This window comes from Melospiza melodia, chromosome 12 (genome assembly GCF_035770615.1).
Source record: "Melospiza melodia melodia isolate bMelMel2 chromosome 12, bMelMel2.pri, whole genome shotgun sequence".
NCBI lineage: Eukaryota > Metazoa > Chordata > Aves > Passeriformes > Passerellidae > Melospiza > Melospiza melodia.
The window spans coordinates 15,897,588-15,958,535 of record NC_086205.1 but is presented as its reverse complement, the minus strand read 5'-3'; the positions used below and the strand labels follow the sequence as shown (position 1 = coordinate 15,958,535).

At 38.8% G+C, this 60,948-nt stretch overlaps 1 protein-coding gene across 2 annotated transcripts; it reads right to left on the bottom strand.

Moving 5' to 3' along the window:
* Nucleotides 1-5,202: 5,202 nt before the first annotated feature.
* AGTR1 (angiotensin II receptor type 1) lies at nucleotides 5,203-28,904 on the bottom strand. 2 transcript variants are annotated; one of them, XM_063166947.1, is made up of 4 exons: nucleotides 28,848-28,904; nucleotides 24,235-24,351; nucleotides 23,592-23,757; nucleotides 5,203-10,819 (listed from the first exon to the last, which is right to left on the bottom strand). In XM_063166947.1, the coding sequence occupies exon 4, from the start codon at nucleotides 10,764-10,766 to the stop codon at nucleotides 9,687-9,689; it is 1,080 nt and encodes a 359-aa protein (XP_063023017.1). In that variant the 5' UTR covers nucleotides 10,767-10,819; nucleotides 23,592-23,757; nucleotides 24,235-24,351; nucleotides 28,848-28,904; the 3' UTR covers nucleotides 5,203-9,686. The 2 variants fall into 2 exon arrangements, with proteins under 2 accessions (XP_063023017.1, XP_063023016.1); XM_063166946.1 differs by lacking the exon at nucleotides 23,592-23,757.
* Nucleotides 28,905-60,948: the final 32,044 nt, after the last annotated feature.

Genomic DNA, 60,948 nt, shown 5'->3' with positions numbered 1-60,948 from the left:
GTCTCCTATCTGACAGTGGGACCTTCAGCAAAATATAGGCACTGGGAGATTAGCTGATGCTAACCAAGGTGTTTAGTTTTGGCTAGTCTAAACTAAATTTGGTGTTTCATTTCCCAAAATAAACAAAAGAAGTTTTTGAATGGTCAGAAAATAACGATAGTTCTTAAGGGCTAGCTACAGGTCTTTGTTATGGGATTAGTTGTTGTACAAATTATGCTTTAATCAGGGAAAAATACTCATAAGTGCTAATAAAAGTTTTTCTGCTGCTAGGGTTTCCTCCTGCCTTCCTCCTCTCAACTTAAGGTTTTACTCAACTGTCTCTGTTATTAAGTGACACTTTACATAGTTTTAATGCAAATTACTTCAAACTCTCTGCTAGTGAGGCAGAATCACATCAGGTTAATAGCCTGATTAGTATGTGCTACAAAAAATGCTGGGTCCTGCACAAACCAAAGAAGATGGCTAGGAAGCTGCTTCACAGCATAGAGAAATAGATTGTTGATTTTTTTTTAGTGTTTTCTAGATTGGCTTGGCTGTGTTTAAAGCAACCTTTATAAGCAGATGGATCAAATGCTTGGCTCCATCATTTTGCCTTGATCTGTTCTGTATTCATCCTCTCAGATGATGGCACAATACATGTTATATTTTCATATCTGTCTTGCAGAAGATAAAATAATTTTTCAGATCCTATTTTTTTTCCATTTCTAAAGTGAGCAGTAGTACAGGATATGTTTTTCAACCTAGTGTTGTCTCTTCATTGAAGGCAGTAACAAAATTCCAGCTGACATCAGTGTCAACAGGATTCAGGGTGTGTTTTGTGGTTTTGACAAACTTCTTTTTCACACCAGTACCACTCAGTATATTCTTAAAACTCTTCAATATTGTGCACTTAGGTGATTGCATAGTTTTCTCCTTTTTTTCATAATCTTAAAAATGCAGTCTCATTTACCAAAGTAGCAATTGTAATCTTGTCCCCTGAGCAATACCATTTTAGATGGGAAAGAAACAGATTTTGGCTCTGCCCAATGGAAACCTCCCAAGGCTTGTACAGTCTGCACACAGGAACAGCTGTGACAGGTTTATGGCCAATGTTTACAGACCTGCTTTGCTTCTCTACATCAGTGTCGATGCTTGCTATTGCAAGCTGTATTTGAAAGTTGAAATGTAGAATACCAAGGGATTTAAAGTACACTTAAATGCATGTTTGCAACTTCAAGTCCTATAATTCCTGAAGATTTATATCTTTACAAGAGTCTGAAATAATAATGAGCCTTCAGACCACTTCTGCCTGTTAGAGAGGCTCTTAGTTTGAAATTGTACCATTTTCAACATAATGAAATTAATAGTGGGTAACACAGCTCTAGGAACCACAGCTGCTTTGACCTGTCTTCCAGTATTTATTGTTCAGCATGTATTTTATTTTTTACCCTCTGTTAAAAGAACATTTTATGTCCTGTTACTCAGAGGCCCTCTGAAGGAGAAAGAAATACTGGCAGCAAAATCCTGTCAAGTGTGCAGTCAGCAGTTTGCATCTAAAATACTGTCTACATTATGATTCAAAGCTTGTGCAAAAGAATGTTTGTTTGTTTTCAAATTTGTTAGAGACCTCCTGAGAGTTGCTCTGTGCTTTTGGGAAATCAAACATTTCCCAAATTAAAAACATATAGGGAAAGTCTTAGATTCCTTTGTTTTTCTGTGAAAACACATATTTAAAAACAATGTGGGATTAACACAGTGTGTGTTGGAGCAAATTGTTAGTATTGCCCATGTGTTTTTCTCCTTTGTTATAATGAACTTAACCCCTAGAGAGTATTTCATGCATAGCTGTTAGGAGAAAAACATAGGGTGGAAAGCCCAAAATTTAGGTGTAGAGATGATAAATTAAATGCAAGGCTTTGCCAAACAATAACAAGCCCTGGTGTTTGTTCTAGTCCATACTTCCAGTGCAGCAGTGGTGTGTTGGTATGTGCTGGCTGGCAGTCAGTTATAAGTAAGTGAAATATTGTAGGTCTTGCATAGGACTTGAATTTCAGGGATATCTCTACCCACAATAATTTTTGTTCATGATGTCATGGCCTCTGTGGCTGTGTGGGGACAGGGAGAAAATTTTATTTTGCAGTAAGTGAAATTGGATTGCACTGCTGTGCTCTGTGCACACTGATCTCCTGTGCAGGTTTGGATGATCTCCTTGGAGCTTGGAGTTCTGGAGCTTTGCAGTGTTGATCAGCTTCTCCAATCAAATGCTATGTCAGGAGAGATAAAGGCATGTTCTGTCGTGGGATAACCTTGTCAAAATAATTGAACTAACTTGGCAGAAAATTTAGCCTTTAAACAGCTCCAAGATAAGCAGTGAAGTGTAAGGAAAACTTTATCTTGCATGAAAAGTTTGCAGTTGACTTTTGGGCTGGAACTGAGATAAAAATTGGAATATGCCTTTAGCTTTTTTTAATGTAGCATATACTTTCTAGTGTCTTGACAGTATTGTGGTTCAGTTCCACATTTAAATCAAATGCATATTTCTGGGTCATAGGTAATGAATGTTGACATTTTAGTACTGATCTGTCAAGCATTTAAAACATATTTGATGTACACATTAGTGATGAATCCCTCGTGAAAAGAATTGTAGGAACACACCCCTTGGTAGAAAGCAGTAAGTACAGTGTATTTTTTCCAATAAATGTTTAAAGTCTTCTTTAATTAACAGGATATTAAATCACAAACATTGCTGATTAAAGAAAAAAATTATGCGCAACTATAGAATTTCTAGGATATAAGCTGTAGAGATAATGTACATTTTCTAGAATTGAGTGTTCATATCAGACTCTCATGGTTCTTCTTGTAGGGTTAAGGAGAGACAAAACTTGAAACTGTCTAAACATACAGTATGAAGAATAAGTTAAACTGACACTTATTTAATGTTATTTTGTACTGTTTTAATATTTTCAGTATTTCAAAATACAACCAGTCTGGTGTAGATGGCTCTGTGAAAAAGGCTACTGGTTTTGCAGCTGTGTTAGACAGAAAGCTGTTGAGAATGTGTTACTTTCTTTTTAAACAGAACCGTCCATATCTGCTGTGTACTCTCGTGTAAAAATGACAGATCACAGTATAGAGAGCCATCATAGATGAGCAGAGAAAATAAAAAAATAACAGAAATATAATTATTCAGAATTTAACATGCAAAAAATGGCACTGTATTGTACAGTCTAGTATACAGAGTGGGCCTTTCTGCTGCTTCTTTCCATTTGTATCTAGGATAGTCACATCACAAAAATCAGGTTCAACACTAACAATGCTCTGGCAGGTGACATTCCATCTCAGGTGCACTTATTTATGTCCTGCCTTTGAAAGGCATCCTGCAAATCGTACATGTGGCCTCAGTTTATAGGTGCTGCTGTGCAGAGAGAGGGCTTTGGGTCTGCAATCTCGCTTCTCATGCCTGGAAATCTTTTTACAGTGCAAAACATAATCATTATAGAAGCCTAAAAATTACTTAAATTAAATAACTTTGTTACAACAAGTTTATAGTTAGATCCTTTAGTGTTTCATAGGTGATTTAAAAGTTAAATAGCACTACTGTAATACATATTTTCACTAATTTATTTCCATTTTGTTTTCTGGTTTAGCTGTTTTGGGTTTCTTTATTTTTTTAATTTCTTTTAGGGTTTTTTTTTTTTTTTTTTCCCTTGGTGTAGTTGTGTACCACGTGATAAACTAAGCATGAGGAGGATTCAGGCTAGGTATGCAAAGCTCATCTAAGCCCATAGGCAGTATGTTGTTTCCCTTTCCTGGGAATATATTTATCTGATGGATTTCAAGTACATAATTCAACTTTTTTTCTGAAAGAAAAGCCAATAGTAGCAAAGTGGCTGCTTGTATCTTACACATATCTGTTAACAACTCTTCTGTTTATTCATTCAATTTCACAGAAATGGTCAGGTTTGTATTTGCTTGAGCATACGAGTTGGAGATGTTTGAAATTCTTTGTAATTCTAAGTGGAATTGAAATTCTTTCAACATTTTCTATTCTTTTTTGCTTTATTTTTAATTATTTGGCTGACTTTGGTTCAAAAAAATTTTTTGAATATGCTACTTAATGGGGTTAATTATCTTTACAGTTTTGTATTTGTTCAGCAACTGTCCTTGCTTTCCATCCTTTTCTAACTATTCTTCACCTCTCATCACTCATGATAAAGCTCCAAGATATGGTTCTGTCTGTCCTGCCTTTGCTTAATTGTAGCCTAACAACACTACCAGTACACAAAGCTGCCAATACACAAAGCTGAGGAATAACTTAGATACATGGAAAATAAGGCATACAGAAGATACTCCATAACAATGTCACAGGCCCAACCTTTAACTGTTTTTCACTTTTTTCCAGTATGTGACACTGTAAGACACAGTCCGAAGTGGGGTTTACTAGAGATGTGCTAAATACTAAGTCCTATTTTATTTTCATACAAATTGGAAATGGCAAAATCCAATCTACCATTCTTTTCACTGTCAACCCCTCCTCCCCTTCCCAATCCCTTCTTATTATCATATTGTCATATCTTATTATCACCAGGTTCCCCTCTGGAACCTGATGCTGTTTCCACTGCAGCCACAGTACAATCTGGCACTGCTTATATTCTGAGTGGATCTATTTACATTGAGTACTCAGCTGCAGGCAGCCTGAGTCAGGCTGTTCAAGGCCATCATTCATAATGTAATGTGATCCTGTATTTAACACAGTATTCTAAATAACTCTGTCCCTACAATTAAATTCAGTTTCTAAAAGGTTAAGCCTAAATTTGGCTTCAAACTCCAACTTGTATGTAGGAAAATTAGCAATTTGCTAAGTCTCCTCTCAGTAAACTTCATTAGCTTAGTGTGTTCTGGGGTACAGACATGAATTACTGAACTGCTGTTCTACAAGTGATTTTGGAGCTGGCTGGGTATCTTCTCCAATAAGAATTGCAGACACAACCTGTTCATCTCAAAGATTTGAGGGAGAGCTGGGTTAGGATCAGGGTTAAATGCAATGAGGAATAGTGGTATAAAATGTTACAGCATTACACAGAAATACTTTGAGGATGATATTGCCTAAAAAATATTTATATATACATGTATATAGCAGTAGTTACACAGATAACAGTATAGTACTTACAACAACACAGAAACAGATCTCTTTGCTTTGGGTGCTTAACATAGAAGTGGAGATGACTTTCACAAAGGCATTTATTGATGACCTGTGTGGTTTTAGTAATACTTCAGACAGTGAAAGTTTTTATATAATCAAGGTAAGCTTCTATGATATAAAACCATGGCTATTGAAATAGAAAACATTTAACATCCACGAGTTACAAATTACAACTGCACGAAAATATTGGAAAAAAAAACCACCTAGATTTTGTTATCTAACTTGCCAACTGCAAAGCTGGTGCCCATGGCACTATTTCAGCAAAAAAATCACACAATGCTGTTCTCAGACATGATCTGCTCTGTCCCCATCCCTTGAGTGTCCTGCCACATCTGCAGAGCTCGCTGGTGACACTGAGCTTGAGCTGGGCTGTAGCATTGAGGGTTTGTTAGTTCAGCCTTGGCTGGGAGGTCGCTGTGGAGGTGCACTCAGTGATGGATGGAACAGCCCTCACTTTGCACTAAGCTGAAAGATTTATTCTTTTTGTCTGTGTGTGTTTTTCCCCCCAGTCTGTTGCAAAACCAAAAATAAATATTTACATTTAACACTTAATATTTACAAATTCAACAAGTCCCTGTTTTAGGCCTTCAACCACCCTCTCCCAAGGATTTGTTTCTTCTTTCAGTGGCAAATATTTCCCTGGGAATACCTGCACTTTAGTATACTTAAAAGGAGGTCAGGTTTATCAAAAGAAACCTTTGCTGAAGCTATTCAAGCAAAACTAGAAAACTTACTCTATTCTCTGCTGCTGTCACAGTTTCACGTAGACAATAGAAATAGTAATGCTGGCAAAGTAAAGGACTTTTAGTCTTGTGCTTACTCTGCAAACTCTTGATTAACAATGTAAACATGAGGAAATTGTTAGGCCAAGAAGCCAGATGAATTCCTGCTCTATCTGTAATGGTTTTGTTGGAATTTGGGCTAACCAGTGTAGATTATACAGTATGATTTAGGATGGGTGTACAATGAGCAAGCAAGCAGGGAGTAGAGCACAAAACATGAGTCATAGAAAGTACTATTGCACAATAAATAAAAATAGATGTTATGCATGTACATGGCAAATATGTAATTTAGTAATTATTCAGCAGAAATAAAAGGTGTTCGTTCAAAGAAATCAAGTTGTGGTGGAATGAGGGCTGTAATGCCTGCATTTAGGGTTATATGCTGTTCCCATTAGAACTGACTTGGGTTCCTCACAACAGCAGGGTACAAGGACAGACTCAGAGTTTGCAGTATTTTACTTTGGTCATCACAGGAATGAAAAGCACTGTGGATATTCCTTTTAAAACTAACTGCATACTATTGCATATTAATAGTTTTAACCTTGTGTTTTTTAAGCTAATGGGAGTTTGCTCTTAAACATCTACAGCCAGTTTTTCTTTTGATATTAAGAAGACTCAATGCAAAGTTCACCAAAGATGGCGAAGTCATACAGAGCCAAATCTTACCCCCTTCTTTGCTGGCATTGGGTAGGTCCTTGCACCAAAGGATTTTCTGCCCCTCAGTAGGGAGCACAGAGCCAAGGGTCCCCAGCAAAGGCCAGACTGTCTCCTGTGCCTGCCCCATGCACAGGTGGGCAGGGGAGTGTAAGGCTCAGCAATAACACATTTCCCAGCACCTGCCTCGGTTGCAGATACATGATGGAAGTGGTGTGGATGTCCATCCTGTGGGCTCTTCCCTTAGCTGTCAGTTTGGGGTGTTGTGAAACAGCAGCATCTGGTTGTACACAATAACTCTGTGCTCCAAGGAGTTTACTTTCTGCTGTTGCCCAGTTAGACTTGCTGGAAAGTTTTATCTCTGGGCTCTTTACAGTATCTGCTGATTTGTTGGTTTTATTTTTTTTTTCTTTTAAGGAGCTAGCATATTTGGCAGCTGATGATTGTTTCCTTACTGCTTAGGAGAACAAAAATTTCCCTGCTTTATTTAGGAAAGCTTTCCCCTCCACTTTCTTTGCCTATCGATTCAAGGTCTGTGCTGCCCTCAGAGCACACCAGGTGCAATCCCTTCCTACCTTCCCTCCAGCTGAATGTGCATGCTCCTGCTCTTTCACATGGCACAGACAGATGCAGGTGGCACCAGTAGCTTAGGATACACAGCCTCTTAAAACTGCAGGATCTGGCATGAAATTATCAAGATGAGTAACCAATGGCTTTGATTTTTTTCGTCTTCTCTTTGAGACTGCTCTTGTAGTAATGCAATCAATGTTTTGAAATGAGCTCCCTGTTGTGGTCACTGGGGACACTGGGTTTCAGTGACCAAAGGGATGAGCAGGTGATGAGAAAATGCTTGCTTAGACTCTGTCAAGGAAATTACTGGCCTCCCAGATGGACAAGTTTGTGTTTTATTTATAGAGGAGTTTTGCCACAAATGAGGATCTTTAGATCCTTCAGGTGGCAGAGAAGTGTTGCTGTTTCTTCCTGTAACAAATCTGAAATGTAAAGCAAATTTGTGGCTGCATCCAGCAGGTGGCAAGCACAGTGTGCAGAATTATGGCTGGACAGAGATGCTTCTGCCAAGGGAAGCTCCTGATGCTGCTCAGCATGTGCATGTGTGTCCATGAACAAAATACAGATAAATGGCAATCTCTGCCAGCCTTTTGTCAGCTTAGAGAGGGCTGGGGCACCAGTCCTCTTCTGGGTGCTATTGATAATGCATGAGGTTATTGCCAATTTAAGCAAATGGCTGTCTCACATGTGAGCATATGAGATAAACACAAAGTATTCAGTATAACAATTCAAATGTCTTTAAATGCCATAGTTAAATGATGTTCAGGCTTCAAATGTCAAGATGCTGGCTTGCAATTAAATTAACTTAAAGTTTTAATGAAGGTGAGTTTTTTTTATCAAACAGCTTTAGAAGTTGTGACTCAGAATGCCTTGCAATGTATGAGTAGATGCACTGTTCCCATTTTTGCAGCTGGATGAACAAAGGCAAAACTGAAAAAAAAGTCCCTTAGTATAGGTGAACGAAAGAGTAGGAAGATTTCTAGACCTGGCTGTAGTCCCATTTTTTCCTTAAAAAGTATTAAACTACAGGAATAACTGTTTTGTTGTGTTTTGATTTTGATAATCAGAAAATATGGATTATCCAACCACTCGCTACTTGAGACAAAGCCACATTATATGTACGATTTTGAAGATAATAAATACCACAAATCCTCAAGGGGCATGTAATTTTCTAGATGATATATGTAAAGTTTTGGATTTTTTAAAGTTCTGTAATCTCAAAAAGTACTTATGAACTCCTTTATCTTTGAAGACAATAAATGGGTGTGAATCAAGCATAAATATTATCTGAAGTTCATTATTTGAGGTAAAAAGGACACATATGAGGATATCATTGGTAGAAACTTCCCACAGTGCTTGTCTCCCTTCCTCTTGATTTGTACTGAGAATTTGAGCCAGACTTTAGTTCTGATTTATGCTAGTATAAATCTGAATTTGTTCCATATAAATAAATAATGTTCTACAGGGAGAAAATACTCTGGGCATAATTTTCAATAAATGGAGAGAAATTCCATAAAAACCAAGAGTAAAGTTTGATCTCGGATGTTTTGTGATGGGACTAAAGGTATTATTAGATAAACTGATGCATAAGCATTGTCATATTCTTGCTTATCAGTATATGAGTTTACTAAATGTGCAGGAATTTGAAATTTTTAAATTTTAGTCATACAGAGTATGGAGTCAACTCCCTCTGTATATAAAGTTCTTCAAAGTCAGGGTGGCTTGTTATGAAGAAAGGCTGAGTGAGCCCCAATTCTGTGCACATACACAGTTATTTTGTTAACTACTACAAAAATACCCACTGACATATAAATGTACATTTCTGAAGCAATGTTTGAAATGTATGAGTAGGAATATAAATCTAAAAATATATTTATTCTATATTTAATAAATAAATCTGCATTTTATTGCATATATTATTATGAAAAAATTGCCATTAAAAATAGTAGCATAAATCAGAATAAGACCAATTTCAAGAACCTTAAATTTCCATTTGAGTTTAAAATTGGGCCTCTATATATAGCATATATTTGAAAATATATTATAAATATGATTATAGGACATTTATGTAATTAAAAATAAACCAACAAAACAAAAAAAAGCTCCACTTCTTCAACAGAATAGCTCACATATATGCAAGTCAGGTTCATTGCATTTAATGTTATTTATACAAGTGCTTCCTTTTGAAACACCTGTGAACTTAAGTCAGGAGTTTTCCCTCCCCTTCTTTCATAGTTGCAAGCAAACAGTGGGATGTGGCAGGAACTGTGACACACCTGTCCAACACTTAGGCTGCTTTCAGTAAAGTGAAATGATAACGAAGCAGTCCTCTTTACAACGAAAGCTGTAAGGCCGCTGCTGACTCTTTCCAGTATGATTTCTCTGAGGTGATCCAGTGTTGCTGTAATGAGCTGTGATGTTCACGACCGCAGATGAATCTTGCTGTTCTTGGTGCTTCACACACAAGGCTGTTCCAAAGGAGGACTTTGTGCAATGCCTCAATCGGTGTCGAAAGGCCCAGCAGTCTTTTTGGTGTGCAAGCGGATATTTTCTGGTGGCCGATAGGAGAGGGAGCTCATTTTGGTTGTGAGGCTTGGATGTGTGCTGACATTTGGTGGGATGTATTTAATTAGCTGAAGGAAGTATTTTTTAAAGTTTTTTCCAAAAAACACATAAAAGAAGGGATTCAGACAGTTGTTAAAGTAAGCGATACAAATGGTGAAGGGCATAGCTGTATCCACTATATCAGTGATTTTGCAATCTGTTATTACATGTAATTGAATCAACACATCCAGAAAAGTGAACACTTGATGAGGAATCCAGGAAAAGAAAAAGAAGAACACAATTGCTACAATCATCTTGAAGATATCATCATTTCTAGTCTTGTTTTTTTGAATTTGATATGCCTTCTTCAGCGTCTTCCAAATTAAGGTGTAGCTCGTTAAGATGATCAGAAAAGGAACTAAAAAGCCCAGCAGATTTTTGGATAGGCCCAGCCCGACGCGGAGCGTGGTGTTGTTGCTCTCGTAGCGGAAGCCGCAGACCGTCATGTTGAGGTTCTCGGCGAAGAAGATGTTGCGGTGGATGATGACGGGCAGGCTGGCCACGCCGGCCAGCAGCCAGATGGCCACGCAGGTGCCGCGGGCCACGGACACCGTGCGGCGGATGCGCGACTGCACCGGGTGCACGATGGCCAGGTAGCGGTCGATGCTCAGGCACGTCAGCAGGAACACGCTGGCGTACAGGTTGAAGCTGATCCCCGCCGAGGCCAGCTTGCACAAACAGTTGCCAAAAGGCCACTGGTACTCCATGGCCGTGTAGGCTGCCCAGAGGGGCAGAGTTATCAGAAAGCACAAGTCAGCCAGGGCCAGGTTGAGCAGAAAGATGCTGGCTACGGTTTTTAATTTCATGTAGCAGTAAATGACAATGACGACCAGGCTGTTCCCGAATATGCCTATGATAAAGATGATGCTGTAAACAGTTGGAACCATAATGTAGATGTAGCTGTGCCGACCTGAAACAGGGCAGTCCACGTGGATTCTTTTAACAGTTTCTTCAGTAGAGTAATTTGGAATCATCTTGAACTCCTCAGCTGTAACCTAGCTTCAGGGAGAAAAGATGAAGCTCACACCTAGGAGGGGAAAAGAGAAAAAAAACAGTATTTATGACAGGAATTTAATTTTTACCAGTTCTCAACTAAATGTCAAGTTTTTTTCAAGTCTAACACAATGTATCAAGGTTTTTGAATTTGAAAATAAGCCATCTTCAAGTGTTTTAACAACCAATTTCTATTTTAATACAGACTTTGCAGAGTAAAACAGAGGTAAGAATGTTAGGAGTAGGCTGAACATTTTTAGATTACTTTTAACATAAACCTCTTCCATATTAAAATAATACTGACTAGTGAGCATATGTCAAAAATCATGAGAGACTGAAAATAGCAGATAACTATAAATTCAGCAGAGTATTTAGATTATTTTCTTTCCATAAATAGGTGACACATTTAATGAGGTAAGTTATTCAGATATCTCAGAAACTAAACTTAAGCACTCTGAATACTAATTAAGTATGTAAATACAAACTGCAATGAATTAAGAAAATAAGCGACTTTAGATTAGGTACTCATTTGTATCTCTGAGATTAATCACTAGAAATTTATTTATACATTGAACTTAATTCTTTGAGAAAAATTTTACATCATGGAGAAAGATCAAAACACAGTCTAGTATTCTGTTGTACCAAAAATACCTTAAATATTCAGAGGTTACTTAGCTCCCCATCTGGCTTGGAAAGATGGCATTTAACTACTAGTGAGGGGAAAAAAGAATCTGAAAATCCAGACATGTCCAGATCTGTTGTACATTAATTTACTGTACAAAGAGTTTAAGAAGGGTGCAAGGGGGAGCATATTACTTTTTCAGTTGCTGACAAAATTTATGTAACAGAGTTGAAGGTGTATTTCTGGATCACATTAGTGTTCAGAAGGGTATGAAATCTCCTTTAAAGGGCACCTGCTTGGTTTGCCAAGGCCTGTGTGTTTTGTAAGAATCATTTCTTTATTAATGACTGATTACTTTAGAAAGCAGGTAATGCAGTGTAAGTGACTCTAATATTCATTACTTTCCAGAGTCTAAAAACAAATAGTCTTCCCTGAATAATAATGTATGTTTAAAAAAAATTAAAGTCATTATGGCAGAGTAGTGTTTATTGCTGCTTGCAGGATCCAGCTATAAGCCAAACCTAACTTGTGCTGCTTAAAACAAAGATTAACTGAAATACTTTGGCTTCTAAACCAAAACAAAGCAAACCCCAAACAGCAAAGAAACCCTTTATAAATGGAAGACCCACCCTAAGTCCCTGGGCAGTACAGAAGCACTCAGAAAGCAAAGGTGCCATCCTTACAGACATAGCAGTGATGTCACAGATGCAGCTGCTCGTTATTTGAGTGCTTCTGCACTGATGTTCCTTTTAAGTTCAAAATGCCGCTGAATTTGACTGGCTCTTAGTGTTTGACTGGCTCTTGTTGGAAGCTGAATCTTTTTACAAATGACTGTATTTATAATAGGGAAGTGAGGCACAGATTTGTTTCATCAAAACCCACACAGGAAATCTGAAGGAGCCGGGAACTGAACCCAGAATATGGGTTGCAGGAAGCATCTTGTGAGCAAGGTCACCCTTTGGCTCTTAGCCTTTTGAAGACTTGTTATTTCTCTATCTTAGCTTATGTTGTAGCATATGTTTGCATTCATAACCTGATTCATTTCTGCGAAGCTAGCAGTGTGATGTCAAGATTTAGGTTTTTGATAGGTAATAATTCTATCAGGTTGAGAGCATCTAGTAAAATGCAACTAATAGACACTTTGTCAAGATGTGCCATGCAACACTTCCCAGTCCCTTCAGTTCATTCTGTGTATTAGTCTTGTTGCTTCAGTTGGTATAGATGTCTCAAAGTGACATCAACTATTTTTGCCATGTTTGAGAAATTAACAAGCCAAGCAAACAGCTACCCGAAAGAAAAATTTGCTATTCTGATCACACGTGGCACTCTAGTACATCCTGAGCAAAACCTGGCTTTTAAGCTGTGCCAAATCTCAAATACAAGGTGTTGGCTCTGTGGAAGGTCAGCCTATCCCTGGGACAGGGAAACCACAATAGAAAGATTTCAAGATAAGTCCTTTTATCTCATCTATGGTTATGAAAGGAACTTTGACAGTAACTGATGTGTTCTGCAACATCAAGGTCTGGCAACATTTGCCCTGTCCCAGCTACAGGCTGGTGCAGCACGGTCACTTAGTCTTTGCTCCCTTATATACCCACTAAAATTACAGCCCAGAACTTTGCAGTAGGAATCTGGAGTGATGTTTCTGCTCAGGAGATCACCTGTGCAAGTTGACTGGCAATAACATGGGTCAGGCCCTGGGCAAGACCTTTCCCAGAGAGAGGAGTCACCAGTCCCTGGTACAATTTAGCTCTGTGTGAACTGAGTGACAGATTCAGTCTTTAAGGCAAATACAGCTGTAGTGAATATTCCCTTTTGGTGGGCTTGATTCTGGGCAATGGTAGATGCCAAGGCAATTTTCCCATGGTCTCCTCACACACCCCTTCAGTGTACTGCATTGTGTTGTTTTGCTTCTAATTTCCCTTTTCTACCCACATGGTGACCTGTACTGTTTCATGTCTGTAGCAGCTTTAGCTGATACTAATTAATAGCATTTGTTCTTTTGAGAAAGAGTAACAGTAATTCTATTACATTTTTAGAAATGTGTTAAAATAAAAAATAATTCACTTGGGAATGATTGTCTGGCACTCTGAGAATTGCCTGAGCATATTCTGGAGTGCTTGGGAAATAAAAAAAGACAGAACGATTCCCATGAAGAATCAGGAATTTTGTCAAGAAATAGTATTATACTCAATCTTCCTCTGTGAGACTGTATAATCCTTCTGGAGGTAAAAGGTTTTGATGTAACACTGACATCAGTGAAATTGTGCAAATGATGTGTCTGGTGTGCTACCACTTTTAAATTATACTAAGGAATTACAATCAATAATTAAAATAAATTATAATATAAATTATAAAATAAAATATCAATATTTTCAGTAAATGACAAGGAATCAGAAATATGTAATGTGATTGCTTTTGGGTAAACACATATGGATTGCCATCTGGGTATCTGAAAACTGTCTGAATGAACTGAACTGTGAGAATGAACCTCATAGGAGCTGTAAGAATGAAGCACACTAAGGAAGGCACTGCTAATCCCAAATGGAATTTTTAAATTTCCTGGAAATTTTAAACTTTCAGAGCTAGCCTCAGGTGGATCTGCTTCCTTGAGCACAACTGTAACTTCAGAGCATTAGGGGAACTTCAAAGCTGGAGAAGGTAATTTTTTTTTGGAAGACATGAGTAGTGTGAGGGCCACTGCAGCAGTGAGTTCCTCACAGGCAGTGATTTCATTCCCATACCACCTTCAGTTTCTCCTGTTATTCTCACTTGCCACAGTTCATCTGCTTGTCCCAGAATCAGGGTTGCACACATGCAAAGCAGATGCTGGCCAGTTAAATGTGTACATTAGGTTGTGCACATTGATAATTCCATGTAAAGCATCTCAAATGACCTGTGTTAACATAATGATAATTGGATCACTTTAAGGCTGACACACAAGGTGCTTTTTCTAACAGGATTGAATTGTGACTGTGAATGGTGTGGTGGGCATCAACTTCCAACAAATTATCTGGTGAGCAGTAAGTACCTGTTCTGAGGTACTGTCCTGTTTGACCTTTTATCTTTTTTAATTACAATGATTACATAAGTCACTGGTGATGAAATTCTTCACACTGCTCAACCAACTACTATTTACCATTCCATTTATTGCTTCTGTTGGGCGAACATGCATCCTAATTAAACTGCCTGTGGAAACAAGGAATGCTGGGCTCATGCAAGGTAAACAGCACTGAAAGATAAGATAGCAGTGGCTGTGGCTTTCTCTGAGAACTTTGTCAGCTAAAAATAGGTAAGCAGGTGTCACAAGTCAGATTCTGAACAAAAATGTATTTAATATTTGCTTTGACAATGACTAAATAAATACAGGCTGACCAATCCTGCTACAGCTCATCCACCTTATCACTAGATAATGTGCACTTTCCTTCTGACAGTGGGTGGGCTATTTGCTTTCCTTACAAATGAGAAGATAGTTCCTTATTTAAGAGGATACTGCATTTTGGTTTTATGTAAAATTTTTGCATGAGGAGAAAAGAGAATTAAAAATGTTTGGCACAATATGTTCAGTATATTAGCTATATTTATTTCTTTCTGGTGGCATAAACTTTTCTTTATCTTAAGAATTCAGTGCCCCCCTTTCCTAATTTATTCTAACTGCTGAGAAAGTAATGACACTTACACATGCTTTATTGCAAAGGCTTTTGGGGTCTTTTTCTATCCCATAGAGTAACCCTTTCTCTCCTCATGTTCTTAATGAATAGAGCAACTTCTATTTTACACCCACACTTCAGCACCTTCTATGCTTTCCTGGAGTTCCTGAGCAGTATCATTGTGAAGGCATAGATTTACCTTTCTCCCAGCTCTTATTTCTTCAGCTAGTTCTACCAGTCTGTATTTCCCACTGATGGCTTTCCTGAATATCTTTAATCCAGAGTTGATGGCTGAATTGTGAAGGGAAAGAGAAATACAAACAAGGGTACATGATTCCAACTGTGGGGCCATTACAGTGGGTTCTTGTCATCACTGCTTGTACCTTCCCCTGAGGACAGCATCTGACTTTGTGACAAACGCCAATAAATCAAAATACTACTGGAAAGGAGCTGTGATAGGCAGTACAGCACCAGACAGTGGCTGTACATCAGCTCACAAACACCAAGAGCACAAAGCAAACCTCAGCAGACCTGTGTCAGCAGCTGTCAAGCTGCTCTGCAGTTTTGGATCAGGAGGTGGTCTGACATCAGAACAAACAGAACTTGCAGGACCTTGTACTGTAGCATTTTCTTTTAACAACTGTGCAGCTGAGGCAGCTGTCAGTCTGTTGAAATTGCTGTCAATTTTTTGATGTTTGCTTTATTTATTTAAAAGTATGTATCTTTTTAATGCTCTAACCTATTTTTGAATTCTTTGTGCCTTCCCCTTGCAAGAGTTCAAGCTGGTCTGCTTTACTTGTGCTGGCTCCACATAGCTGGAAATAATCTGCCTGTGATCTTTTCAGGATTTGGTTCTCTATAAAATCGAAACCTAAATTGGTTATTACTTTTTTTGTGCTAGCAGAAAAAAAGCTCCTGTTACCTTGCAAATGTGAACTGTTTATGTACTCTGACCTTCTCTGTAAGAACTTTGTATTTATTTCCTCTGCCATACTTCAAAAGAGCCTGTCCTTCTGTAGGATGGCTTTATAGCTTATTCTGAGAAGCATTAACATCAATCTTCTGTTTGTTCTCGTGGACTACTCTCATTAATTTTGTCTTCACTTCACAAGTATCTTTCAACTACTCAGTTTCAGTCATAAAATTTATGTGAAAAAGGACAGATGAAGGGACTTTTTCCTCTGGGAAAAATCAATGCTTGTGGAATGTCTGAACAGTGAAACTGGGGGTGTGTATGATTTTGCATGATTATGGGGGAGTAAAATGCAAAAGAAAGTAACACAGTTAAGCACAGTGACATTTAAATTGCTTTCAAGTTTAACTCATATAATGTAGACTTTGACCACTAGAGGTCTGTATTTCCTATCAAGTACTATCACTTTTCAAAATATCCCCTTCATTCAAGATTATTTAAGATGAAAACATAAGGCAAAATATATAACATTGTACTTATTTAAATTTAATGTATCAGAGGTAACTACTTTAACTTTATTTTAGCATCTAGCAGCTTCTATCTAATTTCCTGTATTCTGGCACGTTCCTGGTTTTGCTAACCTTCAGTCCAGTTCTTGCACTTTTAAGACTTAGAATAAGATTATGATATTTTATGTTTTCAAAGACATACGCAGTTTGTCTCTGTGACATAAACGAAGAAGAATATTTTAAAGAAACTTCACTTTAGCAATGCAGATAAAAAAATAGTGACACCTACTTATTCAACTAAGATTATTTTAGATCTAACTAGGCATGTTATTAATCCAAATATCTGCCAATTTTGAATGAAGATCTTTTTACTGCTGAAAATGACACTTTATAATTACTCTTTTTTTGAAGCTTACATGCTTTTAGAAATTGAAAGGTAACACAAGCCTACACAGTGTTATCCAAATGATGTGTACATTTTATGACTGTTAAGCAATTTAACAATTTGAAAATAGAAACATATTTAATAGTTTTTACACTACCACCATACCCCACTTTTACTAATATGCTTGGATTTGTCATTACCTCTTTGGACAATGTCAGTGCATGATACTGCTATTCTCTTTCAAATTATGTGTTTACCTAAATAGTTCCCTAATGCTGGAAAGGGCAAACAGCTTTTCATTCAGATGGAGCAGAAGGGTTGTTAATGTCACAATGAGATTTATTTCATTGAAAATAGTAAGCAAGCAAACTAGAACCAAAAAAATTATAAACTCTAGTGTCCTGTGCCAGATGAGTTGGACTAATGAGTATCTTGTCCTGTATTTATGTCCAATGGGTCATTCAGTGTCAGTGTATCTCTGTGCACTTAAGGGATGTTTGGGTACAAGCATACAGTGTGTATATCTTTAGGTTGCTAAAAATAGGAGCATTTAGAGAGAATGGAAGTGATATCTAGAGATAGAAAACCAGCAAGCAGTTGGCTAGATTTAAAATGAGGAATAAAGAAATCTAATTATTATTTGCACACTTACACTTTGTGTTAGAAATCTATGTGGCAAAAATTGGCATAAGTGAAAGGTCATTTCCAAACATTAATTTATGGGGCTGTGGAGGGATGAACAAAATCTTTGAAGTATATTTTTTGGACATTAAATGATAAAATACTACAATGTAAGATATGACATTTTCCTGCTCTTTTTAGCAATCCACAGTGTAACGCTGTCACAGCTGTAATGAGAGCAGCTGCAGTAGCAGGGAAGGTTTGGACTGTTGTTTGCATATACTCTCACTGTGCAGGCAGAGTCCAGGAAGACTGGAAATCTCTTCCTACTACTTAGCTCTTTGGACAAAGCTAACTATCAATCCCCAGATTGTGAATGTGTTTGTTGGTTTTTTTTCCTTTTTTTTCCCCAGAATCTGGGAAGCCCTGATGTACATACCTCTATAAAATTTTACTTGTAGAAGTTAATGCCAAGAAAGGATTGCTCAACTTCACTAGGGTTTCTCAACCTCACCAGAACTTAGTGATTGCTACCATAGCAATGATTATGGGGAATTTTTTTTTTTTTACATAATTTGTGGACTGACAGATCAACAGGGCACTCGTTAGAGCCAGACAAAGCAGATAGTAAATAGAATTCTTTTAGTTTATAGGTTTCATTATTAGGATTCTCTAGATTTAAGTTTCAATGTAAACATTGATTTCCTCTTATATGCGCATATTTGTTTTCTCTGCTGTTAAGGGTAAGGAAAACATTCTTGGGTTGAATCCATGTAGAACTGGACTCCAAAACACTGAAAGATTAAGCACTGTCAGCATGCAGTGTGTTTAATCTCTTGTGGAGGATCACTGGGGTGGTGGTTTTAGACAGTGCTGGCCCTGGATTGACAGTGTATGCCAGATATTTTAGACTTTTCTGCTTAATTTTCTGGTCTCTTTTTTCTCCTTTAATCATCAGAACAATCTCTGTTTTCTTTCTTTGACCAAGGCTGCATGAATGTGTTGCAAACTCTCTGGTGTTTAATATGTTTTAGGTATCATATAACCTTAAGGATATGAATATAAAATTCTCCCCAGAGCAGTAAGTTAGAACTGAAAAGATAATTAAATAAACAAAGTAAAATAGATTTCTAGATTAATAGTTCTATTTCAGTATTTCTGAAACTAAACATCACAATGCTACACTTCAGAAAAGATGGTGTTTGAAAGGGGATTCTCATGGTGTCCTGTCACCTTGGTTGGTCTGTCTTGACAGAAATGAATATCATCTTTTCCTCATCTAGTTTATTAAACCTATAGCCAAATTAGTTTTTAAATATGAGAATTAGTTGTTATAGCAGCAAGCAGTCGCTGCTCTTGTTTGTAACACAAGGGAAAGAATTGTCTCTTTCTGTAGAAGAGGCTGAAGACATGTAGGCAGCAAATTAAAACTTTGAAATGAGTGCATCAGCTACCATCCAGCATAGGATTTTGCACCTCTGCTCTAGCCATTAGCTTTGCCAAAAAAGGAAGATTGGTACCCTTCTGGGAGATAAAAATGATCAATAATCAGCAGGCTAACCTGTGGTCTGCTCCTCAGGACCATGTTGTTGCCTCATACTGCTCACAATGTCATTCGCTGCACATTAGATGCAAGTAAATGAAAGATAAAGATATTTCAGAACAATGTAGGACTGGAATTTCTAAGGTTTTCTGCACTGACATGAAAAGTTTTTTGAATCGCAGATTTTAACAATAGCACAATGTAATATTTCAGTATGAATACACATTTTACTGCAGGTTTATAACTTCAAATTCGATGCTGGGTTATGAAGTATCTTAAGGGTATTTGGAAGTACCTGTAAAAATCAATAATTAACCAGAATTAAGCCATCAATCCCAGAATGAATAAAACGATGAGTTTGAGCTGTGAAAGGTTACATGCTGCATGGTTACTTCCTCTGACAGTGAATGAATGCATTAACACACTTCCTTTATTGCAGTTGGGATTGCCTATATAAAATACAATGTGTCCCATGTGATTGTTTTTAATAAAAGACAGAAATCAAATTCAGGTTTATTAAGTGCAAGTGAAATAGTTTGATGAATTTTAAGTTTCTTTCTTCATAGCTTAGTTCCATGACTAAGAAGTTTTAAAGTTTTTTTGCGGGCTTTTTTTCTTAGTTTTTGCATTGCATTGCATGGCACATCCTGCACAAATGGATACCTAACCTCACATCTGAAATATCTCCATTGCTTCCATATGCAATGCACCATAAGATTCGATTGTGAATGCCTCCAATCTGAGAAGTAAGGGAATTTACATTATTTCTGGCCTTGATCCAGATCTATATTTGTCTGATATTAAAAATGCTGTGGAGAGTCAAGAAAGAAAGAACCATACAGAAATAAAAAGCACTGCTGTGAGCACAGCTTATCATGGCCAGTTCTAAGGGCAGAGTTCAGGTACAGGAGTGGGGTATCTCACCTCCTTTCAGATCCTATATAAATCACAATTAGCTTACAGGACATTCCCTACAGCTCTGAGTCTGCCCTAAGTTAATGGTCTTCTTCCCTGAAGCTTGAGGGTTCCTTCTTCAATGTGCAAAAAATAGCAGTAACAACTATTCCTCCTGCCCAGCTTGTGGGAGAAATGTCATTATATTAGTGTAATTTCAAGCAAGTAGAGCTTAATAATACATTTTATGTGCTGTTTTGAGTACCACTGGTCTCTGATCCTATTCTTGCTGTAAGGAATGTTAGCTGGAATGCATCCAGCGCTGGAAGAGTTGAAGTTTCATGGTCTGGATCTCAGTCTTAGTGGTTGCACTTGTCCAGCAGAAGGGAGCTGTCAGGGGGAGAGTGGCCTTATGGGGGGAAAAGGTTACTTCCTTAAACTGCTATAACTGCCAGACAGAGCTTGCTTGCCAGCCTCTAGGTAAAAACAACCAAGATTTACATAAGCTTAAACTCTGGGTTGTATTAGTGGTTGCTAATAGTTAAGCAGAAAAAGGTATTTCATGCATATAAATCATAAATTATGCATCTAAATCATAAAATGGTTACTGCATGAGTGACATGCCCACAGCAATATGCAATCACTGTCAGAACCTTTTCTGATCCTGGCAAAGATTACAACAGAAAATGGAATGGAAAGGCCAAAACTTCAACTATTTCCTCAACAACCAAATTCCCTACTTCTGGGAGAAAAGGATTTTTCTTGATCTTTGTTCTTTTTGCCTTACAGCTTTACTGTGAAAGACACAACTCAATCAGTGGTGTTACTAGTATAAATGTACCAAAAGTAATGTTTTAATTAGGTTTCTGTTGCTCCCTCTAGGCAAGGATATTTCTAGGAAGAAGGGTAGGGGACACAGCTAATAGTTTTGTAGACAGAGTTGGGAGGTGATAGCACTTTGTGGAATTTATAGTAAGTCCAAATTGAGGCTTCCTTGTTTTTTCCAGTAGTTTATTTTATTCGGAGACCACAGTGTCGTTTGCCCCTCTCTCAGAGTCATGTAGCTCTGCTGCTGAGCAAGAAGATAGAGGCAAAAATGACCATGTATGCAGTTTATTTGCACTCCTGAACAACATGTCTTAGCTAAAGGTGAGATACTAATGCCATCAGCAACAAACTCTGAAAATAACTTCTACTTTTCTGGTTCAAGGAACTGCTTTTCTGTACCCTCCTGTAAACTAGCAAGAAAGGTGCCACCAGAGAGCTTACATAGATTTGCTTCAAGCTGTAAAGCAGATCAGTAACATTTTGATGTGCATGGCAACATTCTGATGTGTGTTGAAGCCTTACCTGGTATGTTAATCCTCAAAAGAACATTTTCCTGCCACTGAGCTAAATCACCAGGTTGGGTTATGATACACCTATGAGCTTTACAGCCTCAATATGCAGGATGGGCTTTTTATTTTTACATCCCACTCCCCACCCAACCCCCTGCTTCCCCCCCAGCTACAGAAGACAAATGTAAATTAATGAATGATAGGCTTTAGAAATGCTTTGTGCAGAGCAATTACCTTCATCTCTAATGATGGCTAATCAAAAAGCAGGAGGGAAAAGAAACACTGAAAATTCTCTGCTTCTACTCCAGAAATGGAGAGATCCCCTCTGTACAGAGGTGTTCCACTTTCTAATCTAATGGAAATTAGATGAGTTGACTGAGAGTAGCTCATGTTGCATATTGCTACCTAAATAGAATTTCCCTCTAACGAATCCCATTCCCGTTACCTTTCACCAACGTGGTTAAAGTTAGAAACAGAATCTTTTGCTTGAGTAATGAAGACATGAATTGCCATACAAACATGTGTGCAGATGCAGCATTTCTATGTGGGCACAGACAAACCAGAATCACTTAAGTGTCTGTCATGGTAACTAAACTAGCTAATGTGAAAGCTTTATCACTACATTTCCAGTGTCATGGCTAGTGATTTCCATGTAACTTCCCACCAGTCAGTGCTACAGCTCTGAGGAAAGCAAACCTTGCATTGAACACTTTTTTCTTTTTTTATTTTGAAAAATAGTGTTTGTCTTACTGAAGAAGCAAAGGCAATGTATTGTGGATTTCTGGGCAAGGAAATGGATGTTAGATTTCAACACCTTAGTTCAGAGGAAGCTTTGTCTTGTAATTCAGCCATCTGTAATAGGATTTGGTTCACTGTGTCTGACTGAGACACTTGATTACTTTTCTTATTATATAATTAATTTAGACATCCTTACAGTGGGAAAATATCACACAATGGCAATACCCCTCAGAAAAGACTTTTCTTCCCTAAATGAGAATGTTAGGAACAGCCTGGAGGGAAAAGTTAAAAGATTAAAAGCAAAAGATCAGCATGGAGGCTTCTTAATGAATCGCTCATTAGGGTCAGAAAAAGGGAACCAAAGGCAGAAAGGAAAGAAAACAGTATGAGTAACTGGCAAAGTACAAGAGTTTATTCAGACAAAAAAAATCTTTTAAAATGGTAATGTAGCTAAGCCCAAGAGAAGTTAGTATCATTGTAACAGTTGGTAGGTATAACACTGAAAGCATAGAGGCCCAATTGTGCTTTCAGTTGCACAAAACTCCTCTTAAGGGCAGATCATTATGAGGACTAGAAGAAAATTTGAGAATATATGAGTCAATTGAACTAGTGAGTTTCTAAGGGGTTAATCAAAGAGAAGGAAAGGTCAAACATAGACACCTTAATCCATGTCAGTGTGAAAGGTATTATCACCCATGGAAAAACAAGTTACTATGATCCTTAGTGCTTTGTCTGGAAGGCAGCGCACTTAATAGAATGATCCCAAAATAGATGTTCTGACAAATTTGTACAGCTTGTTTCCTGTTTTTTCCCCCCCCAAAGTAAAATTTATTGCTGTATTTTGAAAATAAAATTAATTGGTGAACTCTTTGCTGTCCTGAGATGTTCCTTGTGGGTACTGAGGACCAGCCAGAGACAGCAAAACAAAGACAGCTGTTACAGCTGGAGTGAGCTAATCCATGATGCTGTGAATCACTGCATCCTCAAGCAGGTGCAGTCTCAGTTCTCAAGCAAACAAAAGTGCAGAGAAGCCCAGAAGGGGTAGTTCTGTGCCCTCCCAGAGATGCTGAATGAGCTTCACTTTAGTGCTAGGAAATTACTGTGCAATTCCTTGGGTGTGTGGTTGTCCCTCACTGACATGGCTTTTTTTTTAATGTTATGTTTAAGAACATGGAATGGCATCATAAAATTTATTTGAAGGCAAAATTATTTTGAACCCTTTTTCTTTAAAGTGCTTTTTAGGAAGATCATGTGAAAAATTTTTTTACCTGATTTGAGAAAAGCTGTAATTATCTAGTCTAATATGCTAATAACAAAACCAAGAGGAAAACAATAAAGACAGCACAACTAGAGTCCCAGTTTGACAACACATGTTGATTCTTGTCCCATGCCTTCCATTTCTCCACATCAAATAGCCTGAGGATGGAGAAAACAAACCCTGAGCCACTCCAGTAGTAGCAGACTTACCCCTTGGCAGGGGAAGAAATTAAAGCTATATAAATACATAGGCTTGGGCAACACGAATGAGTGGAGAAAGGAGAAAAGATGAAAACCAATAGGAGTTTATAAAGAAAAAGATGAAAGGGCAATGTACCTCTTATAAATGTAGACTGGGAAGGGCATGTGTGGTTTCTCAACAAACCAATGGTTTCTCAGTAAACAAGCCCAGGCTGCATCTTTGTACATCATGTGCTGCCTGCTTCGAGGAAAGGCTCTGGCCAGGCTGTGCTGATGCTAAAGCAGAGTTAAATGGAGGCAGGCTGCCAACAGAACATTTTTTAGAGAAGTCAACTTGTGCATTTTTCTCCTTGCGTAAGCCCCCCATCATGGAAGTACAGCTGTTCAGTGGTTTTCTGGAATGTTTCACTTATTTGCGTGTGTCCCTCTCAGCTAGAAATGCTGAGGCACACCACTCCTCTTCAGTGTTCTCCTCTCTGTTTTCTGAAAACTGAGTGGATTCAAGAACCCACTGAATTTTAATTTCTATTTCTGCTCCTATACTTCATCTACTGATTATTAGATTGTACTAGCCAAGGATCTATCAGTAACTCACAAAGTTGAATGATCTAGAAGTAAAGAAAGGAATAGGTGAATTAGCTGAAATTAGGAGTTTAGCTATATCATTCTTTGTTCTGGCTCTAACCCTAATTATAGCTTTCACCTCAAGCAGTGAAATACTGTCTAAATATTGACCTTGTCCAAATTCAGCACAAGTTTCTTCAGATATTGCCAGTTACCTTTTGCTGTAGCCTGCTTTTTATCTTGTCTTCAATCATGGCACTCACTGCTGCACTGCCAATCTGATCTCACTTTCCTGCTGTGAGGCGTCTTCGGTTATTACCCGTTCCCTGTGCCTGCAAGAGAAATGCTGCTCAGCTGCAATGAAAGGAGATAAACACCACACACAGTAACAAGCCCTTCTAGCTGGCCTTGTTATGTACTGAATACCTGGACACTTTTGCTATCAAACAAAACGCAAATGGAATAAAAATTTTAAAAGACACCTGAGCGAAGGCCAAAAGGCATAGTTCTTTCACATGATGGTGCAGCAGAGAACACTAACAGCATGTCATTTGGAACATGATAGTTTCCTGTCCTTTGTTGCAATTCACTTGAAAGCTCAGAGTAATTTTAGTATAATCCGTCATTTATCTGAAGACCAAAACTTATTAGACCAACAATTTTATTTCATATGTACTTTGTCTCAAACAATCAGCTGTTACAGGACTTACAGCCAAGATAACCTCCTTTCTTTTGTTACAGCTGTGGTAAAAAAATGTTAAGTATGAATAACAAATTTGACCAACAAGGGGAGTTGGGATAAATTCCCCAAAATGTTCCAAAGTGACAAAGATCCTTCCAGGGTATATCTGGCAATTTTAGGGTTATTTTGTTTTCTTATGTTGGCAAAGGATGCATTTTAGAAAATGGTACAGAACATGGAATGAGTGTTCTGAGTAGACTGTCTATTGGTGAAAGTGATCTTAAGAGACAAATTCGTTAATGGAAAGGGAATGGAAAGAAATACTGTCATTAGCAAGACATTGCTGGCTTGCTCTTCACTGCTAGGGTGTTTGGGATCAGAAAGAAGAGACAGAAAATGATACTGTGATTGGTAACTTTCCTACATACAGCCACAATTGCACTGAAATAGTTCTCCTGGAGCCTTTCTGTTCTCTGTTCTTCAGGCTGCAGTGTTTCAGCTTCATGAATGTGCTCTGTGCATCTTGAGACTCAAAGCATACATGAGGCTGCCACCTACTCAAACTCTCAAATGCATTTGAACTCACCTTGTGCTCACATGCAAAAATTTTATCTTTTATGAAAAGTTAATTCCATGTAAGTAGGTGAGGTTAAATACTCAGCCATAGCAATGTCTTTATTCCTGTTGGTGTTGTGGAAACTGACCCTACAATTGTGAAAAGAATGATGTAATGTTTTCCTCCACTTCTCTCTCTCTCTCTCTCTTCAAATGCGATCCATGTTTTTTACTCTGTTTTCAGAATTCCGTGAGACTTCGAAGTATGTTTCTTTGTAATATTCTGCCATTTTATCTTCTCAAACCTGATCCTAAAATGCAGAGGCTGACTTAAAAACACCACAGTCACCTTTAGGACTAGCTGTCCAAAAATGTGAACTTCTATCCAATAATACTGAAAAATTCCTAATTATTTTTTGAGAGGAACACAGGGTAAAACACAACATGTGTGTCACTGCATTTCTGGTGGAATTGTTGTGCAGCTGAAAGCAGGAGGAACAAACAGCAGCAATAAACTAGATAAGGCTTGAAAACTGAGCCAAGATTACCCAGAGGCTGGAGACGGAGCTAGACATGCCACAGAGCCTCCAGGACAGGCAGGCTGCTGTGGGTCTGTGGTGGCCAGGCTGCAGCTTCACCCAACCCTCCCAGCTGTGAGCTCCCATCTCACCACGCTGGCAGCTCTGAAAAGATTCTCAGTTTATGCTTCTCCTTCTGCAGAGATGTTGCTGTGCTGCCAGCACCACTGTCAGAAACAGCTGAGGGCAATACTTTGCTCTGCTGTCCACCACCCTTCCCAGCTGGTCATTTGTCCTCTTTTTTTTCATGAGTCCAACGTAAAGCCCAGGCAGATCCATCTGCAGGCCAATGAATCCTGATAATCCATCTCTCCTACTCAACTTTACATACAACATATCCAAATTCAATTTTAGTTGATCTTTCCTCTCATTGAGGTAGTCTCCTAGCAGAAAACCACTAAATTCAGTTTAAAAAATGCACAATACTAACCATGTAAGTCAGATGCAGTATTTGATTAAAGCAATGCATAAATATCCGTGTTCTGTATCCACATCAAGACAAATACGACCTTTTATGAAGTCACCAAGGCAGAATAGGATACTTAAGGTGCAGAGAACATGTCAACAACTCAAACAAGTGCATGGTTCTTAGACTGTGATTAAGACCCCTAAAATTGTGCAGTTAAAGCCACAGGTGAGCTTATGAATACTACTGGTGACACTATAATAACTTCTGGAACACAAGAAGTTCCAGAGAAAAAAGAGAGATAATGAGCAAATAGGAGTAATTTGTGACTGCTTAAAATGGTTTAAAGTAATGCCTTTGTATAAACAAGATTTTAACTAGGACAGTGGAATGAGAGTTTGTAATTTATGTAACTTTAAATTACCACATTAATTACTGTGTTCAACAATAGGCAGTGCCAGAGAAAAGAACTACTTAAATATGCTCCTTTAACAAACATGGAGGATAAAATTACCACAGAGAAGAAAACTTAGGAGTAGAAAAATGTAGTCAGTGCCCATAATCCAAAATAGAATTTTTTAAAAAGGGCGCTAACTCTGACACTGATTTCCCTGTCAGTCCATACATTTTTAGAAAGTGTAAAGTCATCACCATGTTTACATTCTGCATCTGCCTCTGTTTTTATAGTATGACACAGAGTGAAATTATTAAATATGTTTTCCAATATTTAATACAATTAATATTATTCAGGAAACACAAATACCATCATTCACTTTCCTGTTCTAAGAGGACTGTAAAATGCAGGTTGTTGAGTTGTGGTATTTGCAAGTTAAAAGCAGCACTCTCTTCACTTCTGCCCTGCTGTGGGTACTGACACTTCAGGCTGGTATTTTAAATCAGTAACTTCTAATTGCAGTTTGCACATGCTGGCCAGCCCAGAAGATGCTGTTTCAAAGCAGGAAGGCAGGACACCTTACCCCATAGAAAATGAGCACACTTCTGCTCTCCCCCAGTGCAAAAATTATCTCTGTTTCCATCTATTACTAAGACAAAAGAAAGAGGAGAATGAAACCAGCTATATTCAAATTTAATGATAAATGTGACTTCTTAATTGGACAGGGCCACTTTGCTTTGTCAGTTCAACAAGATAAACTAGGAAGCACACAATCACAAATGATTTTTCTCTGCTATGTAGCTCAAGTTGAAGAGAGGAACAGAAATACCACATTCCTGCTGGAAAGGTACATATTTTAAACTCTTAATACATGAGCAAAAGCTGAATTTGTAGGCACTTAATATTTTGAAAGAGGCTGTAATTTAAAGATTATGGTGGCAACAGGCAAAATGAACTGCCATAGTCAGGAGTATGGAACATTTTTCTGACACTAAAATAGACCCAAAAAAGCCTTTCTACATCATCATGGTAATTACCTGCTTCAGGCCATACTTAATCCTCCTATTCAGACAAAAATCTAATCATATTAGTGCTGTGGGTTGTGCAAGTGACAAGAGAAGAGGCTTCCCTATACAAAAAATTCCCTCTTTATACACTCAACCTGTGATTTTCCTGAGCCAATTTACTACCTTCTCCCTTGCTATGCTGCAAAACACAATTCAATGAGTGCTGCTACTTTTGGAAGTGATGGAAATTTACCCTGAACTGTAGCATGCTCTGGGCAGAATCCTGCTGTCCCTTATTGCCGTACATCTCATTACTTCAAGGAGTTTTGCAGAAATATAGAAATAGGTGTAAGTGAATACTGCAATTTTACTGCTTGTACCTGACTGAGCTACTGATACCCCAGTTGGCTTAGAAGAATATAGGGCTTGAACTTGTAAGTAACTGGTAACAGTAAGTGTTCTGCTGCATGGAGAGGGGAAGAACAGTAAATATACTAAGGGATTTCATCTGAACTTGTTGAAGAGCTCTAGTCCAGTGTGAGTCTAGGAGAAGTTTAGAAACTGGCTGAGGAAAAAAAGGCAGAGAGGCATTTTAACTTTACTAATTAAAATTAATCTCCGGTTGTAGAGCACTCCAATTCTTTCTCTGTAGAAAAAGGATAGATCTGGTTATGGAGAGCATATGATACAAAATTCTGATTAAACAAATACTTGCTGCTAACTGCTGGAAGTGGCATTGCCTGCCAGACTGAGAAACTGAACTGTTTGCACAACTCCCAGAAGACATGAGCATCACTTTTGGTGTTTGATTTATTTCTATCTTGAGCTTAGCACAGCGCTAAAAATTTAATTGCTCATCTGATCCTGAGCTGAGGTGCCAGGGCTGCATCCTGCAGGATGCTGGGATGAGCCTCGATGGAGTTCCAGCTCCGAGGGCTGTGCCTCCTGCCTAGGGTGCCCTGCTTTCTCCAAACTGCTGCCGAGACTCCAGAGCTCTCAGGGCTGTGAGCCTGGGGGACACTTAGTCCTCTCTAAATAATCCTGTGGAGCGAGCCTCGCAGGGCGAGCCAGAGCACGGAGGATTAAGCGGCTGCTCTTCGTCCAGGGCTGAGCCTCCCAGGGCCAGTTCTATCTAAGCCAAGCAGAAATTCCGTGCGGGGCGGTGCCCGCAAACGCTGGGGCTGTCCCCGGCCGGGCCGCGCTTACCTGGCTCCGGGCGGGCGGGCTGAGTCCCGGGAGCGCCCCGGGCTGGGCTGGGCTCAGTCGGGTCGGGCCGGGCTGGGCTGGGCTGGGCTGGGCTGAGCCCCGGGCGCTCCTCGCCGGCCGCTCCGCTCCTCCGGCTCCGAGCGCGGCCGCTCCGTTTATAGCGAGGGGCGTTGCGGCACAGCCCGGCTCGCCCCTGCCTCTCCCCACCCATCTCCCGGGACGGATCCCGCTGACCCCGCTCCCTCCCACTTCCCTCCTTCCCCGGCAGCCGGAGGGCCGGGCGGGACGGGGCAGGGCCAGCGCGGGGAGTTGCGGATGCGGGGATGGGGCGAGGGATGCTCTGAGGGGCCCCTTGCTCGCCCTTGCCTCCAGCTGTCGGGGGAAGGCTCGAGAGTGGTGCACAAACATTGCCCGGTTCTCTGGACTCCCCCGCACCGCCAGTGAGCACAACTGAAGCGTTCTGATCGTCACTAATGGCGTTAAATGTGTACTTGCCGTGATAAATCTGGCAAACTTTATTCTCTGGGAGTGGAGGGGAGCAGAAACAGAGGCAACCCCCTCGGAATACATGTTCTAGGAGGGCTTTTCATGTCACTGATACCATCATTTAAAGAAGGGATTTTGCTAATTTGTGTCTCTCTCATTCTGCTAAACAGGACAGGGAACAACTTTTCAGGCAGAATTTGTGACGCTGTTGTGCCCATCAAGAACAAGATTTCAGAAGTTATTTTTCATATTAGGGCTATCACACCTCAGTTATGGACAGAGCTAAAGATTCCAATGGGAACTGCACAACTGTGGATTGCTTCCTAATCTTTTTATACACCTAGTGTGCTTTTGAAGGACCTCTTAAGAAAGATGTGATCTAGGATGGCAACACCCTCCAAGGGTTGGCAGTATAACTTTATTGTGGCTAAGAATAATTACAGTCTATTTGGTCATAGTGGTAGGAGAGGCAAATCAAGAGGAAACATTTGGATTCTGCAGTGATAACAACTAGTTTTTCAATATCTGCACATGCACAATCAGTAAGGTCTTGTCTGGTTATAATTTGTTTCTGAAAATCTGTTAGCTTAATCAGAGGTTCAGATAGAAATGAACTGCAGCGCATTGCACAAATTCAATTGTCCCAGCTGTGTCTGATGGGCCACGAGTGTGTCACATGGAAGCACTAATTGACCTGTGACATAATCTTTTACCCTGATCTTATTTATGTCGTGACAAGAAAAAGAATCTGCATTTTCATCAGAACAGCAGCCAGGACTGAAGCAGTCTGTGTTGGCAGCATGCTGCCCTCCTGCCACTTGGGGAGTTTGTAATTGGCTTCCTCTCTAAGGAGATGGTGCTGAGAACTTTGCTGATGAACCATGTGCATGTTCACAGGTTTATCATGACAGGGACTAAAAACCACTTGCTGTAAGTGCTGTTCAGCCTGTACAACACCTAAAGCTGGCTACAGCACTGGGCTGTGCTATCCCCATTTATGTTGTTGGTTTTATTACACAGAGCTCTTGACATATGAGACGTATTTTTCCTATCCAAACCAATTTTTGTACACGTGTGCCTGATTCCCAAACTCTGCTGAGTGACAATGGACTTGGCAGCTGTTGCCCACCTCTGCCTCAGTTTGTTCTATGGCAGAACCTGCTGGGTGGAGCTGCTGGGCAGGACACCTCCATGAGGTGACATTTGCAGGCTTTCAGTTCTCACAGAGCTGAAGGAGCTGTAACCAAATCCCAATGCTGGCTGCTTACAATGCCTCTGGATGTGTGAATCGCTGCCTAGGAGCAGTTGTGCCCTTTAATGCATTCCATCATCTCTTCTCTTCAGGAAAGGATGAAGAAAGTAGATGATAACTGTATTTTTAACCAGAATAAAATGAAAAACACCGCAGTAACATTTTTTTCAATTGGGTTCTTTCTGAAAAGGTGCATGTGGAATTGAATTTGGGTCTGCATCTCTCTGCTGAGTTCAGTCCATCTCTGGGATATGTAAGAGAGAGATGTAATTTAATGTAATTTTGGGAAAATCTCTTCACTTCCAGTGGATTTGTGTCTGGAATCCCAATAACAGAATTGTAACATGATGAGCACTGCAACATGTACTCACTATAGAAATGTAATTTACAGGAACATCCAGTGAATAATAGAATTGATGACTAGAATTCTGTTTTCATCGAGCTGCTGTAAATAAAGAGGCTTCTTCCCACCAGAATTGATTGAGGTGTCTGTAATGTGGAAAGGGTTTCAGGGAGCAGGTTTCATTCTATTGCTTGTGTTAGAGCAAAGAGCTGTCATTAGGAAGGTGACTGGACTGGGAAATTTGATTGCTATAAAATCAAATAAATAGCTCTTCTAATAGCAATATTTATTAAAGTCACTAGTGGTCTAGTGAGAATAAATAGTTTAAAACAAATTCTTTATTGGGAACTCAAAATTACATTGCCTTTAAAAGTCTTTATACTTTAGTAAAATGTTTGGAATGATCCACATCTGAACATTTTAGCTGTTGTTTTCTTTTACATTTTTAAGATATTTTATTTCTTTTTGTTGAAACAAGAAGAACAAAGTTATTTTCTTTGTTGAAAACTGCTTCTTACATATATCCCCCTGCTTCTGCATCTCAAGAGCCAGGCTTGAGGAAAGTACCACAGGTTGTGAGAATTGTGGCATTCTGGTTCTCTTCATTGTACCCTTTTATGTTCATTTCTGATGCATTTTCCCACTGTTGATTCTTTCAGGAAATAGACTGGACTGTTGCACATAGAATATATCTGTGCATTTGCTTAGAAGCAAATGAATAATTCAGATGTAGAATTACTGGAAACCTGGATATGTCCTGGTAGCAATCTGGTGTGAGTAAAGCTGATGATTTTCCTGAAGACAACTTACAAAAGTTATTTTTTAAAAACACTTCTTGTCAAAATACTCTCCTGCTACCATAAGGAGTATTTCAGTTCTATCCTGTTTATATATCCCTAAACTTTTTCTGAGAAAAGGGACCTAGAATTGATCCCAGGCCAATGCATCTGTGGTTTAGAAATTTTTATCCACTTTTTCTATGATGAACTGTGTTTTCTTTGTGTGTTCCCCTCAAACAGGTCTGTAAAATGAAAGTTACTGGGAAGCATTGAGGAAAGAAAACTTTGAAAAAAGACACATTTTAATTCTTCTCTCAAACCTTTTTTAGCTGCAGGAAAAATGTTAGCTTCTGCTGTAGGAACAGGAAAGTATTACTGTTGTCATCCACTTGCTGTGTGAGTTCTGTCTGGGCCAGCAGAGTAATCTGTGTGTGTGAGAGGAGAAGAGAGCAGGGGAGGGTGAAATGCTGTTTGGGACAAGTGAGCAAAGGCATTTCAGACTTTGGAGCAGCAGTGGTGCTAATATCCACAAGGTCTGCCTCTCCAGTGTGATGGAAATTTACATTATTATTTTTTTCTGATGAGGTCTGTGAGCAATTAAGGTATTTAATCTCTTTCCAGGAAGCTATATGCTTTAACTTCTAGTCTTCCTCAGCTGCTATGCTTAATTGAATCCCTCATAATCATCATAGCACACAGCAAAAGGAGAGGCTGGAAAATATGAAGATTCTAAGGAAGCCAATGTTTCAAATCTCAGCATTTCCATAACACTTTAAAGTTTAACTGGTTTGATTTTGATAAATAGTAGACTTTCTGTTTGGCTTCTACTGTGTAGGAAGCTGAACTGAATGAAAAGTCTGTGACGTAATTTTCCGAAGTTTATAAACAGGGCAATTATGTACTTATTTTTATATGTAGACTTGATTGTGCGTGATCATTAACAACATGTTATTTAACAACAGGTGGGTTGGGTTTGAGGGTTTGGACTTTACCGTGCTCATTTCTCTGTTGTACTTCTGTCAAAACCCTGCTGTTTTTTAAGGGAATGAAAGGTTTTCTTGATAAAGAACATTTTCCTCTGCTCATGATGCCTTTCACCTGGCTGGAGCAGGGAGAGCCAAGAAGAGCCATCTTTTCAATACCTCCAAGAAATGTCAGGCTGGAGTAAAAGTCAACCACTTACAAGCAGGCAGGTATTTGAGGTCCTTTATTCATCAAACATATTGCTGTGGTTTTGAAAATCAGCCCTTTTCCCTCAGACTTATATGCTTTAGTTTTTAATAGTTGTGTTTTATTCCAGAAACAGATACCAATTAACTTGTGTTTGCCACTTAAATCTGGCCTGTGAATCTTCACCCCTGCTGCATGATCATGGCCATGTTCTTTCTGTGAAATGGCAGCAAAATGGCACATTTAAAATGTGTTTTCTAAAATTATGCATGCCATTAAATATAATATTACACAGATCGTGCCATTCAGAAGATTATTTTTATGAAATTCAGTGAACACTGAGTGTGGTCATGATGCAAAGTCTGTGAAGTTTGGCTCCCATTTCTAGCACTGGCAGTCCTGTCTGATTGAGATTCAGCTCGGATCACCACACAGTGCCAAACAAATATTTTAATTAATGTGTCAGGTTTTATGAAAGCAGAATTTGAACCAACAAATTACTCCTGAGAAAGGAATCATGTTTAAATTCCTTAGAGCTGGAAGCAGTGATGATGACAGTGAAGTACGTTGGGATGGGATATGTGATTTGTTCTCAATAGGTGATGCTGTTAGTGGGGAACACATTGTAGCCCTTCATTTACCCTTCCTTTGAGTAAATCCAGCTCAGTTGAAGCAACCTTTACGTAAAAACTATGTTCAGAGTAGAATGGGATTAAAATTTGAAAGGAACATATTAAATACTGAAGTAGAGAATCGAACTTATGAGATTGGAGACTGGTTTTTATGTGGTTCTTCTGTTGTGCAGCAGGAAAAGATAGTTTAGGCACTTCCTCTAGACATGTTAATGATGCAAGGCTCTTGTAGGTCAAAAGAATGATCCCATTTGATTTTTAACTGATCATAAAATTATCAGTTTCTGGGAAAGGCTGCAGTTATGGAAAAGCAAGATGTTTGCATTAGTCACCTCTGAAGATGGGTGTGGACTAATGTGTAATTAGTAATTTTTGAAAAGTCATTTCTCAAAACGACAAACAAGACTTCCCATTGTGGTAAACTTAAATACAGTATGTATTCATAAACCCACATTTATACTTTGGAACCAGAAGAGACACAGAAATTGGTGTTTGAGCTGGTCTCTATTTCTAGTTGACCCTAATAATTGTAATTAAAATTTGATGGAGAGTGTATTGTGCTGTCAGTAATAATTAATATTGGAAAAACTCTCTTCTCCAGTCTAACTGTGAAAAGATTTAGAGGTCAGTTTTTACTTCTGGAGTTCTTTAAATTTACCAAGAATTATTGCTAGAAGACCCTCCTGACACTATTTACTGTGTTCTTTGAGCTAAACAGAAGTATAAATAAATGAGTTTTCTTCTCTCTGCAGATTGTTTGGAGAAAACACTATTTTCTAGTTAGCAGGGAGTTTTTCTCTTTCTGAAAAAGAAATGTAACCAACAGAAGAGTAAAATATGATATTCTTTACACAGAGATACACAAAACCAGAATTTCTACCCCTTCTCATCAGAGAAGTTCAGAGTGGGATGATAATTGTTGGAGCTATGGCCGAGCACCCAGTGGTTCCAGGCACATTTTGTTCATCAACCTAGCCCTGCCCAGTGCTGGGGGATGAACAGACAGTGTTCATCCAACAGACAGCAGAAGTGTTGTTATCACCTCACAGGGGAACTAGGCTGTTTAATCACACAGTAACTTGATGGAGATCCTCTGAATGCTCATGGGCTCATGGCAGAGTGTAAATTCAGTCTCCTCATTCCCTCAGCCCCAGAGCAGTGCTGTCTGTGAAGCACTGGGGTCTGAGAATCAGCACTTTCTAGTCAAATTATTATAAATAGAGCAAGCATTTTATAGAGTAAGAGAAAAAGCAGCTAAAAGCCAGTACTCACCAGGCTGATAATGTTAAAAACAGGTGCAAGTTTCCAATAAGGAGCAGTATCTGATCTACTGGAGACATAACTCTTCCTTGAAAATCTGTCACTTCCATCAAAAGCTAATCAAAGTGGCCAGTGTGCTGCTGAAAGGGTGTGTGTGAGCTGCAGAACCATAGAGCTTGACTATTCATGGTCTTATGTCACTGTTCACACCTCTAGATGGACAAAGTACAAGATCCTGGCAGAGGAAAAATGGGAGGCAATTAATACCTAATGCAAACATATATAAATAGCTGAAAGATGGGAGCTACTATTTTTCAGGAATTCCTCACATTTCAACATATGTTTGTTCTGAACTGGAGCAAATAGTTGGCCCCTCTTGTGAAGGGAAAAGTTTGGAAAAGACATGCCTAGAATACTGGGTTGATTTGAAAGGTGATAGTTTAAATCTTGTACATGTTGTGGTAAATGTAGTATGTGGCTATGTGTTTATGCATGCTATGTCACCAGGACACCATGAAAACTAAGGAATATGTTATAAAGACATCATTGCATGATGGAAGCAACTGATCAGAATGATTCTATCATTGTACAAACAAAATTAATGAGAATTTATTTTCAGTGTTTCTGTGCATGTGAAATACTTGTTTAAATAGAAGATGACTGGCATAAAAATATGAACTTTTAATAATCACCTTGGATCTATAACACTGTTTTTGAAAGGGATTTTCTCCTTTACTGCCTCCTTTGGATAGCTCAAAAGTATCCATGCTCTGTCTGAAACACAAAAGCCAAATTCCCTGTGTGTAAGACTGGTGTTTACAATTTTTTCCAAACCCGTGAATCTAGATCAGTTTGCAATTATCAGGCACTCCACCAGTTTGGAGGGTTTGTATGGAACCAGAACTCTGGTTTTGCTCCAGATTTCACAGCATGAGTTCTCGCAGAGGTTCACGGTTTCACACATGGATTGTGCCTCTGGAAGCGCCTCCAGTGTGGGGCTGGGTGATCAGGCTGTGCAGGAGCTGCCAGCTCTGCATGGACACACACAGGAGCTCCCCTCTCCCTGCCACAGCCCTGGCTGCTGTCACTGGGTGAAGTGACACTGCTGGCTGTCCTTTGTCTCACTCCGTGTCACAGAGAAACGTTGGGACTGCATAAGAAACCTGGGGAAAGCTGCTGGGGCAGGGTGGGGGAATGACACTAATTAGTGATGCCAACTGCCTGGTTGGAGCTGTTGTCTTTCACAATTAATGAATGTCTTGAAGACCTACTTATTTATGCTAATTTTGGTTTTAATGGTGCTAAGGACATCTCTCTATGATTACATATCATTTAGCAGTCTAATTTCAATGTCTGTCTTTTTTTGTCTCTATCTTGGCCAGCCCATGCTGTCATCCCTACTTGTAAGCCATTATCTCAGTGTTCTCAAACAGCCTGGCCAGGCCAGGGTGTGCCTTTGGCACTCAGATTTCATGGCTTTCGGATGTTATCTGTTTTCACTGCACATTTTGGGGGCTGAATTGTTTATCCAGACTCTGTTTTTCAAAAAAGTAAAAGTAGTTCCTAGGCAACCTTAATGAACAGTAAGAACATGTTAGTTTGTTCATAATTGAGATGACTTTAGCTTGTTTACTGGGATGTTTGGTTTATTGCAAGGGTCTGGCTTAGCTTATTGACAGTGAACTGTGTAAATATGAGGATGAGAACAACAAACCCCCAGAGGATCACAGAATTGTTATTAGGGGTTTTTTTATCATTTAAGGTTTTTTTGTTGGATAGGTTTATACAGTGAAGCTTTTAGCAGCAGAGTAACATCTAGAATGCTTTGCTTTTTAGAAAGCATGAACTACATAAGGTGAATCACAGTTTCCTAAAGCCTTTCTTAGTGTATCTACAAAGAAACAGAAAAATGTATAAATATGTAAGCATATCCATAATAAACTTACCTGTATTCTCTGTACACTTACATAAATATAAGTTTAAAAGCATGCTGTGTATTATAACTGCCATTCAAATTTTTATTTTCACTAAAAAAATTCTCTAGTTTTGCATTTTGTGGTGATCCTTAATCAGCAGGAGCTTGGACTAGTAGGCTTATGAAGGGGAATGCTGGTCATAATGACTGATGTTCTTCATTTTCTCCTCAAAAAGGGCCAGGATCACCCTGTCAGATGGTGCAGTCAGCAGTCATTTGATATTGGAGTCATCTAATGCACAATCTCAATGTGCTGAAACATTATTAAAATCAGAATACTAGCAGGGACATATAAATCTTTTCAAAAAAAGTACTGTTTGAAATACATGAGCTTCTTACAGGTAACCAGCAAGTGAGGCTCTATTAATCAGTAAACTCAATTTTTGGAAGAGTCTGGGAAACAGAGTATTGTTGCTGCCATTCCCAGTTTATATTCATTCCACAATATGTTCTCCTGACCTATCTGCAAGTATTTGGATGCATTTTCTGAAGGAAGAGCTGACACAGCCCAGCTGGAGCAGTGCTGTAGCACTGAAGGAATGTAGAGTGCTTTGAATAATTGGTGAAGAACATACTTATTACCTCCCTGTTGTGGCATGTTAACTCTAAAACATAAGCACATATAAATCATAGGGAGAAGGCACTGCCTTATAAACCTCTCTCTGGAAGTGCCAGGTACATGTCTTTGTTCATATTTCAGCAAACTGTTTATAGGCATCAAGATTCCACATGCTTTTCAAGAACTGCTTTTTTTGTTTTTTCAGTGTTTGAGTCTTTGTGCAAAGGGCTATAACCATGAAAGATTTACTTCAGCGTTAGGGAAAGTCGACTGGAAACCACGTCTGTTCTGGCTTAATTACATTAAGCCAAAAAAAGAGAATCCATACAGGAAAGTGTAGCTGTGTGACATAATAACTCTTTATCAAGTCGCAGAATCAGCAACATTCTTGGTAATTTGCCTTGTATCTGAGCAACGTGAGATGGCAGACTATACTTTGTTCTTATTCTTTATTTTAGAGCTAAAACACAGCATTCTTTCTCTCACAGAACATACATTGTTTTCTAGTTTTCCTATTTATTTCTATAGGCCTGTTGAAAAAAAAAAAAAAAAGGCGGTTCTAATTTGGAGGGAAGTGGTACTAGGAGGAAAAACTAGGGTTTTGTTTACCTGGAAGTTTCAACTGTAGTGAGCTCTCCAGAGCTGCACATGGTGAAGCTGGCAGGACAAGAGTTATCTGACACATATGGCAGGTCTCACTGCAAGCTTGGATGGTTCACAGGATCCAGAATATTAGACTATTAGAAATATTATAAGATATTCTGGATATAAAAATATCCAGAATATAAGAAAGTCACAGAGATGGGAGGAGGAACATTTGTTGCCTTACTGGGTGGATTGTGTACAATGGGTTTCAAACTTTGCAATCCAGGGAGGGAGTCTGTCTGTGTGTGTGTACCAGAGTGCCAGTAGCACCCAAGGAGAGATTTTCATAGCTGGGGAGAGACTCTTGCCACCTTCTCTGTGTTCATTATGCTGTGTCTGAGGGAGGGATGGGACAGGAATGGTAGTGCTGGCTGCAGGTTGGCCCAGGAGTCTCTGTGGTCAGCCTCTGGATTTTAGGATAACATCACTCCAGGGCAAAGCAGGACCTGGTTGCACATTCCTTGAACTTTCATCCCTAAGCATCTTGATGAGGAGGCCTTGTGCAACCAGCTTGCCTCTTTTCAAAAGGACATTCCACTTTGTAGCAGTGATCACATCTCTTGTGTTGCATTTTCTCTCCTGTGATCTGTGTTTGTCTGCTTTTAGTTCATGATGTTGCTGCCTTTGCACCTGTGACCCTTTCTTTGCTGAGGGAGATCTTACAGGATTTGTCCATCTGTGTGTGTAGTTTTGGTATCCCTCCTGCTTGTGTGCTCTGGATGAAGTAAAAGCATAGTTTGTTTATTTGTTTAAGAGCTATTTGGAAAAATCATTAGCATTGTAGAAAAGCCCACTATAATCAGGAAATGAAGAAGGAAGAACAGCAATTTAGAAGCAGATATTTTGCCTGATTCTTTGCATTCTCAATTTAAGATGCCATTTTATTTTTATTTTTTATATTTAATTTCTTTTTTTATTTTTTTTATTTTTCTATTTTAATTATTATGTATTTATTTTTTATTAATTTCTTTTATTTCAGTGCACCAGTATCCTAAAGCACCATTAAGGTTGACTCTTAAATTACTTTATTACGTGCTCAGCATTTTCTTCTGCCTTATTTCTCAGAAATGAGCATAGCTGAATACTCAAGCCCACTATAGGGTGGGTCAGGCTGAAAATTGGTAGCAATTACCTGTGTCAGGTATTTGTTTCCAGATGTATTAAGTCAAGACCAATGAAAAGAAAATGGCTCGGAGAGTTTTAGCTTGGTGGCAATGTCCTTTCTTGGAGATACAGACTTTGCTCTAAAGAGATCAAAGAGGTAATGTCTGTAAAATTAAGTGACAGAAGTATTATTGATCAGACCTGGGATTAGGGATAGGTGTCCATAGTTTGTAGCAGGGAAGCTCATAGGAAAGGCAAGAGTTCACCACAGCAGAGAGGATGTTATAATAAGAACTCAAGAGTTTAGGAGGTCTTTTTGCTTGTTGAGTCAGACCAGAAAGTCTTGATCCAGAGGTTCAGCAAATCAGAAATTATTATGATTTATTTTTTCTCTCCTTAACCATTTTTTTCTTTTAGCTTTGCTGGAGCCTCAATGCTTACAGTTTTCTAGCCCCATTATCTCCAAGATTCACTTTGAGTCTTTCTTGAAAATGTTTGTGATTTATTTATTTGATTTTTGTTTTGTTTGGCTTTATTTTGGTGGAGTTGTTGTGTTGTTTTGTGTTTTTTTTTAATTACATTCCTTTATCATCTGAAGTATAGCTTAGAAAACAATCTGCTTTGAGGGAAGCCCTTAATTCTGTTTGAGTTAAGGGAAAGTGGTATGATGAGAGTTAATTGGCCTTACTAGTGAAAGTTGTAAGTCAGAATTGAAGTGCTGCTGCAGGCAAAACTGAATTCAGGAGAACAAAATTGGCAGAAACAAATAGCAACAGTATTTTATTTAAAACATTATTTTATTAAAAGTGGTGGAATTGGTCAGGAATAAAATATAAATGAAAAAAGAATTTATCATAAACCCAGAACATTTCTCGAAAGAATAACTGCATGTTCAGACACCCAAATTCTGTCAGTGTGTAATTCTCATGCCTTTAAATGCAAAGGTTTATATGAACACTGTTATTCCATGTTTCTTTTTCTTATGACATGGCCCCAGCTGGTGGAACTTCTGGATGGATGATTTTCTTTTGGAAGTGATAGAAGAGTGTTCTGGAAAATGAAAATGCAGCAGAGCAAACTGGTTCATGTTGTTTTGTTGAATAGGGAATGGAAATGATGAGACCCAGTGAAGCAGCTCATGTAGCTGTGGGTAGGTGGGGAGGGAGCTGAGTTGCAATGAGCTCCCCAAGGTGCACCCACAGGCCTTGCTTTAGGAGAAAGACAGAAAGGAAAACAAGAGAGGAACCTGGTGGGCACCTGTTCTGCTAGTGAAAATACAAGGAAGCAGAAATTAGTCATAACTAGGAATCATTAAAGAGAGTAACTGTTGTCAGCTGCAGAAAAATGGAAAGACCACTTCAGGGTTAAATTCTCAGGAGAGGCTTGAATGAGTGGAGCTGCAGCTGGATGATCAGGAGCTACAGCTGCAGAACTTGGGTGTAGAGAGGAGCAGAGACTTAGAGGTCAATCTGTTGAAAAGAAACAGGCTTTATAAGAGGTGAGGGTGAAATGCCTGTTCAAGAGTGGGGGAATAAATAAGTTAAACAGGTAGGTGGCTGATGGAAATATAAACATAGACTTTGAAGAATTTTGATACTGCTTGTAGGATGTGTGAAAAACCATTCCCTCAGCAAGGAATACAGTCATTAAGTTTAGTAGCTGACCTGCAGAAATGTAATGAAACTCTTTTCTTAAATGCAGTCAATACAAGAGAAGCTCTCAGATGGTGCACAAGCACTTGTAGAAAAAAATCATGGTGATCCAGCTAAGAAATGTGGAAGTTAATGAAATCTATTGTGGTCAACCCAGTGGCTTATTTAAGAAGTAGTTGCTGTAATAATTTTATGTGCCTGGAAACTTAAAATGTAGCTAGTGATTAAGGATGTAAATTGCAGTTGTATTTAGAAAAAGTGGCATAAAAAGAGTGACAAAAGCCAATTTGCTGTGGTGATTTACAAATTGATATGCATCTGAAAGACAGTGATGTCAGGAAAAGGACTGGTAACTAGTCAGGAGCCCTGAGAATGCTCTAGGTAGGTGACAGGGAAAAACATTTTCTATCAGCCTTTTTAGACAGCTTGCACTCTACTTGTGTAGTGTTGGCTGGGTCAGGTATTGAGATGTGGGAATGTAGAAAGTACAACTTGATATCCAGTCCAGACCCTGCTATCAGAGGCAGCAGAGTTGTGTGTTTTTAATGCAAACTAATTGAACTCATTTGTAAGGGCCTGGAGGAGTTGCCATACTGATGATTTGTAAAATGTTTTCATAGAACAGCTTAGTTTGGAAGGAACCTTAAAGATCATCTAGTTCACTCTACCCACACCCAATTTGTTCCTTGCTTGGAACAAAATATAGGCATTGTTGCTATAGCAGTGTCACTATTCCTTCAATTGCTGTCCCATTCTGCTTCCTAAAATTTATCAACAATTTGGACAGGTCCAGGAGTTGCCTCCTCATGTTTTTAAGCTTCCCACCTGTTTTAGAGCCTGCTTTTCTCAGTGTGGTAATGGCAGTCATCCACATTCAGGTGGGTGTGGGCATGGATCACAATATTCAACTGGTCTTTGGTTTGTCAGGATCCCTTATTTGCTACAAACAGATCCCAAAGTAAACCAGAGCTGATACATTACACTTTGTTTCTAAGCAAGTCTGATCTATAGTGATTACTGGAAAGCCCTGAACAAGTCAGGGTTTGGTCAACAGAAATTTTTCCAAAACAGTAATGATGTGAAGCTTGCGATAAGCCAGAAACTTCTGCAAACAGTGCCTTCATTTTAAACACACTTGTTTTTCTGACTAACATTACACAAAGTTTATCTTGTATTCTCTCCCATCAATAACTGTTATGTAATCGCCCTGCTTTGCTTGCTTGCCTCCCTGTTTCCCCTCACACACACGGGATGAGTCTCTTCTGGCCTTCAGACTGCTGTCTTTTTTACTTTATTAAAAAACCCAAAACAATAACAACAAAAAAAACCCAAAACAAACCCAAAAACCCCCAAAAGCTTAACATTTCTTTAATTAAAATTTTCTAGATCATCTTCACATAAACTTGAGCTTGGTTTAGCATCCCTAGATGACATGATTATGATATTGGTCCAGAAAACTTTGTGAATTTAAATTTATGCATGGGGGTTTGGTAACTGCTGGCTCAAGACAGCCAAGGTGCAGATTTTGTTTGAGGTCTTATTCACTGACATTAACAAAAAAGTTTCCTTAGCTTTGGATCGCATAAATCCTTGTGTCCTGAAAGGAAACATAAACAATTATGATGGATAGAGCAACGACTCACAGAAATCATGTAAACCAATGTGAAAGCAATGTTAACAGTGTGATTAGCTACTGGGATCTGTGTTATCAGCCATTATTTCAGCAATAGTAAATGGCAGATTAAAATCTCAGTGGAATTTTCCTTTCTTCTTTCAGGCAGCACTTGAAGCATGTTTGGCCCCCTTTTAAAGGGTTTATTTCAATGAATATGTTAGAGTTCTTGGCAACAAAACAGTGATCTTTTGTCAAATTTTATGTTTTGTAATATTTCTATTAGAAGGAAATTAGTACAAGAATAACCCTCCCTTTCTATAAGAAGGAAATGTGGAAGGAAAACAGTACACGAATATCCCTCCCATAAATACTCCTTTCCTAGTCTTACTTTGTCCATATATTGCAGCACTTTACAGGTGTTATTTAGGCTTCACAATAGATCAGAAAGTAGGAAAAATTGTTAGGTTCACATAAAAAACATTAGGTTCTGAGTGGAAAAACAATACCTGTTTTAATGCTAATTGTGGTGCTATGAAATAATCTGCGGGAGGATATCACACATAGTGACAGCCAAAATGTTTGAGAAAATTAGAAAGGAAAGCAGTAATTAATTAATTGGACAAAATTGCTAGGAGCCTGGAGGTAACAAATCTAAATTTCAGAGAAAGAACCACAAATTTCATAATGATTATATGCAGAACTACCCTTCAAAGTTTTTCCTTGTACCAGTAGCAATTTTGATATGCTAAAAAATTGCTTTATAAATTGAGTCTGAGATGTAATTATAAATCTGGTATCCAGCAACAGCAACTTAATGTTGCCTCGTAGCACTTTTGAAAGCAAACAACTGCCACATTCAAAAAACAGGAGCGAGATTGATCTTTGCTGCTCCTACAAAGTCAAATGCTTTGTTGGCTCAAGGCAAAATCCTTCTTTTCTGTCGTGAGCAGGGCTGGTGGCTGGTGGGGAGGTGCAGGAGCTGGGGGCTAAGCGTTACACATCGCACACACTTTAATGCTAATCCTAAAAGAAGCAATCAATGCCCCTTCTGCTGTCACCTCAGCATCTGTTTCCTGTCTCTGGGCTGCAGCAGAGGTGCTGAGAGCCGGAGAAGGTGCAGGGGCTCCCAGCTCCAGTGCAGCACAGAGCAGCCCAGGTCACTCAGCCCCCTCTGCTCTCCCCAGTCAATGGGTTTGTTTCAGTTCCTGGCAGCCATGGGACAGGCCTCTGGTGTTCAAAGCCAATAGTAGCTGATTTTTTTCCTTTCATTTTTAATACATTGAAATAGATTAAAATGTTATTACCTTCCCTGCAAATTAAATTTTATTTCCAAAAGGTGCTAATCCTTGCTGGAAGCTTTCTGGAATAACACTATTGGTTGAGTGTTAATGGTACTTAAAATCCATGCAATTAATATACTTATGGACTTAGAATGATAGATATTGTCCATAAAGTCTGAAATTGTGGGAGGGTTATATGCACTTTAGTCAGTGTTTAATGGCATACATTTTAATAAGATTTTAAAGGTCTAATTTGTGTTTTTATTTCAAATAGCAATAACATAACAATTGCATACAAAGGGGATTTATAAACTTTAAAAAAAGCCCAACCCACATAAATTTCATGATCTGCACTAATGCTTATTATACTAATTACAGTGGTCCCTTTTGAGGCAAGCTTTGGTGTAAAATAATTAATTTTGATGCCTGCAGCTTAACATGTGTAAGTTGCTTCCGCCAGTTGTCTTATTGTAGAGCCCACAAGGGTGGAAACTGATACTTAAGTGTATTCTGTTATTCTAATCAGTCTTTTCATAGATTTATAAGCCTTATCTGCCTTAGGGGGATCTGAGCATACAGCGTTATTCAAGGCTAATATGTTCCCAGGTAAAAAGAAACCTAAGAGTTCCCTAAAGCATGTAGGAATACAGAATTGGATTAATTTTGTATCAAGTTGGCTGGCACGTGTGCATGACTATCTTCTTTCCCTGAGCTGGGATTGCTGATGTCACATTTGGCTGATTTTTCACATTTGCTCTAGCATGGGTTAGAAGTTGGTCTTGGAAAGGCATCATCAGTTTGGAAAGGACTTCAAGGCACTCCCAGTGATTGTGATTGATGGGGAGAGCAGATGATTAAAACTACTTGAATATTGGAAACAGCTTTCAAATAATGACAGCCCTCTGGGGACTAGGGAGGTGCTATGAGTGCTGGCAGCTTCTGCCTGCCTTGCATTTGTGGAAATTGCCAAGCACCACTGGTGGTGGTGACTTCTTTTTCCTGGTATGGTGGTTCACTTGGTTTTAGTGTCATTTGGATTCCAGTGACAGGAGGTAATGAATGGATATTGACTCAGTACTGAGCCCCTTTCAGCCTGCTGGTAGGCTGAGAATGATAAAATTAAAGCAGCTTGCAGAAATGTTGGTATTGACCAACTGTTTTGTTGAGATGGCTTCACAGCCCTTGGTCCATCCAGCTGAAATCCCTGACTGACAACCTCTTGTCCAAGACCTTTAAACAGCAAGAAAGAGGCTCTGCCCTTAGAAAGGCAACGTGGCCCACTGTGATTAGCCTTGCTTGGGGAGCTCACACTGAGCTCAGTGCTGGCAAGTAGGAGAAAAAAACATTGTCTGACACTGGCAAGAAGAGCAGCAAAACAAAGGAGCAGAAATAAAATGAGAAATAACATTTTAACCATTCATAGAAACGGATTTGAAGGAGATATTGTTGGGCACATACATATTTTTCTTAAATGCAGTTTCTATCAGAGAGTTGTGTACTGCTTGTCTACTTTTTAGTAAGGAAATAGGCATTGTGACTTTTAAAAACTATTTCTGTAGTTTGATTTGGCTCATCTGTAAAGATGAGATCCATTCTAAATTGTTCTTTGTCCAAGAGTGGATGGGGAAATTGAGATCTCTCTCTGAGATCTCTGTACTTTGTTACACCTTTACCCTTTATGAAACTTAAACTGAGTAAGAACTGGAGTATTTATTTTGGATTGCAGATATTTTAGCCTTGTTTTAATTTATTGACCTTTTTGTTTCTTTTTTTTCATTCTTAGAGAGAGCAATTTTACTAGAAAATCCTATTCTCCTTTACCTAGACCAGCTGAACTCAAAATCTATGTGAAATTAATGATGTGTACAAAATCAGATTATTACCCAGGAGGAAAATCTACAAAAGCTAAATGAGAGTTTAAAGGGAAGGGGTTGGTTTGTAACTTTGATGTCAGACTTGGCTAAGTCTTCTGGCAATTTGGGGAGATTTTTCTCTTTTGTATGCTTAGGAGTTCAGAGCCACGTGGTAGCAAGCTGCAGAATTTCTGATGTTCTGCTTGAGGACCTCACCTCACTGGTGCCTCCTGCAGTAGGCAGTGCTGATTCTACACTTCGACCTGAAGTGAAGCAATTAATTTCTTATTGTTGCACACGTATTTGCATCCATGAAAAGATATGAAGTGAAATCACTTTTTCTTGTATTCTAAAGCAAAATGTGAAAGTTTTTGATCTAAAATTCCAAAGTAGTTAGCAGTGTCAGATATGAGTCAGCTGTCTGGAAGATGAACAACCCTTTGCAGCCTGCATGTGGCTAATAGAGAAATGATGCTTTTTCTCCCCCAACACTTCTAAATGTTATTAGGGAAACCCAGTTAAAGCTGGGGCTTTTTGTCATTGTTCAGTGTAAAATATATATTGTATTCATGACTTTATATGAACAGCCAGGTACTGAAGTTACTGGCTTTGACTGTTCCTCCCAAAATTAAAGTTTCAGATTAGATAATGCAAAAACACACCTTCCATTAATAGAAGGTGATATTTCTAATTGAAATGTCACTTATCTAACACCTTCAAGTTGTTTTTCAGTTGCTGGCACAGAGTTGACTTTGGGTGAGCAGCGTTTTATCTGATGTTGCTCATCAGTGAGGGCTGTAAAATTGAAAACAGAACTGCAGATGCCCATGTGGCCATCTCTCCCAAAGCATGTGTGTAAATGGCCTCTGATTAGAATAAAGCACAACGTCTGGTATTTTCTGTCACTTTTTGCTATAACTGTGAAATTGAGCAAGATATGCTATCATGCAGGAGAGGAAGAGACAGAATTTACTGCAGGGCTGGAAGCACAAACCCAAGAACTAATTTGGTAAATTCTGAAGTATTGCAAATGTAGGATGTTTAATGAAAATCTTGTCCTCAGTTGTACAGTGATCAGTTTTCAGTGTTTTGGTCAACGTAAACTTCATATCCTAGCTCAGGATTAAGAAAATGTTCATCTGCTTTACTTAACACTTTGAAGAGATTTGAGGCCGGCTGGGGTATGGTCTTGCCATGTCTTGCTTTGTATGTGAAAAAATTCTCAAATATGGCAAAGTGCGCACTTGTGTATTTTACAGCAAGTGGAAAAATTCCTTGTCCGTATCTTTCTTGTTTCTACAAGAAAGTGTATGCATTTGTCAGTTTGCTAATTAAAAAGAGTAAAGAGCACGGAGATATCTGGTTTTAATTGTGGTGTTATTGGATAATACGTAGCAAATTCCTCTTATTCACAAGTGTTTTGTCAAGACATGTGTTGCATTGCTCTCTTACTGAGTTAATTCAGTGCAGTGGTCACAGTCACAGTGTCAGATGGGTTTGCCAAGGTGGTCAGTGGCAGCACCAGCAAGAGCCAAGGGCAAACGAAATAATCCACTTCTACAAATACTACCAAATTCAGAGGGAGTAACACTGATAAGTGAGAGCTTGACTAAAGATTAGAAATGCACAGAAAGTGGTTGCTGTATTCTGTTCTTCAGCCTCAGAAAATTCATACTTGACCTCAGTAACAGAATGGATGTGGTTCTTTACAGTGAATCTATTTCCTGTGCAGAATGTGGGTGTGAATGCACTGTGAAACTGAATCACTTCTGTGTAAGGGGGCATCTCACAGGCTATTGCTAAATCTTTTGCTAATGAGTCCTGTGGAATGGTGAAATCAGTTTTAGGCAAAAGCTCTTCTCACTTACGGAACAAATTTTTGGAAGATGCACCTTTCACAATGTTCTCTTGAAAATCTGTTCCACATGGAATTTCTTAATATTTCATTATTCTGCAGCCCAGTGCACAGACAACATCTTGCAATGTGTGAATGTTCTTTTGTGTTAGTTACCATGCCTGGGTGTTAACTGTGGATACATACATACGTATTTTTTTAATCCTGTCCTTTTTGTAGCTGCTGTGATGACTCACTCTTAGCTGATGGCTTGCTGGTTTTGATAATAATTTTTCTGCAAATAAAAGACAAAATGTTTTAAAATATAGGGCTGAGTACATCATGTTAGCAAAGAGCCAAGTGTTTTGTTGCCTTCTAAACAGTGAAAATTTCACTCCAGGTCACATGAGTTCATCTGAGCCTCACAGTTACTTTCAGTGTGTAGTTGAGGGTCCCTCCCTCTCTCTGGGCTCCCTTCTGCACTCCAGCTGCAGTCTGGGATGTGACTCCCTTGGTTAATTGTCTGTCTGTCCTACCTTGTCTCATTGTAACTTTACACTGAACCATGGTTTTCCTCCTTCAGTGCCAATGCAATCCCATCCTTATGCCAGTGGACCTTCAGCTTGTGTGGTTTAAAAATAGACACACAAAGCACAACCTGACCATTGTGAGTCCTGGCTTTGCCCAGGCTAACATGGCCCAGGCAGCCTTACAGTCCTTGGAATCAGAATTTGCCATTAAGTTTAGCATTAAGGTGGCTGTAGGAAAATGTGTGGGCTTGGTTTCTCAAAGAACTGCCTGACATAGATGTTCCCTCTGCAGATCTCTTTGACTTTGGCCTTTCAATTAGTTTTACTCAGGGAGTTAGGTTCTTTTATATACAGGAATCATAGAAATATGCATTAAATAGAATTTGTCTACATTTCATTCTTTCTCTTGTGATGCTTTTGTCCTGTTTTTCTATCTCTTAGTGTTTCTATTTGCATCATTAAATACTGTTGTATCTCTAGGCTAGAGCAGTGCAGTGTTTACTGTTCTACATGGAGAAGATCCTGACCTGAAAAGACATTTCTTTGGCTGTGCTTGCTGTCAGGAATTAGCTTGCAGAAAATCAGTGTGTTATGTGAGTTTCCAGAAAAATAAAAAGTGCCCTCCTGACTGAATCCCACCACATCCTGTGAGCTATATATTTTGTTTGTTTTTGTTAGCCTATACACATTTTTCTGCACTGACTTGCGGGATCGTTGTCCTGAATGATGCAAATACAACACAATGCACATATAACTACTGTCAATAAATACCAGTTTTAAGGGTATTATTTTTAAAAATGGTTAAAGTATGGCACTTGGCTTCAAAGTGAAACAGGCTGATCGTGAGCAAAGTGTTTATAAGATTCCATCTCCTTAAAAAAATATTTTAAAAAAACCCTTATAAAACAAGCCTTTCAGCATTCTCTGTAACTTTTTCCTTCTTCCCATTCACACCCTCAAGAGTGTGTATACTGGAGATAATTTGCATCTATTCTTACTAATATCTGTTCCTTTCTTAAGAATCCATTCAGTCTCTCTGAAATAACATAGCTGACCGGCAGTTTATTATTTATTATTTTTGCCTGCTGTTGGAGAATTAATGAAGAAAAAAGCTGACATTTCCTAGCTACAGAATAGGAGGTCCAAATTTTCCAAGAACAACTCCTATCTAAATTCTCATGACCATAAGAATAGTTGAAATGTCTGAATGCCATATAGGCTTATGATATCCCAAAGTGTCAAAAATCATTGTGGTGCCCCATTAAAACTGTTCTTGGAAAGTAGAACAAGTGTTTAAACAACATACTAATTACTTTTGTCTGCCATTTGATCATGGCCTGGTTAAATGCGCAGTTGCTTTTTCTGCATCTTTTATTAATTTTACTGTTGAAGAGTGCGTGATATTTTTATTATTAGAATAATTCTGGGCTTTAATTCATTATTTTGATGAGTGAAAATATGGGACTGGTCTATGTAGTCAAAGATTGCATTTGCATGAAATTCAGAATGTGTGTATGGCTAATAAAGAAAGTATCTTGCCAATGCTGACTCTTCAGAGATTTACAGGTTGCTTGTCTTCTGATAAGTATGCATTATTCTGTTTTTATTTTTTGTTCCCTGTGCTTCCAACAGAAAGTAAAACCTGGTGAGCTGACAAATACCCTCTGTTATGCAGGACAAATGCCATTTTCTGTTTCAAACACAAACCCTGTTATTATTGATGTTTTCCTTCCAGTTATGTACTATGGTACATTAAATAACAGGTGATGATGCAGCTGAACCAGCTCCTCTCTGCTTGATGAGTCAGGTCACTCCCCAGTGATCTTTCTAGGCAGTGTGAATCACATGTATTTTGGTGCACCTTGTGCATCATTTCCCTTCTCACAAAAGCTTCTTGACATTTGCTCCCCTTCTGTGCTGGGCGTGTCTTTTGGGCTTTCTGGCAGGAGGTTTTATGTGTATGCCTTGTTCTCTCAGGCTCCCCTAGAAGCTCTTGGTGGATTCTCTGCTGTAGTCATCCCAGCTTTCTTGTGTTGCTTTATTCCCTTGTCAGCAATGAGTGGCTTCTGGCTGATAAAAGAAAGAAGTTCTATTTTAAATTTTTTTTGATTTTTACTTGCTGAAATATAGTCAATTATAGATTGCTCTAAAGGAGACAAGAAAGGGCTTCAGTGCTTCATTTCAGTACCTAGAAACAGCAAGAAATAATACATTGCTACATCAGCTCCAATGATGAATCACACAATTCTGGTAGTGATGCAGACCCCAATACTGCTTCTCCACCTGGGTGTGGAAGTGGCTGTTGCAGGTTGGAATCCCTGCTCCCTGGTTTCCCTGAGCCAGTGATGCATCCTGTGCCCACGGTGTCTGTCCTGGGGCTGGGAGCTGTGACGCATTTCTGCGCTTTGGGAAATGTCTCATTGCCTCTGAGGACACTGTGCTGTCCCTGCTGTCACACACACAACGCTGCCACCAAACAGCTGCTGGGAATGGGAGATTCATGTTCTGCTACATTTATTTCACACTTCACACATTTACATTTGTCCTCGCCTCCCAAGTACTACATGGTGCTGTGTCTAATCATATTTTCATTTACAGGCAAAGGAGATTTGCAGAACATCTCAGTGTGAATGGTTTACATTAGCTATAAAATAATTTGGTGTATTTGAGGAGGCTGATAAAGTGATTTCATGCTATACTAACAGACTTAATCCTAAATTAATAGATTCATTCCTTTTGACAATCTGTTGAAAAACAACTGCTAATGCAAATGTTTAAGTGAGTTGTGTATGTATGCAATTTTATACAGCCCTATATAAAAACCTTTTTATATACTTTCGACACATTGATTTCTAACATGACCTGACAGCTACTGTTTGTATAAACAGCTGCTATGTATATAAATGAGATTAAAAATAATAAAAGATCATAAATATAATTGGGAAAAGCCTGTTTGCTTTCAATTGCAAAGCATCATAAATACCAGGGGCTGGAGTCTATTCTACTGCATGCTGTGCTAGAATCTGATTTGTCTGATTTATTTAATGAATTGTTGAATAATTCAATTCTAAAATATGGGAGACATTGTACCAGTAATGCTTTAGAAAGCAAAAGATTTTAAATATATTGTAGTAGAGCAGTTATTAAACATATTGCAAAATAGGTCCCAAAGAGCAAAATCTTGTAATTGGACATTATTTAGGGGTATAACTGGACATTTTTATTGTGTAATCTGCCTTCTTTTGTGTAAACATCTCTATTGGTAAATAAGGACTTAACTTCATTTAACACCCATAAAATTACTTGTTTCGAAGCTGAGCAAATTAATTCCTTTCTAGTATGGTAAAAGAGGAAATTGTCTTTTGGCTCTTTTTTCCTATTATAAAGTTCTTAAAGAGCGCCTTCCTCTTAATCAGAGTTGGATAGTAAAGGCAAAGTAACGGAGAGAGACAAAGAGATTCCAAAATGGATTAAATGAACTTTTGAAATTCTAGTGGGAGTCTTCTGCAGCTCTGCACGGGCAGCCTGGCTCTGCCTTTCCCAGGGCACTGCAGGGATGGAGCTGCAAAAGGCGGCCAAACCTCACACTGTGGCTCACGTTTTCCTGCTTTATTTATTGTTTCTGTGGGGCGCTGTCATGGGACCTGTATTTGACCCTGTTGTGCTGTGTATGAGCTGCTGTCCAAGTTAACCTGCCTGTGGTAGGTACTCACTGTGTGAGCAGCTGTGGAGACAGAGCTGGAGTTCTTTTTTTTAACAGAGGCCCATGAGGTTTGCAAAAGTGACCTGTTCTCTCCCCAACACTAGCCTAAGAAGGAGTATGATAATAGCAACAGGTGGCTTATGTCACCTTTTCTAGACTAATGCCACCATCTCATTCCTGAGATTTCATAGACAAAAAGAAATAAGTGATTTTTATTTTTTCTAAGTCTTCTAGATGTAGCAAACCTGATTAATTCCTTCACCTGTGAGTCCTAGTCACTTAGTGCATGAAAGGAATGACTACTTTATTAAATTCATAATTTACCAATCTAAAAATGAAATAATAATTGCCTATTATCACTCTGAACTAAATTCTCAGTTATAGCAAGAACAACCCTGTGGATTTCCCTTTATCCATTTTTCCACTCAGTTACCAGATATTTCTTAACCCATCTGTGTTGTGACCACAGTGCCTTGGCTGACTCTTAGAGCACATGGGGAGGGAACTCTTCATGACTGTGTGAGTGGGCAAAAAGGCAGGAAATAAAGCTTCAGGGAGAGCAGCACAGGTAAATCACGCATACTTGCATGATTTTGGACTTGGGGCTGGCAGTTAAAACTCAGGAAAGAGGTAATTAAACCATAATTTACTGTTCCCTAAAATTGCCGTGTCAGTGTGTGTTGGTCAAAAAAGCCAACCAAATGCTGGACAGTGTCAGGAATGCTGTCGAAAGGGAGACAGAGGCTACTGCCTGTATCTGCTGGGATGTTAGAGGGAATAGGCAGAGATGTGTCCTCTGGCATTCCTAATGGAGGTAAATCACAGGTAGGGCAAAGCAGAGGGGCTCTAGAGAGTGTTTGTGTGCTCTTCCCAAGAGCTTCTCTCAGTGCTGCCATGTGCAGTAGGCTTGCAGCCTATGCACGGGGGCCTAGTTCCATTCCTCACATAATCAGTTTAAATCTTACTTTTTTCTTGAGTGGACATATTGGAGCAATCCCTCAGCTGTCAGGTAGAATAATTTCAGAGCTGTATGTCCACATTTGAAGATAAGAGTTCATGCAAACAAACCAAGGTTAATATGTTGTCTTTTAGTGTATTTCCCACAGTAAGACGGAAGCATATCCTTAAGAAGAGAAGCTTTCTATATTTAAGAAAAATGGTTAACCATTTTTCTGTATCATTGTTAACATTCTCCTTGGATAAAATCCAGTGATGAACAACTTCCTCATGGAAGAGGTCAAGGCTTTTCTCTTTCCCATAAGTATTAAATGTCAGTAATATGTTTGAGAGTAGTGATGCAGATAAAGATTTAGAGTCATGGGACCAGTGGCATTAAAAGAGTAATGTAAATTGTCTGCTTTTAAAAGAGGTACAAAGCATGTTTATTTTTAGGAGCAGAGCAAGAAATTAAAATTCTTTGGATTTCTTGTTGTACCTACAGTACTCTAAGCATGGCAGAGCTTCTACCCATGTATGGGAATGTGTTAGTGGAATTCTGCATGTGCTGTGTAACTGAGTAGAACAGTGGCATATCACACACAAGATGTTAAGGAGGAAAGAAAACCTTTAGCCATTTTCTTGGTATTTGAGAGTCACAGAAATTTAGTCAATTTAAAGTCCTTGTGAATGTCCCATCTGTGCTGTGGCTGGCAAGACCCTGCAGCTGTCTGTGCACTGCCTTACACATATAGTGTGTTAATGGAATACAGAATTGTTAACCTTACTCATATTCCACATTCTTGTTTCCAGAAGTATTACTTCAGCTACAGTATGGGTGGACATTTTAATTTGGATAAAGAACTCATCTATTTTGTGCTTGTGTAGTAAAGCAAAGTACATTTTTTTTGGCATTGATCACCCAAAACCAGTGTGTTTTCTGATTTTTTTTCTTGGTTGGTATCAGGGAACTTTGATTCATTGAGGGAGAGCTGTTAATTCATCCACTGAAGACAGCACGATAGGATTTTTTACTAGGAACACTGACAGCATTTAATTAAGAATTTAAATTTTAAAAAATACTTTGTTTCTAAGTGGAACCTTCATTAAAACCTTTAAAGGAAAGACTTTATTCTCAGAAAACACTATACAGTTAAACTGATGCTTTTTTCTTTGACAATCCATCAGAGTTGTGTGGTCATTTCCCCTTGGTGTCAGACCTAAACTGTTATGAGATTTAAGTTTAAATGTGTGAAAAATGGAGAAGTGAATGGGTGATTCAGAACTCTTGATACTTTTGACTGGGGCAGAAGAAAAATAGCTTTCCAGAAAAGCATTTGGATCAATTATTAAGTTCTGTGAGGGAGATGAGATTTTATTTCACAAAGTGTCCAAATTCAATCCAGAAGCTGATGTTTTAAGGCTTTCTCCCACACCCCAAACACAATAAAGCTGGTGTTTCCAGGGAAAACCACTTAGCTCCTGAACAGCTTTATGGGGTGAATTATTCTTACTTCATGTGATTAATACCAGGAATTTAGGAGAAATATAAATTTGTCCTGCTGATGGATAGTGATAGGCACATTTGAAACATTCAGAGCTTTTAGTGAAATATCCCCAAGCTACACCGGGCCCAGAGAGCTACAGAAGAGCAGAGGCTTGGGACCTATGCCACTGACTTGAACAAGATCAAGGTTTTGGTCCAGTTAACTGTAGGCACCAAATGGATGATTAGAGTGCTGGAGCCGTGGGCTGCTCTCAGGACCAGGAGCTGGATGTTTGATTCCTGTGGCTCTATTCAGATGGTTGCCACGTTGTCATATTTTGGTGTGCTCTAGTGTGCTGCTGTATTCCATGATGGTTGCCTGTCTGAAACCAAAAAATCATGGAAGATTTTAATTAGAACTTTGCAATAAATTCTGAGAGAATCTGTTTTCATAATATTTTTTTTAAGAAAGGATGATGTATTTCAGGAAACTTTTATGTTAGAGACCCTATGCTTTGGAGAGCAGGAGCTTCCTGTGTGAAACATAGTCTTGGTCAATTTCTGCATGTGCTGTTTTGAGTAAAAAAGAAAAAGCCACTTCTACTTTCCTAACTCTTTATGGCTGACACCTGGCCCTTCTGTTAGGGCTGAAGGCAGGGACTGTGTGCTCTGATGCCTTGTGAGGAGAGCAGGGAGGCCACAGGTACCATCAGCCAGCTGTGGGTGATGGGGATTTCAGTGTAGATCTGCAAATCCCAAGTCTTGTCTCTGTGAATTTTGTGTTCTTTGTTGTATGATGCAGGAAATTATTTTTCTCCTACTTACGCATGCATCTGCAAGCTGGTGGTGATGATTTAAAAAAAATTGATAGATTTTCTGGGGAAAAGTTGTGGAAACTTGTTGCTAACAAATGTTGTTTAAAAATGGGTCCAACCACTTTCATCTGTTATTTTGCCTGGTTTTGTAAAGTCAGCCTAATAAATATCTGGAAGCAAAGAGGCACTTCGGTGTTTTACCTTCATTTCAACTAGCATAAGAGATGGTTTAAAGTTTCCCCTCTTTCTGGGAATATGCAGAAAACTAAAACTTCTCAAATGCTTGGTTCTGTAAGCATCCCATTGGCCAAAATCCATGTAACTAAAGGAGAGCCCTAGCTGTACTTCTATTTGGAAGGCAAAGTGGTTCACACATGTGAAATGTATTCCAGCCCTGGAAACATGAGACCCCTACTCAGGGTACAAGAAGGTGCTCTCTGTTCTGCAGTCCTGTGGTCTCATGAGCTGTACTCAGTAGTGAACAGCCAATGTAGTTTCCTGGCTAAGAGGCCTCTTAAGAGGTGTTTGCATGTGCTAAAATAGCTTCTACAAGGCTTAAAACAGAGCTTAATTGTGGAGAGGCCTTTGAACATACAATTCTGACATTATCAGTGCTGAATCATTAGAGCTATTTGCCATGATGCATATCTTCATGTAGTGATCTGCCTTTTTTTACTAAACTGTTCTAAATTAAGACATTGTAGAAATGGTATAAAAGGATGTGTATGATGTATGTGGCCTTTTATTAAAGGGTTCTTGCTTCACATGTAGTCCTTGTTGCTGTGCAATAAAATCAAATAGTAAATTCTAAAATCCATAAAGTCAACTGAATGCTTTAAAGATGAAATTGCATCTGGTTCTCTTAGGCTTTGTGCTTTACTATCTTGTATTACCAACTGAAGTCTATTTGTGCAAGTTTTGCTTTTAGTGGCAGAACTATAAAATAACCTAGGAGGTATCCATGGAGGTGTCATAAAGAGTTTATGACATCTATAAGGAGACTGTCACCACCACCCCAATCTTTCATTTAAGAGCAGCTTGCTTTGCAGGCTGATGGAGCAATGCACAATAATTCTAAAAGGGGCTTCAAGATGGAGTTCTTTTGAAGTTGTGTGGCATGGCTGTAATTTTGGTGTGTCCTGCCAGCTACTCTGCTGAGCATGGAAGTAGGAGGGGGTTTGGCACTGAATTGCATGAGCCTCTTCAAGTGCTTCTTCCAGAAGTTTGTCAAAATATTTGGAATAGGATCATTTAACTGTTAAGCAATACCTGATCTTTATAGTGAAGTTGTAACACTCAGAGAAAGGGAGAGACATAAACATTATAAAAGAAAAAGGAGGCAACCAATAGAAACAACCCAGAAAATACCTGAGAAGGTTTTTCCATTGCAAAATTTATCTGAATTAAATATACTGATATTAAATATCCATCCCCCTTTAAAGAGGATGGAAAGATTTCATTATTTCTACACAGCTGATATCTTTCCAAACGTGTATTCCACTGTCTTGGCCAACTTGAAAATAATGAGTTTTCCTTCTTGGCACAAGATAGCTCAGCTATTTAGAAAAGTTATTCTTGGTGAGGTACATTCTCTGAATAACTATAGCCAGTGTTTTTCTTTTTATCATGAGTTAATGGTGGCTTTCTGTGACCACTGTTTTTTCCAGGTAATTTCTTTTTCCTCTATATCCAATTTCTACAGATTTTGTGCCATTTAGATGATCTGTTTTCATGAAATCATAGATCTGTTTTCATTGTGCCCATCCAGGAATATTGCAGGGCAGTAATTAGGACAATCTTGAACTCCAGAATGAAAGACTCAACTGGGAGCTGGAGCTCCCAGAGTGAGGTACAAATCCTTGCATGGGTACAGCTGCTATCACTTGTTTTAAGGCATTGTTTTCTTCTAAGACATTGGGTGCAAACCAAAATGCATTTGTCAATGCATTGAAGTGTAGTCAATGGGCTCATGAACTCTTCTATCTTATGACATTATTAAAACTTATTGTTGGAGAAAATTTAGCAAACTAGAACCAAATTAATGATTTAGTTTCAGTTCCCATGAAAATGTGTGGGTTTTGTTGTTGTTGTTTTCGTATATATGTGTGAAGGGTCTAGTGTTATAATTTGCCATCACAGTGGTTTCTGTGGAGTGCATTTGGTCTGAGCACAAAGGATTTGTTCTCTTCTATGTCCATTTGGAGGTTTTAGTGCCCGGTTTTCACCCAAACTCTGTGAGAGTTAAGGCTGCTTTCCTTTGAGGTAGTAGAAAGTCTCCCTTCTCCCTTCAAAAACTGGAGGAATATAAAGAGTTAATAATTTAGCTCCTTATTTGAATTGTCAGAATGCTTTAGCATTCCTGTACAGTTTTGTTGGTTTTTGAATTTTTTTTTTTTTTTAATATCTTTAGCAAAATGAAATAACCTTTATTTCTTGCACTGGGAAGCTTCACTACCCTCACTGGTTGGGGCAAACGTATGCTGGTTGCTTCAGAAGTAAAAGCATTAGGAGACTGTGATGTCTGTGCCAATGCTCTGAACTCTGCTCATTTAGCAAACATGCAGATTTCAACTGAGATAGAACCTGGGAGTTGTTCTGTCTCTTTTTTAGACGTGATGTCTTAATTTTTGTTTCTTACACACCATATGTAATCTGTTCAGCTCCGAGGAGCTTTAAGTATGTTTTGCCAAGATTAATTTGATGCAATTCTCATATTGGTTTAAATCAGGAAAATAGGGGTATATTTGATCAGATGGAGTGATATGAAAGGATGGACTCTCAGGTACACTACTGTTAAATAAAATACCCTTTTAGACCAGGGAAGAAAAAAATTGATATTTAGTTCCTTTATATGTTTAGAATGATGGAGACTTTATAGACCAGTTGCTGCTTCTAACCCCCTCAAAGCTGGCTAAAATGAAATCATAAGCATTGATTCATGAGGGGAAAATGTTTTATGGAAAAGGAATCAGGCCTGCTAGCAGTCTTTCTGGCTCCTGGCAACATGGAAATATGAATGGTAGCAGGCACGTATGCCCACGCAGACACTGAGCTCTATATACTCTCTATATGCTTTGTAAATTTTCTGTTCTTGGGTCAATTTCCAGTGTAATGCCCACTTTCATTGTTGCAAGAGCTGAGTAAATACTTTAAAGGATAAGAAATTGCTTACCACCAGCCATCCTGCCCTGCACCTATACAAACAATAAAAAGTCTGCAATGTGTGTGATATCTCTTTCGTGGATTCTCTTCTGCACCTGAGCGCTTTCTGAGCAATAAACCTGATGAAGCTTGGCCTCCCTCCATTACCTCATGTGGTGCTGCATTTCTGCCTCTGGACAGAGGCCACACCAGAGCTGTCCTGTGAGGTGAGATACTGGTGATGGAGAGAAGCAGGGAGGCTGAGTGGGGCTGCTCAGAACCCCAATTTATTGTGGGCTACATGTGCCTATATACTATCCTGGGAAGGCTAGTAATGTTTTACTACAATGATTGGGTTAATCATCACATAAACAAACTTATACATTTTGCAACATCTCTTGCTTGTAGAAGTTGACTCAATCTTCTTTCTTGATTCAACATTCTTGCAATCTTCAAAGCTCTGTTCTTACCAAGGCACCCTGATTATCAAACCTTTTATGCTAATCAGGTCCAAAGTACAACAATCTGACCTGCTGGTTTCTCTCAGGCTTGCTGCTTCTTTTGGTGGCCTACAAAGCCTTGGGAAGCCCTGGCTCTTGGCTGCTGCACATGAAATTTGTGGCTTTAGGGGCACGTGGGTGGAAATTGTCTTGTATGGAGACATGATCTGTGCCATGATGGAGCTGAGGACTTTGTCTTACTTGTTTGAATAACTTGTATATTTGTGTTTTATTGTGAAATTTGGACAGGCAAAAATGAATGTATTTCTTTTATAATGTCAATGAATTTTACAGAAACTGGCATGAAGCAACAGACAGGGACAGAAGCAAAGTAGAGCATGGATTTTCCAGTTTCCAGTCCTCTGTCTACTAAGTCATGGATAATCATACCATAGAACTGGTAAAGCTGGAACAAAAACAGGCTTTAACATTCAATGGAAGCTCATTCTTCAGTTAAAATGCATTCTATTAAATCTGAGCAAAAAATTCGTTCCTACTAGCCCAATTTATATTAGTTAAAATAATAAAAATCAAGAAAAAATGAACACACATTTATGCTCAATCTGTATGCAAAAAATAGTAAGTACTGAATCCACTCCCTTTTTATAATTTTAAAATATTTTTCTATTAATGGAATTTCTTCGTTTTGAAAGTGCCTTTTTTCCCCTCCCAGGAGATTTCTTTAAACATGGGAAAGCAGGAAAAAAAATCCTTTAAATAAAATACATGATAATTTCAAAGGATTCTTGTCAAAACAGTAAAAATAAATGGGGAGTTACTATTTAGATTTATTGCAGAGCTGTGGAGGGGAAGCCATCTGTATTATCTGATTTAAACATAAACACAGCAAGCACTTCTTAAATACAAGATAGATAAACAGTACTCAGTATGCTTAATATTGCTGTGGTTTAGTGCATATAAACAGAAAATCCTATAGAAAAGTCAAAAGACGTTTAAAAATGTTACAATCTGTAACAAACGGATTGGACTCCTCCTTCACTGTTGATTGATCATGAATTATACCAGGCTCACATTGCTTCTCTAATAATTTAGTTATTGTTTCTTCTGTGCAACCAGGATAAAAATGTCAAACAAAGCAAATATGAAACTAAGAAATAGTTAGTATGGAGGAGTCAAACAGAAATAGATTTCATTGTAAACTCCAGGGTTTGGAACAGTGCTGGGATACTGAATTGTGTCTAGATCTGCTACTGACTTGCTGTGGAATGTGATTATGTGCTTTAATTTCTTCTTTTCTTGATTTCTCTACCTGCAGAAGAATTATATTATTATAATATGATGTTTTTTGCATAAAAAAAACCTCTCTAGATGGGAAGATATAGTTCTTACTAACTAGCAATAGAATATCATCTGTTCCTCTTGTGTAATTTCTTTTTACAAAGATGAAGATATTGGATGGTACTGGGGCAATATCAGTTCTATTCTGATGTGCCACATGTAGGCATGTTTGGATAATAAAATCTAAAGGATGTAAATGGGCATGCACAGGCCACTGACTCCTGTTCTGGCTGTTTATGGAGTGGATGAGGGCAGGAGGGTGTTTGTCTTCTGCTCAGGATTGAATAGACTAACAGGCAGATTGCTTCAGTCAGCGGCTGACCACAGCAATCTGCAGTGTCCTGCCAAAATCCACTCCAAACGTGAATGAAATCACAGTTTTTCATTTAGTTTGTTCTCTTGAAAGTAGCTGAGAACATTACAGTAGCCAAGTGGTAAACTCTGGGTAAAGTAAGCAATCACACAGCTTCCTGTTGTTCCAGTTTCTGTTTAGTCATTATTAATGATATAAGGCAGCACACAGCTGAGCTCTTAAAATGTTTTGTTCAGCAATTTTTTTTTTTCATATGCAGTTGACAGTAGAAGTGTTCTTGTTAATTTCTCTACAATACAGTTCACTCAGTTCCTTCTAAATCCAGATATGGAATTGTGGTCACTGCACTAATGAACTCCATATGTGAGCCAAATTGAGGGTATCTGTGAACTCTGGCATACAATATAGAAAGATATGTCTTTGCATAAATATGTCTTGGTAAAGTTCAAGGCCTTTTCCTTGATGTGGGATAAAAGAATGTTTCCTATTTTTCTACCTTGCATTCTCTGGGCAGTGGCCACTAAAATTACTTATGTGAAGCTGTGTCTCCCTATGATGGAACGCTTCTAGAAACTGTGTAAAAAGTTAATATTCAGAATGTTACTTGTGCCATTAGGTGGTGCTTTCAAGCTTCTCTAGCATGAAGAAAGGAGCAAAGGAGGGCTGAGCCATGTGCAGGACGTGCTTTCACAGTGCTGAGGAGGGTGCAGTAATGAAGCCCAGCTGTGCTGGAACAGGATGCAGCTGAGGGGTTGTGGGACAAGGAGGTGGGTGAGGCTGAGATTTGGCTTGTGAAAAGTTTGATGGAGGAAGTCACATGTGCTCTGCGTGCTGTAAGCCTGGAAGATGATTCTGAGCCAAAGAAATTAATGAAGATAGTGCTGGTTTGTACTAACTGAGGGTCTGACTTTGGATGTGCCCTAATGTCTTTAGCTCCCA

Coding starts and splice junctions, on each gene's coding strand:
- AGTR1 (XM_063166947.1), bottom strand. CDS start 10,766: ATGATTCCAAATTACTCTACTGAAGAAACTGTTAAAAGAATCCACGTG.